Source organism: Anabrus simplex, chromosome 1 (assembly GCF_040414725.1).
Source record: "Anabrus simplex isolate iqAnaSimp1 chromosome 1, ASM4041472v1, whole genome shotgun sequence".
In the NCBI taxonomy this organism is placed as follows: Eukaryota; Metazoa; Arthropoda; class Insecta; order Orthoptera; family Tettigoniidae; genus Anabrus; species Anabrus simplex.
The window spans coordinates 1056046561-1056118649 of NC_090265.1; positions in this window are offsets into that span (position 1 = coordinate 1056046561).

The following is a 72089-nucleotide window of genomic DNA, read 5'->3' on the forward strand; positions in this document are numbered from 1 at the left end:
TCGATAGCTTAAGTGCGGCCAGTATCCAGTATTCCGGAGATAGTAGGTTCGAACCCGACTGTCGGCAGCCCTGAAAATGGTTTTCCGTGGTTTTCCATTTTCACACCAGGCAAATGCTGGGGCTGCACGTTAATTAAGGCCACGGCCGCTTCCTTCCCACTCCTAGCCCTTCCTTGTCCCATTGTCGCCATAAGACCTATCTGTGTCTGTGCGACGTAAAACAACTAGCAAAAAAAAAAAAAAGTTAAGCATAATCACTAAACGAGGCAATGCCGCCTGATAGGAATGACAGACGGATTGGTGAACAAAGGGAAGCTGAATAAAATACCATATGTCACACAACTTGTCAAAAAAAAAAGTGTCAGAAAGGTTCTGATAGCCAAGGTACACCTTTGACAACAACTAACAAAACTTGGAAATGTCTTCCACAACAAAATATGCTGTTAATAGGGTGTATGGTTACCCCTAACGGCCACACATGCTTCGCAGTGACGTGGTATGCTCTCTATCAGATAGTCCAAGAGCTCTTGTGGCAGTCGATCCCATTCATCCGAAAGGGCAATGCGAAAGTCTTGGAGGGTCCTTGGTGGAGGCTGACGGGATGCAATTCACCTCCCCAATGCATCCCAGGCATGTTCTATGGGATTCAGATCCGCAGACCTTGCTGGCCAGTCCATACGATGAATGTCTTCCCCAGCCAGAAATTAATCCACCAGAGCAGCGCGGTGCGGTCGGGCATTATTGTCCATTAAGAGGAAGTCTGGACCAACCGCATCTCTGAGGAGTCAAACATGTGGTCTCAGTACCTCATCCCTGTATCTCTGAGCGTTAAGTGTTCTTAGGACCACCCATGAAGATGTGCAGGTCCGTACGGCCATTCAACATGATGCCGCTCCACACCATGACACCACTACCACCATGCTGGTCCCGTTCCACGATGTTCCTGTGGTTGTATCGGCTACCCGGTTCTCTCCAGATTAATGTGCGACGGGAATCGTTCTGCAAACTGAAGCGGAATTCATCTGTGAAGAGCACATGCCTCCATTCATTCATTGTGCAGTTTCGATGTTGACGGGTCCACAGTAAACGGGCTCGTCTCTGTGCTGGAGTGAGCGGGACGCACACCGCTGGACGTCGGGCAAACAGCCCTGCTGTTCTGAGCCTCCGGTACACAGTTTGCCGGGAAACGGCAACCCCTGAGACGGCTGCAAGCTCCGCCGACAATTGTCTTGCAGGTGCACTATTTCATTGGGCGGTTAAGGCCAGATATCGGTCCTGCTGTGGGATGGTTGCCCTTGGTCGACCTGATACTGGCCTAGGACTAACATCTCCTGTGTCTCGAAATCGTCTCCAAAGTCTGGAAATGACACTTTGCGGCACATTCAAGGATACGGCGACTTCGATCTGTGTCTGGCCTGCTTCCAGGCGGCCAAGTATTCTACACTGCAAAACGCGTTCCAAATGACGTCGTTGTGCCATTATGTTGTCACGTTCTCCACGAGGCTACACTTCGCACACTGTAACAGGGCAAACAGAACTGAGGGAATATGGGACGCAAGCATTGGCTTTGTTTGCCTTGCGGTTACGCCGCTAGTCAAAGCAGGGAACACTCCTTTCCTATACAGAGCGACCCACGATCACCTATGCATCTATAGTCTGGTGGCCAGGCTCAGAGAGTAAAACTGTGAGCACCAAGTTAAACAGTGTCCAAAGACTTGCGTGTCTAGGAATAACAGGGGCACTGGATACTACACCATTATGTGCAATGGAGGCCATCTTAGGTTGTCCCCCCTTACATTTATATGTTAAGGTAATAGCGGGAATGAGTGCCTATCGCCTTTGGTCACTCGGAGGATGGTCCTTCAAAAACCCGAATAGAGGTCATGCCTCTATTCTTACAAGGCTTCACCAGACTTGCCCTATGACAATGATGATCGGGGATCTGATGAAGCCTAGCTTTAATTTGAATTATAAATTCACAGTGGTGATACCCACAAGGGAGGAGTGGGCCGCGGACGCTGGGGCCCGTCTTAAGTCTGGGGGCTGTACATGGTACACAGATGGCTCGCGGACGGAGGCGGGCACAGGCGCCGGGGTCTGGGGGCCTAAGACAAGGCTCTCCCTTCCTATGGGTAAATATGCTACTGTTTTCCAGGCTGAAGTATACGCAATACTAGCCTGTGCTTTAAATATATGGAAAATGCCTGGACATAGAAGACACATCACTATATGTAGTGATAGCCAGGCAGCGTGCAGTTAAAACAACATCAAAACTGGTATGGGAATGCCAAAGGATGTTAGATCAGCTGTGTGAGTTTAGCTCAGTTACCTTATTATGGGTTCCTGGGCACACAGGAATCAGTGGAAATGAAGAAGCTGACAAACTAGCGAAACAGGGCTCAATGGGTTCCTTCACAGGACCAGAGCCCTTCCTGGGAGTGTCACTCCGAAGTGTGAGACTGGCAATATCCCAATGGATAAACCAGTCTCACCTAGATATTTGGAAGAGGTTAACCATAGCAAGACAGGCACGTGAACTTATCAAAGGGCCTAGTCAAAGCTATAAAAAGGTCCTAATGAATTTGAATAGGACCAGAATGAGAATGGTAGTTGGACTGTTAACAGGCCACAATACCTTACAGAGACACCTACACATCATGAAAATCACCCAGGATCCGATGTGTAGAAGATGCGGCAAGGAGGAGGAGACCTCCGCGCATGTGTTATGTCAGTGCGAGGCTTTTGCAAGCACTAGACATCGATACCTGGGCTCACATTTTGTGAGCCTGGAGGACATCAGGAACGCCAAAATCCGGACACTAGTATCCTTTATAGGAGCACTTGGTCTGGACTAGGCAAACCCGTTCAAGGGGCACAAAGGGTCTTCATAGACCTACGTGTGGAGTTCTGCAAAAACAGAGCTCACCCATTTCTTATCTATCTATCTATACAGAGCGAACATGTAAGGTTGGTAGGTGCATATGTCGTGCGATTTGCGGTCTATTTCCTGTCGCCCTGCTTACTCGTAACTTAGGCCGGCCATACACGTTACGGCGTACCGGAAAGGTTTACCTGTACAGTTGACCTGAGAAGTAAACCTGTACAGGCGACGACCTCATACACGGCACAGTTTGCCCATCAGTTGACCTCTCGGATTCCTTCAACTTTGTCAATAATTTTGTATAAGCGGCATCTCTCAGTGCACGATTATGATATTCCTTGCTCTTCACACGCCACAGACAAGGTTCAGATTTGTACAACTCGATAAACTCCTTTAAAACTTGAGTTCGTTTACGGTTTGACATGTTTCGTATAGTATTCTATCAAAACAAAACAAAAAAATCACCACCAAAAGAAATGACAAAACAAAACAAACCGAGTGGTTTTGTAAAAACAAATAAACAGAACGCAAGACTATCTTCCTGCGCTTGTCCTGCTTCAACTGAGCTGAAACCTGTGCAGGTCTTGGGTGAATCACACAGACGTGCAGTTATTTTCAACTGCGCAGGTAACGGAATTGTTTTTCGATTCTTCCTGGCTCGCCTGTACAGGTCTGGCCACCTGTGCAGGTACATCGAACGTAGGTGCCACCCATGTTCCGGTTTACCTGCGCAGGTCAACTGTACAGGTAAACCTCTCCGGTACGCCGCAACGTGTATGGCCGACCTTATGCTTAACTTTTGGACGCTAGTGTAGATTATCTGAAAACGAACTAGAGTAACACTCCTACATATATTATATTAACTGTGGACTGAGAACAAACTAATGGCTGTGGTCAGTTTACCCCTACTGGATTTATGCTGATACTCAGAAATTCAGCGTCGAGACCTTCGGTTCAAAGGGTCCCGGATTCGATTCTCGGTCGGATTTGTGATTTTGGCCGCGTGTGCTTAATTCCTCTGACTCTGGGACGGGTTGGTTTGTATTTATTCAAATACACGCCTCTTCTCTTCTACGCAACACAAGACAACACGACACTACACGCAATAGTGAATATATCCCCCTACATAGAGTTGGCGTCAGGAAGGGCATTCTGCCTTAGACTGGGCCAAGTCCACCTCTGTTACACAGTTTGCACACGTGAACATATTAAAGTATGAAACAAGTAGTGGAAGAAGAAGTTTCAGAGATTGAGTACCTGAAAGTCTTTGGTAGTCACATGTGTACCTACTCGGCCGGTGAATTATATACTCCCCCATGGCGGTACAGCCCTGATGGGCCTTGGCCCACCAAGCAACCTTTGATCAGCTCGAAGGCCTGCAGATTACGAGGTGATGCATGGTCAGAGCGACGAATTCTCTCGGCCTTTATGTGAATTATATAGGTTACTAGCTGTAGTACCCGGCTTTGCCCGGTTGGTTTCTAAATGTTTACTTTTAAGATTAGTATTACCAGTTAGTTATACTATGTGAAGTGAATTTTTTTATAGAATTCCTTTTAGGGATATTGATTTTTACTATTTATTATGCAGTTTTAGAGTTATTTAGCTATTTCTGAATTTCAAGTTTTAGATTATTTAATTTTTGAGTAAAACTTTATCCCACCGAGCTCGATAGCTGCAGGCGCTCAAGTGCGGCCAGTATCCAGTATTCAGGAGATAGTAGGTTCGAACCCCACTGTCGGCAGTCCTGAAAATGGTTTTCCGTGGTTTCCCCATTTTCACACCAAGCAAATGCTGGGGCTGTACCTTAATTAAGGCCACGGCCGCTTCCTTTCCACTCCTGGCCCTTCCTTGTCCCATCGTCGCCATAAGACCTATCTGTGTCGGTGCGACGTAAAGCAAAAAAAAAAAAAAAAAAAAACTTTTATCCTTGTGGTAGCTCGAATTTACTGGTATGTATTTGATCCTTTCAAAAAAATAATAAGTGATAACTACATGTATTCATCCGTCGTGCTATAGATACGATCTGCACGATTTCAACTGTCTTTGAAACTGTCACCAATCAGCCTTGCGACCCCAAAAGCAGTGGATTCAACACTAACCTCGGTCATTTTAAAGTACTTACTATTAAATATCATTCAGCCTCCCGTCTCAATGGAGGCTGAACGTGGACTTAAACGGTACCTAACCGGGCGAGTTGGCCGTGCGCGTAGAGGCGCGCGGCTGTGAGCTTGCATCCGGGAGATAGTAGGTTCGAATCCCACTATCGGCAGGCCTGAAAATGGTTTTCCGTGTTTTCCCATTTTCACACCAGGCAAATGCTGGGGCTGTACCTTAATTAAGGCCACGGCCGCTTCCTTCCAACTCCTAGGCCTTTCCTATCCCATCGTCGCCATAAGACCTATCTGTGTCGGTGCGACGTAAAGCCTCTAGCAAGCAAACGGTACCTATTCAGAGCGTCACAATTCGTCTCAGCGACACATAAACAATGGATTCGACATTAATATAGGTTATTTTCCATTATTATTAAATGCCATCCCCTCCCACTCCCCACCCCCAGCGGGGGTTGATATGTTTCGTCTCCATAGTATTCTTTTTCCAGATGGTAAGTTATATGTGTACCAAGTTTCGTTGAGAGATATTCTTGAACATACCCACATACACCCATATGTATGACTTAACCACCCAGAGTGTCATAGTTCAACTCAGCGGTCTCGTAAACGATGGTATTCGACATTAATATCAGTCATTTTCGTTTATTTTTATATTTCACCACCTCCGCTAGGAGTGCTAGGGGTGTTTTACCCAACAGTATTCTATTTGTTTCAGACAGTAAATCGTATGGGTACCAATTTTGTATGAGAGCTATGTGCAAAAAAAAAAAAAAAAAAAAAAAACACCCATATATCCGTAATTTCGGTCATTTTGGACAATTTCTTTTCCACCCTTTCTCATCTCCATGTCGATGCGGGCTGAAGATGGACTTCAACGACGTCCGGAGTGTCACTATTCTTCTCAACGACCTCGAAAACTATGGATTCGACTCTATTTTCGATTATTTTTACATCTCAGCCCCTCCCACCCTACCCCTAGCTGTACTAGGGTTACCATACCTCCTCGCAGTTTGTCTCCAGATAGTAAGTATTACCGGACTATCATTATGTAGCGTAAGCTGCTGTCGCCTAGCGACAATCTGTCCATCAAGGCGATCAAATCTTGGTGCGGCTTTGCAATTTAATAACATTACAACTCATAATAATAAAACTGCCTATCTGATTTTGTTCAAACCACTTCATAAACCCTCTTAGACGTACTAAGAATAAATTGTGAAATTTTCATCGAAACCGGTCCAGTAGTTTTTGAGTCTATTAATCTCAAATATACCAACATCCAATTATATGTATATAGATATATCCACATCAAAAATAGTTATGCATCACCCGCCAAACAAGAGTTCTAAGGCATTCTGTAAAATGTTGAAGTGGTATTTCAAAAGTTTGCTCCCATGTTTGCATCTTCCAGTTTATTAACAACCAAAATCAAATAAATCTCTTCGACTGTAAGCTAACACAAATAACTTTTCTTGAGGTAAACCCCATCGTGTAGGAACCTCATTCAATACAAAGTAAACGGATACTCGATAGCTGCAGTCGCTTAAGTGCGGCCATTATCCAATAATCGGGAGATAGTGGGCTCGAAACCCACTGTCGGCAACCCTGAAGATGGTTTTCCGTGGTTTCCCATTTTCATACCAGGCAAAGGCTGGGACTGTACTTTAATTAAGGCCACGGCCGCTTCCTTCCCACTTCTAGCCCTCTCTCGTCCCATCGTCGTCGTAAGACCTATCTGTGTCGGTGCGACGTAAAGCAAATTGTAAAAGAGATAAAAATAAAGAATACAAAGTAACTTGTCCCCCTGCATGAATGCAAGCCTGCGCCTTACGTGGCATGCTGCACACGAGTTCATTTAACCATTGCTGGTATAATTTATTCCATTCTTCAATGGCAATCTTCGTAACTCCCGCAGATATCGTAGTGGAGCAGGATGTGTTCACACAGCTCTTTTCAATCGATCGCAAGCATGTTCCATGGGATTCATATCGGGGGAACACGAAGTACGATCCAATCGGGCAATACCGGCACAATTGATGAAATCATTGACGATGCCTGCACGATGGACGCAGGAATTGTTATCCATAAACTTCAATTCTTCCCCAAAATGTTGATGAAACGGTTCAACGGTGGTTTGGAGAATGTTATTCTTGTATTGGGAAGCGTTGAGTGTGTTCTGGATGGAGAACAATAGCGTCCGACGCCCTGATATGACGCCATCCCAGAACATCATTGTACTCTATGGACGGGATGTCTTTGGCGTTCACCATTAACAGGTGCCCTCCGCACACGTTGTCAACGGTCATCGGGTATCAGAGTCCGTCTCCATAGCTAAATGGTTAGCGTGCTGGCCTTTGGTCTCAAAGGTCCCGGGTTCGATTCCCTACGGGAGTCCAATCAAGAGACCTGCATCTGACGAGCCGAACTTGTCCTCGGACACTCCCGACACTAAAAGCCATACGCCATTCCATTCCATCCTTTATCAGACATATGTGGCATTCGTCTGTGAAAAGAACTTTGCGCCAATTTTCCATAATCCATTCTTGATTATTTTGTGCCCATCTCTACCGTTCAACGTGGTGTCTGGGTTTAAGGGCCGGGCCCCTCCATGGCCGTCTAGAATACAGAGAGGCGTTGTAGAGTCTGTTTCGTACAGTTTGGTTGGACATGTGCCTCCCGGTGACCCCATAAAGTCATCGCTAACCATGGTGGTAGTGTGATCGGGTTCCTGCGGGCTAAAAGTCGCAGATACCGGTTATCTACCGCAGTTGTTGCCCTAGGGCGACCAGTACGGGGTAGTCATGAACACTACCCGTGTTTTGAAAACAACTCCAGGTCTACACCGCATCACTCTGGCCTATTGCTATTCGCATGACGTCTCTTGTTGATAGTCTTCGTTGACATAAAGCGAACATACGTGTGCGATCAAACGTCTTGCAATCTCAGAACGTGCATCTCAGCTGTTGTCTGAACGAAGGTACACATGTAACTGCCTCACCGACGTTCGACAAAATGGGTATGCGTGCGATAGATAGGGATATAAGCAAGTTTGTTTAAATGTTTAGACAGTTCAAAGGATAAGGTGTCTCGCATCTTGTCAACCTACGTCGAGGACGAATGTGTTTATGGTATACACAGATGATGCATAACGTTTTATATTCTACTGTTGATTACATATTGCGTGTTTTTACTGCACACTACAGTGACAGTATACGTATGTTTGAGTTCTTACTTCCATACATTCAAATTTGAATCCACTACTAGAATGAACCCCAAACACGCTCTCATTTTTAACAACATACTGTATTGCCTGCTTCCTTTTCTGTCTCCCTCCGTGCTATGGAACCAATTCATCCTTATTTTCCATTTGAGCGAATATGCCCACACAGGCCCGTGAAGAGGGCTGTGAGAGACATCTCGTTAATAAGCAAGCATTGTCTGCATTTCCACTGATAGCTAACTAAAACGAGCCAGTATAAATTCATATTTAATGGTTCACTGAGGGCACTTATATTCAGGATCTCATTATCTTTAGCCGGGCCGAGTGGCTCAGACGGTTGAGGCGCTGGCCTTCTGACCCCAACTTCGCAGGTTCGATCCTGGCTCAGTCCGGTGTTATTTGAAGGTGTTCAAATACGTCAGCCTCGTGTCGGTAGACGTACTGGCATGTAATAATAATGTTATTTGCTTTACGTCTCACTAACTACTTTTTACGGCTTTCGGAGACGCCGAGGTGCCGGAATTTAGTGACACAGGAGTTTTTTTACGTGCCAGTAAGCCGTAAATCAAAGTTTGTCTGAAAAGAGACCGATTTGAAGATAGTTTCGTCCGTGAGCTGACTTCCTTCTTACAGAACATTGTTTACCGCAACTGCGAGCTCACTGCATTAGCTTTAATACACTTTGATTCAATCTCACTGTATCTATCATCCTGGGAGAACTCACATTCTGAATACTTGACATTATCTACCTGTTCCAACTTTGTATCCCCAATCTGACATTCAGTTTTCTTAGATTGCTTGCCTACTGATAACAATTTAGTCTTGGAAAAACTAATTTTCAACTCATAGTCCCTGCACTTATTCCAGGATATTAGACTGCAGGATTTCGGCACAATGTGCTATTAAACCAAGTCGTCAGCGTAGGCCAAACTGCTTACTACATTTTTATCTAACTGAATCCCTCCCTGCCACTTAATACATTTCAGCAGAACACTAATGTAAACTGTGAACAACAAAGGTTAAAGATTACATCCTTGTCTGACCCCTGTAAATACCATAATAATAATAATAATAATAATAATAATAATAATAATAATAATAATAATAATAATAATAATGCTGTACCGTCCAGTTACAGTAATGAAGTTTTCTTTAAAAGGCTGTGCTAAGTTTATTCAATTTAATTTTGTCAACACTCAGTGCTCGTGGAATGTGCTCGACTGAGTGGCATGCGAAGCCACATTCATGGCTGGTATTTAACAAAGTCCTCTGATATTTTCCTGTTACGTTCCACTCTTAAAACACGCTTCAACTATTTCAAGCCTTCTCACTTTCGTGTGCTTTCTCTCTTTGTGAACAAAATTCTCACAAATTTTATCACGAGAGAGTAATCATGTTACAACGCAATATTAGGTACTGGAAAGTTCACAACTTTGTCACACTCTTTGTAAAAGAACGAAATGAAGATAGTGTGTGATAGTTTGTATTCGACAAGATTATTATTATTATTATTATTATTATTATTATTATTATTATTATTATTATTATTATTATTATTTTGCAAGTTGCTTTACGTCGCACCGATACAGATAGATCTTATGGGGACGACGGGACAGGAAAGGGCTAGGAGTGGGAAGGAAGCGGCCGTTGCCTTAATTAAGGTAGAGCCCCAGCATTCGCCTGGTGTGAACATAGGAAACCACGGAAAACCATCTTCAGGGCTGGCGACAGTGGGGTTCGAACCCATTATTTCCGGAATACTGGACACGGGCTGTTCTTAAGCGATGGCAGCTATCGAGCTCAAAATAAGATAGGTGTGAATTGTTTTAGAGGAAAAAGCTCTATGACTCTATGGTAGAGTGCTGGCACTCATATCTTAAGATTATTGGTTAAAACCCGGCAGAGACAGTCGGTTTTTGCAGGGTAGTTAAAAATCCATTTGTCGCTGTGTCGAGCGATGTCTACGTTTAAAATAGCTATCGTAACACTGTAGATATTTACCTGCCAAAATTAATTTAAGCTGAGAAGTAGGTAGCTCGATAGAGTTCCACTTTCTCTACCATCTATTAGAGCGAAACAGAACATCTAGATTGATACACAGGAAAACTGAATTGCATCAATGCGGAGTAGCTGAGTTCATAGAATTACACTGACTGACAGAGCAAATGCAACACCAAGAAGGAGTGGTTCGAAAGGGATGAAAGTTGGGGAAAAAACAGAGACGGAACGGACGAATAATTGATGTTTATTTCAAACCGATATGCAGGTTACACAATGCGCACGGCATCGACTCAGTAGGATGTAGGACCACCGCGAGCGGCGATGCACGCAGAAACACGTCGAGGTACAGAGTCAATAAGAGTGCGGATGGTGTCCTGAGGGATGGTTCTCCATTCTCTGTCAACCATTTGCCACAGTTGGTCGTCCGTACGAGGCTGGGGCAGAGTTTGCAAACGGCGTCCAATGAGATCCCACACGTGTTCGATTGGTGAGAGATCCGGAGAGTACGCTGGCCACGGAAGCATCTGTACACCTCGTAGAGCCTGTTGGGAGATGCGAGCAGTGTGTGGGCGGGCATTATCCTGCTGAAACAGAGCATTGGGCAGCCCCTGAAGGTACGGGAGTGCCACCGGCCGCAGCACATGCTGCACGTAGCGGTGGGCATTTAACGTGCCTTGAATACGCACTAGAGGTGACGTGGAATCATACGCAATAGCGCCCCAAACCATGATGCCGCGTTGTCTAGCGGTAGGGCGCTCCACAGTTACTGCCGGATTTGACCTTTCTCCACGCCGACGCCACACTCGTCTGCGGTGACTATCACTGACAGAACAGAAGCGTGACTCATCGGAGAACACGACGTTCCGCCATTCCCTCATTCAAGTCGCTCTAGCCCGGCACCATGCCAGGCGTGCACGTCTATGCTGTGGAGTCAATGGTAGTCTTCTGAGCGGACGCCGGGAGTGCAGGCCTCCTTCAACCAATCGACGGGAAATTTTTCTGGTCGATATTGGAACAGCCAGGGTGTCTTGCACATGCTGAAGAATGGCGGTTGACGTGGCGTGCGGGGCTGCCACCGCTTGGCGGCGGATGCGTCGATCCTCGCGTGCTGACGTCACTCGGGCTGCGCCTGGACCCCTCGCATGTGCCACATGTCCCTGCGCCAACCATCTTCGCCACAGGCGCTGCACCGTGGACACATCCCTATGGGTATCGGCTGCGATTTGACGAAGCGACCAACCTGCCCTTCTCAGCCCGATCACCATACCCCTCGTAAAGTCGTCTGTCTGCTGGAAATGCCTCCGTTGACGGCGGCCTGGCATTCTTAGCTATACACGTGTCCTGTGGCACACAACAACACGTTCTACAATGACTGTCGGCTGAGAAATCACGGTACGAAGTGGGCCATTCGCCAACGCCGTGTCCCATTTATCGTTCGCTACGTGCGCAGCACAGCGGCGCATTTCACATCATGAGCATACCTCAGTGACGTCAGTCTACCCTGCAATTGGCATAAAGTTCTGACCACTCCTTCTTGGTGTTGCATTTGCTCTGTCAGTCAGTGTATTATGATTATTATTGTTCTTTCTCTCTTTCTTTCTTAATCTGTTTACCCTCCAGGGTCAGTCTTTCCCTCGGACTCAGTGAGGGATCCCACCTCTACCGCCTCAAGGGCAGTGTCCTGGAGCGCGAGACTTTGGGATCGGGGATACAGCTGGGAAGGAGAACCAGTACCTCGCCCAGGCGGCCTGACCTGCTATACTGAACAGGGGCCTTGTGGAGGGATGGGAAGTTTAGAAGGGACAGGCAAGAAGGAGGGAAGGAAACCATCCTAACATTTGCCTCAGTTAGAAATGGGAAGCAACGGAAAACCACTTCGAGGATGGCTGAGGCGATAATCGAGCCCACCTCTACTCAGTTGATCTCCCGAGGCTGAGTGGACCCCGTTCCAGCCCTCGTATCACTTTTCAAATTTCGTGGCAGAGCTGGTAATCGAACCCGGGCCTCCGGGGTTGGCAGCTAATCACGCTAGCCACTACACCATAGAGGCAGATATTATTATTATTACAGTATTACTACCGGACTGAGTAGCTCGGACTGGAGAGCGCTGGCCTTGTGAACATAACTCAGCTGGTTCGATCCCGGCTCAGTCCGGTGGTATTTGAAGGTGCTCAAATACGTCAGTCTGGTGTCGCTAGCTTTACTGGCATGTTAAAGAACTCCTTTGGGACAAAATTGCAGCACCTCGGCGTCTCCGAAAACCGTAAACGTAGTTAGTGGGACGTAAAATCATCATTATTATTATTATTATTATTATTATTATTATTATTATTATTATTATTATTATAAAACTCATGTGAACATATTGGTATAAGGGAACTATTTAAATTCGACCTTATTCGTTTTTACGAGTTATGAAGGGGATTTATCACGGAAATGGGGGTGGCGTTGAGGGATAAGATACGTAATTTCAAGGTAGAAGTATAGACGTACAGGGATTGGAATTAGTACATTAACACAGAGACGACCAGATTGGACGCACGACCTTGAAACAATTATATGAAGCGACCGTGACGTACTGTAGCACACCGGAGTATTGTCTGCATTTCGTTGTGTGTCATAATGTAACAACACATTCTGGCTCAGCGTTAAACATTAGTAGTCAGTTTGCATCTTGGCAAATTCAAGCTCTGGCAATGTCGTTTTGTAATAAGACATGAAAAGGGTCCGGGTGATATTTTGTGCGTTATGATGACATTTTTTTTTTGGTAGGGGCTTTACGTCGCACCGACACAGATAGGTCTTATGGCGACGATGGGATAGGAAAGGCCTAGGAGTTGGAAGGAAGCGGCCGTGGCCTTAATTAAGGTACAGCCCCAGCATTTGCCTGGTGTGAAAATGGGAAACCACGGAAAACCATCTTCAGGGCTGCCGATAGTGGGATTCGAACCTACTATCTCCCGGATGCAAGCTCACAGCCGCGCGCCTCTACGCGCACGGCCAACTCGCCCGGTTATGATGACATTAGAGCGTACACGGAAGTGCAGTAAGGTACTCTGCGCACTAGAGCACGCTGCAGGCAATCTGATTTGGCGCGGCTTCCTGACTTCTACCGACGTTTCGACGGCCGACACAACTAACACACAATCTGATTCAGCGCCTGATCTGACCATATCCACCTGACTGCCTGACTAAATAAACCTTACTGCCTGACGAAATCACATCGTCTGTAGCACTCTTAAGCGACGGCCGCTTCACGTCATAATTTCAAGGTTATGTCCGGCTCCATGGCTAAATGGTTAGCGTGCTGGCCTTTGGTCACAGGGGTCCCGGGTTCGATTCCCGGCAGGGTGGGGAATTTTAACCTTAATTGGTTAATTTCGCTGGCACGGGGGCTGGATGTATGTGTCGTCTTCAACATCATTTCATCCTCATCACGACGCGCAGGTCGCCTACGGAAGTCAAATCGAAAACCTGCATCTGGCGAGTCGAACTTGTCTTCGGACACTCCCGGCACTAAAAGCCATACGCCATTTCATTTTTCATTTAATTTCAAGGTTATAAATCCAACCTGCCTTAACCCTTCATAAAATGAAATGGCGTATGGCTTTTAGTGCCGGGAGATCCCAGGACGGATCCGGCTCGCCAGGTGCAGGTCCTTTGATTTGACACCCGTAGGCGACCTGCGCGTCGTGATGAGGATGCAATGATGATGAAGACAACACATATACCCAGCCCCCGTGCCAGGGAAATTAACCAATGATGGTTAAAATTCACGACCCTGCCGGGAATCGAACCCGGGACCTCTGTGGCCAAAGGCTAGCACGCTAACTATTTAGCCATGGAGCTGGACATTCCTTCGTAGATGGGCAGTAAAATAATAAAATTGTAAAATCTCCCCTGAAATTCACGACATGTGTTACGAAATTCTTTTGTTACCGGTAGCTGTGTAACGTCATTTAACACTTGGTAGATTTTCGATGGCGCTGGGATAGGAAAGGCCTAGGGCTCTGAAAGTAGCGGCCGTGACCTAATGCCGACATTTGTTTGATTTAAAAATAAGACTCCACGAAAGAGCTGGTGCGCTGCCACCTGAGCCACGGAGGCTCTTAATCGACGGTTGCTTCACATCATAATTTCAAGGTGGTTCACATCCCGGTCACTGGACACTGTGCTTGACAAAGCGGAGGCGAGGGACAGGTTTTTCTCCGGGTACTCCGGTTCTCCCCGTCATCCTTCATTTAGCAACATTCTCCAATATCATTTCATTTCATCTGTCATTCACTAACCATTGCCCCAGAGGAGTGCGACAGGCTTCGGCAGCCGGAAAATTTCCTATCCTCGCCGCTAGATAGGGGCTTCATTTTCATTCCACTAAAATCCATCTCCAGAGCTGTCAGCGATGTGGTTCGAACCCGCTCATCTGTCGCTTAGCTATCTCGGTAAATAAAGATTAACACTGATTGTGTCTCTAGTTTGTAAGAAGGCTGGAGCTGTCTCCCGAACGATGGGGGTTACTAACTTGTGCACTGCCATCTCAATATCTGTCCTGGGATAAGATTAACAGCGCCATAAACCACATCATGAGATGATGTCTGCGCCACTTGACAGACATGATGAATGTGTAGGCGGGTCTCAGTAGTTGCTAGGGCACATTATATTCAGTAGATGTGTGATTTATATAACTTACTAGATTAACTACTAATTATGAAGGTTTTAACGTTAAATGGTTAAATGGCTCGGGGACTGAGTGTTTGTACTGTCCCTAACATTTCTGCAACTCAAACACCACGAAGAACACTGTTTTTCATTACAAATAAATGCAGTTCCCACCCACGACAGATGCCGCCTATCCTCGTTGGAGGGTCTACCTTACAAGGCTGCACCAGCTGAACCGAACATGTGCTCGGACAATCCCGGCACTAAAACCCATACGATAAATAAATAATGAAAGCCGATCAACGTGGCTGAGGAATTCACCACACTGAACACATGGCACTGCAATCTGTACGGACCATCTGTCTGGGCAGTAATCGTCTTGGCAGGCCGAATCCCTTAATGGCCTGTATGTGCCATAGGATCCTTGTCTATAGTTGGAATAATTGGTACTACTACTACTACTACTACTACTATTACTACTACTACTACTACTACTACTACTACTACTACTACTACTGCTAATAATAATAATAATAATAATAATAATAATAATAATAATAATAATAATAATAATACGGGTGGGTACTATGGCTAAGTTAATTAAATGTTGCTACATGACGCTGAAAGCGCCATCAGCGATATCTAACATGTTACCAGCAATGAAATGGAGTACCACGAGTTTTGACCGCCAATTAAAACTCGGGATCGAGTCCGCGAACTTGGGATAATACATCGGATTCTCTACTACTAATCTACCGAGACAGCTAGAGTAATTAGTTATCTTCATAATTACAGAATTATTATGTGAGTGTGGTAGGTTAATGATATCCTTACTTCCTTTTCATCGAAGTGACCGTGCTACTAATCGCTGTCGTTCCATTAAAGTCACAATCGAAGGTCATGACCCTCTAGTTAAAATTACTCTGAAATCCGATGAACGCAACTGGAATAATAATAATAATAATAATAATAATAATAATAATAATAATAATAATAATAATAATAATAATAGTAGTAGTAGTAGTAGTAATAATCAATATTCTAAAGGCTAATGCCTTCTCGATGCAACCACCCACTTCTTTCATTGGCATAATAATAATAATAATAATAATAATAATAATAATAATAATAATAATAATAATAATAATAATAATAATAATAATAATACCGGGCGAGTTGGCCATGCGGTTAGGAGCGCGTGGCTGTGAGCTTGCATCCGGGAGATAGTGGTTTCGAATCCCACTGTCGGCAGCCATGAAGATAGTTTTCCGTGGTTTGCCATTTTCACACCAGGCAAATGCTGGAGCTGTACCTTAATTAAGACCACGGCCGCTTCCTTCCAACTCCTAGGCCTTTCCTCTCCCATCCTTGCCATAAGAGCTATCTGTGTCGGTGTGACGTGAAGCCACTAGCAAAAAAAGAAATAATAATAATCTATTAATAATACAACTCTCACTAATCCATCATAAACAACTACCCCTCTAGTTATGTTATACAATAAAAAAAGATAATCTTCTAAATGGTAAGATTACCTCAAACTAAATTATTAAACATTTTCAATAAGAAAAATATTTCTAAAAATATAGTTAGGTTATCTAAAACATCCCATTGTACCAGTTAATGTTAATACTACTAGAAAAAATATTACCTATGAGACCGTTTTGAAAATTGTACTGTTTTATATATCTCACGTGAACGCTAATCTCTTGTTCGCAGTCTGGACAGGCTATATTTAATTGTTCGAAATCTGGACGGTTTTTGCCTTGTTCGCAATCTGGATTGTTCGCAATCAAGACGCAACCTTCTTTTTCAACGAATTGTTTATGTGAGCAAGGATTTTCAAGACCAAAGACAAATACGTAATGGACTGCCTGTGGAGGGCGACCTAAGGGAAATAGTGAGCACAATTATTTAGCCTGATATAAAGAAACATGTCTCTGTGATGCAAGCTCAAGCATTACTCTTTGTTGTATGTATGTTTAGTCCTCAGCCCAAAGGCTGGTTGGATCCTCAGCAGCTCCACCATCAGCTGTCATAGATGGCCTAGGCATCACTGAAGGGGCGTACTAGGGAAATGAGGAGTGAGGTAGTTTCCCATTGCTTTCCTCACCAAGCCAGAAGTTGCTATACATATCAGTCTGCCAAGCCACTAAAATGCATGCACCAACTGACCCTATGAGCAATATCTTCACACCATTCATAGCAGGGACTGGCTGCAGAAGGAATGGCATTACTAGCATCACTCATACCTCAGTCACCTTCATTTTGTCAAAGCCAAGGATAAAGCTGAGACAGATCAATGAAAGTAACAAAATTGCTCTAGCCCATACCAGAAGACATAGTGCACTGTAAACACTAGGTCCTGCCAGCAAAGGCATTACTCTTTGTTATATCTATCATATTTTTTGAACGTCTATCTCGAGTCTTCGAAGGCCTGGGTTCGATTTTGGGTACTGCCAGAGTTTTAAGATTGACAGGAAGTCTGGTACGTGGTTAAAACAGTACATGCAGCTCATCCCTATTGAGGCGTGCCTGAAAAGAGCCGCACAACCTCGAGGATTACAATGAAACGAGTTTACTTTCTTTGAAATTATAATCCTCAGCCTGTTTCCATTCATTCGATCGGGTCAGGAATAGGAACTGTGCAGGCTGCCGAAGCCTGTCGCACTCCTCTGGGGCTATGATTAATGACTGACAGATGAAATGATGTTGGAGAGCGTTGCTGGAATGAGAGATGACAGGAAAAACCGGAGTACCGCAAGAAAAACCTGTCCCGCCTCCGCTTTGTCCAGCACAAATCTCACAAGGAGCGACCGGTATTTGAACCATGGAACCCAGCGGTGAGAGGCTGCCGCCTGAGCCACGGAGGCTCAATGAAATTACAACAACCGGATGTTAAACGAATAAACAATAATAATATTATTCGTATCGTGGCCGACTGTCCTGGCGAACCGTGATATATAATCAATTGAACTTTAGGCCCTCGTATTAACAGTTACGGCAATTAGTTGACTACTTTTATTATTATTATTATTATTATTATTATTATTATTATTATTATTATTATTTATTCATTTACAATTTGCTTTACGTCGCACCGGTAGATAGGTCTTAAGGCGACGATGGGATAGGAAAGGGCTAGGAGGGGGGAAGGAAGCGACCGTGGCCTTAGTTAAGGTACATCTCGGTGACTGGTGGGAAAATGGAAAACCACGGAAAACCGTTTCAGGGCCGCCGACAGTCGGGTTCGAGCCCACTATCTCCCGAATGCAAGCTGATAGCTACGTGACCCAAACCGCACAGCCACTTGCTAGATAATAATAATAATAATAATAATAATAATAATAATAATAACATCATCTTAACTCTTAGCTAAGGTCTTGGCCCAGTACGTTTTAATTTTCTGGCTGTGTGCCTGCTTACTTCCACCCATCCACTTAGGTCTGGTGGTCCCTGTACTCTTTTTGCTTGTGAGGGACAGTGGGAAGACTCCCTGTAGGATAGCCTGTCGGTACTGAGATCGGTTCTCTATGGTCTCTAATGGGATTTGCAGTTAATCTAGGTCTGATTTTACTGAGGTGATCCACTTGGTCTTGGAAACCTTTCCCCTGCTTATCACTGTGAGGATTCTGTGGGTGAGTCTGCAGGGTTTCAGGCGGCTCATGTGTCCGTAGAAAGTCAGTCGCCTTTTCCTCATACATGTGACCATGTCTTCCTGATGTTCGTACAGCTCGTTGCTCTGGCTGATCCTGTAGGTGCCATCCTCCTCTCTTATGGGTCCTAGTGTCCTCCTCAAAATCTCCCTCTCTAAGTTCTAGTTTCTTGAATGGGCCCTTTCGATTCAACAAGAGCCACTCAGAAGCGTAGAGTACAGAGGGTCTTACTACTGAGTTGTAGTGCTTCAGCTTTAGGTTCTTGGAGAGGTACTTAGAGATGTAGATGTTTTTTTTTTTTTTTTTTTTTTTCAGGAATGATAGGTCCTCTCTAACTTAGTGCACCTGGGTTGTCTACGGCCGAAGTTTCGCTCTCGCTTGCTGAGATCCATTTTCCTAAGTACTTGACCGCAGGAACTTTATTTATGGTGTTGTTTCATAGTGGGATTGTAGAAGGAGCTTTTTTATGTTAGTGATAAAACTCCGTCATCTGTAGGTTAACCATCAAGCTGGTTTTTGCTGCAATGCTGTAGAGACTCTGTAGTTGGTGAGAAGCTTCCTCCATGCTGTTGGCCAGTAAGGTGAGATCATCAGCAAAGGCTAGACAGGGTACACTGAGGTTGTCTTTCTTGTACCCAGGCTTCAGTCCTGCTTCTGATGACAATGTGGCAGCCCATTCCCTGATGATCTTCTCTAGTACACAGTTGAAGAGGATGCAAGAGAGACCATCTTCCTGTCTGACTCTTGTCTGGATGAGAAAGCTCTCGGAGAGCTCACCCCTGAACTTGACTTTGGAGGTGGTGTTCATCAAGGTAGCTTGGTCCAGTCTGGTGGTCTTCTCATCTAGGCCTAGTTCCCACAGGATAAAGAAGATGGTCTGTCTATCTACTGAATCGTATGCCTTTTGGAACTCCACCATAATGGCTACCAAGGGGTGTCCCCTTCGGCTCTTATATGTGAAGATGGCCTTGAGATTTGTATCTGCTCTGTGCAGGACCTATTGATACGGAAACCACCCTGGTATTCACCAAGTTGGGAGTCCAGCTGTTCGGTTACTCTAGTTAGTAGGGCTGTAGAGAAGATCTTGCAGGTTACAAGCAACACGGAGATGCCTCTGTAGTTGTTTATGTCGATCTTACTTCCGTTCTTGTGTGGTGGGTGATTCACGGCTGAGGATTATTATTATTATTATTATTATTATTATTATTATTATTATTATTATTATTATTATTGTTGTTGTTACGGAAATATTGTGGATCACAGAGGTGTAAGAAGGTGCTGGGGTGAATGGACGGACAAGGAGTTACCAGAACATAAGTTAATGCACTCAATTTTGAAATTTTATTTCTTCCCTTTTTTACTTTAAAAATTGATAAATAGAAGATCTTAATAAACAATAACAATATAATAATGACCGGGCGAGTTGGCCGTGCGCGTAGAGGCGCGCGGCTGTGAGCTTGCATCCGGGAGATAGTAGGTTCGAGTCCCACTATCGGCAGCCCTGAAGATGGTTTTCCGTGGTTTCCCATTTTCACACCAGGAAAATGCTGGGGCTGTACCTTAATTAAGGCCACGGCCGCTTCCTTCCAACTCCTAGGCCTTTCCTATCCCATCGTCGCCATAAGACCTACCTGTGTCGGTGCGACGTAAAGCCCTTAGCAAAAAAAAATATATAATAATGAGCTCCTCAGCTCCAACAACAATGACTTCAAGTCCAACAATCAGGTACAAAACTAGAGAGAATTATCAATATGGCAATATACGAAGGCATGAGCTTTATAGCTCTGAAACAGGTACACTATTTTATAAGAATATTGCTCCTCCAAAATGAATACAGTCCAGCCTCGCAAAGGGCATAAATTTCTTATAGCACACAAGGTTATTCCTGACAATCTTCAAATAAGATATTTACAGTCATTTAGCCCTGTTTAGGGCTTATCTTCTGCTCAGCGTTTTTCGCTTTCTTTTACAAGAACATAAGTGCCCGTACTAAATGGCCTTAATGTAAAAAGGAAAAGGTTGAACATGATTGGCCATGAACAAAAGATTAGGAGGCGATACACTTGCACTCTTTCTAGAAGTTTTTAAAACCCTAAATGGGCTTGTGGCCCAATGGCACAGAGGCTAAGCCTATTCTACGCCGGGGTGACTAAATGAAAAACATTAAATTTCAAGAGAGTGTTAAGAGTTTTAGAAGATCAGAAATTTTGATCGCTCCATATCAAGTTGAATGGGAATCAACAGAAGGTAATCACTCTTTGTTCCCTTACATTACACGTTTCCTAGCAGAGATTTGAACAGAGTTCCCGGACTTGACGAAAATTTACATCTAAACCATGAAATAAGAACTTTATATTAATGAAAGAAGTTTGAAACAGTCCCCTCAAGCTATCTGAGGGAGCTATCACATGTTAAGAAAATTCTGCCCTTACTTTGAGTTGCTGGGCCTTCCGAACGCCGCCAACCTGCGGCCCCTGCCATCATAGTACACGCTGCACACAATCAACTTGAGCGATGAAGATGATGATACAGCCTAAAAGCGCCCAGGTTTTATAGTATGTCGAGAGGAAGTTTCCAGAATTCTTTACAGATAGGCTGGATGCCTGTACACACCCCCAATTTTAATTCGCTAGAGAAAATAATCATAAAATTTCTAATTGGTTGATACATACAGGGGACTGAGGGGGCGGGGGGGCAGAAGTGTTGACAACCTTGACACAAGAACAAAACAATCTTCAAAACGAAGGTTAGCCGCCTTTGAAAATTAACTTTCCCTTAACAATTAATTGGCCTTAATCCCGCCAGAGCGGGCACGTAGGCCGATATTAGAGACATCTAGTAATCGAAAATCCAAGTATCTTGCATAACATTAGTTCAAGTTCAATTGTATAATAGCCTTATAGAAGGCGCGCAGTTTAACTGGACGGAGAAAGTGTACCCCCGGTATTATTATTATTATTATTATTATTATTATTATTATTATTATTATTATTATTCCTGTATTTTCTGAATTACTTGGGGTCAGCACTACATATAGAATGCCTTTCCTGCGCCAGCCCCATGTAGATGGATTTATTCACTATTGCGTGTTTCTGTGGTGGTTGGTAGTGTGATGTCTTGTAAATGAAGATTTCTTTTAAGATGAACACCAACACCAAGCTGGATAAAAATTTCCCCGACCCGACCGGGAATCGAACACAAACCGAAGGCCAGTACACTAACCCTTCTTCGGGTTTTATTCCTATTCTGGAAGTCCTAATGACATTTATGGTCTTACTCTTGATTTTGTTAACTTGTTACACAATTTAAAGGTTGATTTGTAAATTAATTTATTTTCATTCACTGTCTATTATTGTAATATTACCATACGATTAAATTTATTATTATTATTATTATTATTATTATTATTATTATTATTATTTTTATTATTATTATTATTTCAATAAGTCGTTGTTGTAAGGATATCGATTTCTATGATTTCTCGAAGCTTTAAATGTTGAAGAGGAAGCGGCAAATATTTAACTGACAATCTATAAAGGAAAGCAAGGTTTTGGAAACGTACTGTGCACATTAACTGTAAATTCAGCCTTTCCGCTAAATAAATCGTTTAAATATTGCTTCAAACGAAGTTATTTAACCTAATTATTTTACTTCCCAGTTGCGAAGTTTGGAAGTTTTATGGTGAAATGAGTTGGTCTTATTTCAAACACTGTAAAATAATCGCAATTAAATTTACGTCAAATGTCGATATTCTCGGGAGAAAATAACACAGGTGCTCTGTGAACTTCTCTGGTCTGGAAATGGGTGCGATGGTCCAGTTACTGGGTTGGCTAGCTTAGAGCTGCAGAGAAGCTGATGAAGAAGAAAGCCTGCTGGAAGTAGGCTATCGGGACCTATGCACTACGCCGGAGGCAAAGCCAGTTTTATCGTCTTCTCATGCGAATTGAACACTCACTGACCACTGCTTCTTGGCCACTGCTTTTTCTTCGTTTTTTTTGAACTGATCATCGCTGTGTATAGTATGTATGAGTGTGGTTCAGTTGAGGAGCGCTAGTACAGTTTCAGCAGCTGGACACAAGTATTCAGAATGTACTCCTTACTGACGCGGAGAAAAATAATGTTTACATTCCGACAGTCTCCTTCTTTAAAATTAAATACCATCTACAAGAAATTGAAGTGATTGGGCTGATGCTTGAGCACGTGGTGCGGTACCGCCATTCTTTATGCAGTTCTGGAAGAAGTCTGACTTGTCAAAAATCTTGAGTACAAGACATTCTGTAGCTCATTAGTAATCGTAAAATCCCACCTCCGCAGTAAGAAATACCCAGCACTATACAATGTATTTACACAGAATATAAACTTACAGCGATGTAGGCCTATAATCTATATTGTATTAGTTCACTTTGACCTCAGTGACAACCTGTAAATTCCTGTATTTGATAGTTTTACGATAAATCATCTTTCTCTCTATTTCATAGAATCAGATAATCGTGATGTTCTGAGTTGTTATGGCTTCTGAAGACAAGGAGCATGGATAGTTGGTGTTGCTTTATGTAAGGGATTTGGGACATCGTCATCAATAGTCCCATGAAAGCCTACTCATTGCTAATAATCTTCGTATGGTATATCCTTGTACCGTAGGAGTTATAAACCTCCTATGTCGTCCGTAAGTAATCTTGACTTTTCTCTTAATTCACTTTGTATGTGCTGTACTTGAAACCCTCCAAAATTTCAATATCTTTATCTGCAGTTTCCGTTTCTCCCTCTCGTCTGGCTCCTTGGCTGAATGGTCAGCGTTCCGGCTTTAGGTTCGGAGCGCACATTTTTCCTAATTCCTAATTTCTAAAATTTACTTTTCCTAACGATCATTTTTCATAAAAATTTCCTAACATTTTTAAAACATTACTGTATTTAGATATTCTCAGTATTCTAAACAATACTTTTCTTCTATTTTCAAATGTTCACTTACCATTTCCAAGGAAGAGATGTTTTCTTGAAAGTATATAATTTTCAGTCCATAAAACACTAGAATGTAAATTCTTGATCTATATCAAAAACAACTGAAGGAGCGCCGATAATTGCTTGAGACAGAAGAGGAATACTATTGCCTCTTGATGCCTTCATGCATAATAAGACTCGAGCATATAAGGAGAAAATATACTGGAAAAGCCGAAATGATAATGTAAGGTTTAACGTTTAATAATAGTAATGTTATTTGCTTTACGTCCCACTAACTACTTTTACGGTTTTCGGAGACGCCGAGGTGCCGGAATTCAGTCCCACAGGAGTTCTTTTACGTGCCAGTAAACCTACCGACACAAGGCTGACGTATTTGGGCACCTTCAAATACCACCGAACTGAGCCAGGATCGAACCTGCCAAGTTGGGGTCAGAAGGCCAGCGTCTCAACCGTCTGAGCTACTCAGCCCGGCGGTTTAACATTTAATAGTGAATTTCTTATTTTATATATTGTGAATATTGTAATTGAGGGAAAGCCTGTTATGTTCATAAATAAATAAATAAATAAATAAATAAATAAATAAATAAATAAATAAATAAATAAATAAATAAATAAATAGAAAGCTAAAAACAAATCCACCACCTACTGCTGAAGACATTGAAAAAGCAATTAAAACCCTATAAAACAACAACGCTGAAATAAAATGGTCTCAACCAAAAATCATACATGTTCTTAATGGAGAAGATCCTAGAAGAATGGAAAGTGGCTCATATGCATCCTTTGCGTAAAAATGGTAACGCGCAAGATGTCAACAACTATAGATGTATATCCCTTTTGCCAGTGGATTATAAGATATTTTCGACAATATTACTGAACAGGGTAGAAGCAACTCTCGACAGTCATTTGACTGAATATCAGAGTGGATTTAGAAATGGCAGATCTTGCTCAGAACAGATATTCAACCTGAAGTCCATAATCCGTCACAGATTAATGAACTCCAAAGCCATAGTAGTAACATTTATAAATTTAAAAAAGGCTTTCGACTCCGTTGACAGGGAAACTCTACATAAAATAATCCGAGAATTCGGAGTTAAAACAAAGTTGGCAAACCTAATCCATGAAACCCTCACGGACACCGTATCAAAAGATAAAATATACCGGAACATAGAAAACATAACAGAAACAATACGGAAGAGGCGATTGATAGTTATTTTTACATTTATACAGAATGGATGTCAACAGGTTAACCAAAGGGATCTGAAAATATATCTGTAACAAGAAACCAACAACAATCGGGATTCATGAAGTCAAGAAAGATTTGGAAAGAAACGATATAGGGAAAGACGAAGAGAGAGAGAGAGAGAGAGAGAGAGAGAGAGAGAGAGAGAGAGAAATTAAGTGTTAAAAATGGAAGGATTCCAAGGTCGGAAGGGAGAGAAAACGGGCTCAAAATGGACCGAGGAGAGTAAAAGGAGACAGTGAGAAGATTGGGTATTGGAGGAAGAAGGGACAATAAGGAATGAAGCATAAAAATTGGCACGAGGTCCCTAGAAGACCCTAACGAAAGAGAGAGAGAGAGAGAGAGAGAGAGAGAGAAAGAAAAAAGAAAGGAGACGAAAATAATAAATAAATAAATAAATAAATAAATAAATAAATAAATAAATAAACACTGTAGCTCGGGAACTGGGTGTTTGCGTGAAGGAACTTCTCTTTCCAACACATTTGTCATATTGATCCTCATTGTGCATTCTTCCAGCGTGTCACATATTGCATCGGGCTTTTCTTGACTTTATTCAAATCACAATTGTATCACAAACTGTAACATGTTCAATCTTGTACTGTTGTAAGTTCCTTGTATTGTCTTCATGACATCACTCATCACAATTATAAACGATAACGGTGAACACACATTAATTTGGTCTCTTTCTCAATTTATTGGGGTCAGCACTTTATATAACAGAGCCTGGGATTGAGTATACAAATGTAGAAAATAAATAAACGGATTGCCCTTCAGTATCTGAGAAACAGTTAAATAGTAAGGGCCTCGGAGTACTCTTCATTAACGACCTCGTGAGATCATTGGCCGTTAGGATTACCTGTACTGAACTCTACTGAGCGCGCGGCGCCAAAAATCTTTAATATGCCAACAATAATGGGAGGCTCTTAAAAAAATCTGACTAACTCAGTCGGGTTCGAGCCCACGAACTTGGGACTGTGGGACATTCACTCTGACAGTGATCCACTGACGTTTTTTTTCTGTAGATTTTACGTCGCACTCACTCACATATCTTATGGTGATGGTGAAGTAGGGCTGAAAAGGAAGCGACCGTGACCTTAATTAAGGTACAGCCCTGCATTTGCAGGTGTGAGAACTGGAAACCACGGAAATCCATCTTCAGGGCTGCCGACAGTGGGGCTCGAACCCACCAACTCCCGAATGCAAGCTCATAGGTATAAGGCACGAATTCCTCAGCCATTTTGGTCCGTACTGAAGTAGTTTCTTTCTCACATTTTCACCTAACGGGTTCCTTCTTAATCATCATTTCTGCTTTAAGAATTCCCTCTTATCGTGATCCCTATCCATGTATACCACCAATGGAACAATTACAATGTAAGTTACTAGATTATTACGAATGGGTAGAAATCCAAAATGTAGGTCTTTGGATTTGAAACTTGTGTGTTCTGTTATGAACAATACACTGGTTTACAAGGGGTAGATATCTGACACGATGCTTACTGTTTGTAGTGCAGTTCTTTACGCTGATTTACGTCTTATTTTTCACAGAACAGCGTTCATCAAAAATTGTTTTAATTGCTTTTCGTAATTTTTCATACAAAGCCGAAAATGTTCATTTGCTTCTCCTTGATCGTCGGTGACAATGGATATTATGGTAAAAATGAAACGGCGTATGGCTTTTAGTGCCGGGAGTGTCCGAAAACATGTTCGGCTCGCCAGGTGCAGGTCTTTTGATTTGACTCCCGTAGGTGACCTGCGCGTCGTGGTGAGGATGAAATGATGATGAGGACAACACATACACCCAGCCCCAGAACCAGCGAAATTAACCAAAGATGGTTGAAATTCCCGACCCTGCCGGGAATCGAACCCAGGACCCCTGTGACCAAAGGCCAGCACGCTAACCAGTTAGCCATGGAGCCGGACGATATTATGATGTCCAGAGGTAACATAAATTCACCACATGTGTTTTGCTATGTGTGTGCAGCTATGTAACAAATCCACTAAGTACCATGTGGTGCATTTGCACTAATCTTAGCTAAAGCCATGTTGATCAGTACTCTGTGTAGTTATCAATGCTCTAGTGAAATATCTGTCTGTGCGTTGTCCTCCTTGATACAATGTATAGCTCAAGAACAGTGGGCGATATAGACAAACAGTTTGCACATTTTGAATCAATATGTTTCAGTTAGAACTCTTGTTGGATACCAAAATATCCACCGACTTTTTTTTTCTTGATCAGTGTAATTGGAGGAAACTTGGAATAACCATTGTTAACCCTTCTGACTGTGTAAGCGTGTCTTCTTTATGAAAATAACTTCGAGAAAAGGAGTTTGCCATGTGCGTATTCTTCCAAGCAGGTCTTGGAATGGAATTCACTGTCGGCATTGCCGTAGTGAGAACGAAACCCTTGTACACATTCTGGGAGCCTGTCCTTAACGGACACTGATCAAGAAACATCCGTCACCACAGGATAAGATCAGTAATAGCATCAGCCCTGCATGGTGGAAAATATTTAGTGGAAGAAGAGGTTCATGGCTTAGCAGAGAACGGCTTGGTCAGAGAGAGAGAGAGAGAGAGAGAGAGAGAGAGAGAGAGAGAGAGAGAGAGAGAGAGAGAGAGAGAGAGAGAGAGCATAACCCTCTAGGTGGTCCGCCCCACCCCTTCAGGTTGGGGAATGAAAACATTTTTTATGATGACAAAGAACGTGTCATCTAGGTGTATTGAATTGATCGTTGTCCAGGAGGGATTCATAGTTTCCTGTCTGAACCTACCATTAGAATGGAAACGTGTGAACACTAGCTCTAGAAGTACGGCACATGAAGAAATAATATGTTTAGTAATAATTGACACTGGAGGAACAATACACATTTGTTAATTTCTGTGAAGAGCTCAGCTTGAGACACTCTGTAAAAGGCCTTCTTAGTATTTTTAGGAACTATTTTTATAGCTAATGTAAAAGTCATGATAATTGTGGTATAAACACCAAGGTCCGACTTCAGGAATGCACTGAGTTACCGATTGGACGTAGGATTTTAGTCGCGTCTGGTTAATTATTTTCGCTCGGAGACTAGATGTTTGTGTTCATCTTAATGCACACAGCATAACGCAGGACACCGCTTCATAGACCCGTATTAGTTGAATACATTCCTCCTCAGGCGTGGACATCATGAAAAGGTATATGGCCTAAAACTCGGCCAAATTCACATGTGATACAGACCACAAATAATTGGGAAAAAGCTAGGAGGAATAGGATAAAGTTTTTTATTTTATTTTTAGTTTTGTAATCTCTTCGCAATAACTTATTACTTGTAGTTATTACTGCTCTATTATTTTATTTTGTTTTTAAAATATCATTTCGTAATTTTAATATTATGGCAAGCTTTGTCAACTACAGTTATGTAGAAAGCAGAATACAATTTATTCAAAATAAAAAATAAATGATCTTGTCTAGATCCGGCCTGCCGTAGGCAATTTTCTGTTATAATATGGATTATTATGTAACATCGCGTGATGCCAATGCAGATGAACGGATGAGTTTATAAAGGGACGAGAAATAATCGTGTGACTGGGGTACTGGGGGGATTATTTAATTGTTAAATTTTTACCTCTCACGATTGATAAAGTAGCATTCAGCATTTTAGAAGACTTCCTGGTGGGACTCTCACCAAGTGCACGTGTAGGCTAAGTTGCAGTATGTAGGTCAGTACGATCTTGTCTAACAGGTGCTAGCCACCTCCTTCTTCTTGGCTGGCAGGCTGGCGTTTAACAGAAGAATACTTCACTGACCTCGCCTCCTACACTGCTCCAGTGTCACAAAGGAACAAGTGGTGCGGCTTGCTCCTGCATGCATTTTGTCAACACTGTTGTCACAGCGTTATTGCTACTCAAGAACTAGGAAGTTCTGTCCACTTTCCCACATGAGTTGACAAGTTTGTATTACTGTGTTCACAATATTAATATACAGTGCCAGTTTTAACTGCCTCGTGTTTATTTTAGAACACATTTGAGAGTCACTGTGTAAACGACCAAATATATGTCCGCCTCTGTGGTGTATTGGTTAGTGTGATTAGCTGCCACCCCCGGAGGCCCGGGTTCGATTCCCGGCTCTGCCACGAAATTTGAAAAGTGGTACGAGGGCTGGAACGGGGTCCACTCAGCCTCGGGATGTCAACTGAGTAGAGGTGGGTTCGATTCTCACCCCAGCCATCCTGGAAGTGGTTTTCCGTAGTTTCCCACTTCTCCTCCAGGCAAATGCCGGGATGGTACCTAACTTAAGGCCACGGCCGCTTCCTTCCCTCTTCCTTGCGTGTCCATTCCAATCTTCCCATCCCCCCCACAAGGCCCCCTGTTCGTAGCAGGTGAGGCCGCCTGGGCGAGGTAGTGGTCATCCTCCCCAGTTGTATCCCCCGACCCAGAGTCTGAAGCTCCAGGACACTGCCCTTGAGGCGGTAGAGGTGGGATCCCTCACTAAGTCCGAGGAAAAAATCGACCCTGGAGGGCAAACAGATAAAGAAGAAGAACAAAGAGGAATAATACAAGAAGGATAATGATGTGATGTTGGTATACTAAATACTGTCATTATTGTCGTACGTGTTCCCTCCTCTCTCTCTCTCTCTCTCTCTCCCTAAGCAGTACGGGACTCTTGTTTGAAGTTTAGAAACCACTTTAATGCTGGCTAAACTCTACCTTTCCTTTATTCTTTGGTTCTTCCAAGGATTTAAAGAATAAGGCAAGGATTCAAAGAATAAATAGTTTTGTCTTTTAATATATATTGACTGTTTGTGAACTTTTTGTCCTTCAGTCAGGGACGTAACGTTAGGGCCAGCAGGGTCTGCTATGCTGGCGGGCGCGGGCTTTTAAGGGCCCCACAGACTCCTCGAAAAAATTAAAAATAATATATATCTAGCATAACGCCAATCTGCACGGAAAGGATTTGGACGGTTTTGTAGGATTTCAGAAATATTTTTTTTTTTTAACAGTATGTACGTAGAGGAATTGCCACCTGGTTGCATCTAGCAGGAGTTATTGTGTTGAGTGTAACACAACACAGCTGTAAACAATGCTTGCCCTTGCCGATTCTGGCAAGACCGCGACACGCACCTCATAAAAGACCCGCACCAATAATACTAAAATATAATATTTTAGTTAGGAAATGATACTTTCTTGATGTGTAGTGCACCCGAGATCGTATTTTATGACACGTTTACTCGACAACAATGTACTGTCTAACGCTAATAAGTTTGTGTAGTAACAATCAGTCAACTCAGTTTCGAACGAGCTCACTTTGCGCCAAGTATCAGTTGTACGGTTTGACATTTTTCAAACTTTATTTGAATAGTATTTAATTTAATTTTGTTAGTATATTTTTCTGTGTTGTAATCGAATAAATTATTCTAACCGAGATTATAGTTGCATAGTTACTGAAAAATGAAACCAAGTAAAGTAGGAACATCTAATTCAGGACCTCTCAGGGTGCATGCACCGGTGCATTGCGCGGTGCAAGGTGCATACGACGACTTCGCTAGGTTGATCAGAGTGCAGAACCCCCACTCCTCGATTTTGAGTATTAGCTCTGTCTCCCTCTTTCCCTACCCCTGTCTCTCGCTGCGCCTGTTTCCCCCTTCCTCACTCGCTCTGCAGCGCTCCACATCCGAGCCGAGCTTAGCCGAGTCGCTCGGAGACAAAACGCTGGCCCGAACGGAGCCGAGTAGGACCGATGCACGGTGCACAGAACCTCTGCACCTCGTTTTGTATGTGTGAGATTTCAGGCGTTTGAGAGGCCCTGATCTAAGTGGTTCAAGGTTGGCAGTTCAACAGCTTAGCCGTTAAACTACGGAGGGGGTCAAATAAAACTTATTTAACCTTAAATCTTATTGTAACGAATAATCCCTTCGTTCATATAACTTGACAATATGTATATTGCATTACTTCTACTGCTGTAATTAAATCTATATTAAGTTATTCATAGGTTTTATATTTTATTTGAGGGGCCCGGAATTTTTATTCGTATTTTGGCAGGCGGGCCCGTATTACATTCCTTACGTCCCTGCCTGTCCGCCTCTGTGGTGTAGTGGTTAGTGTGATTAGCTGCCACCCCCGGAGGCCCGGGTTCGATTCCCGGCTCTGCCACGAAATTTGAAAAGTGGTATGAGGGCTAGAACGGGGTCCACTCAGCTTCGGGATGTCAACTGAGTAGAGTTGGGTTCGATTCCCACATCAGCCATCCCGGAAGTGGTTTTCCGTGGTTTCCCACTTTTCCTCCAGCCAAATGCCGGGATGGTACCTAACTTAAGGCCACGGCCGCTTCCTTCCCTCTTCCTTGCGTGTCCTTTCCAATCTTCCCATCCCCCACCAAAGCCCTTGTTCAGCATAGCAGGTGAGGCCATCTGGGCCAGGTACTGTTGTATCCCCCGACCCATTGTCTCACGCCCCAGGACACTGCCCTTGAGGCGTTTGAGGTGGGATCTCTCGCTGAGTCCGAGGGAAAACCAACCCTGGAGGGTAAGCAGATTAAGAAAGAGAGAAAGACGTCCCTGCCTTCAGTAGATACTCCGTAGCAACATAAAAAAATATACTGTATGTATTAGCTCCGGGTATAAATCTCAAACACTAATCCTCATAATGTGGGCTCCATGCGTTAATCTAGTTCCTTTCATCGTAAATTAAAATACAAATTCCTTACTTAACCTTGCGCCCTGGTTAAGGTTTTGGGGGATCTCGAGGTTTGAGACTATAGAACTGTGCGGTCGTCGGCTGCTTGTTCGAGTCTGGTCATGGACAAAGCTTGTCTTGACTTATATTTCATCATGTACTCTTACTATTGTTTCGAACCAAAGTTATCGCTATTATCCAGAATAATGAGATAAGTATAAATATGTTTCAATATGATGATTATGTCCGACTGATTGGCTGAATGGTCAGCGTTGAGGCCTTCGATTCCCTGCCGGGTCGGGGATTTTAATAGCCTCTGATTAATTTTTCTGGCTCGGGGACTAGGTGTTTGTGTTTGTTCCAACACTTTCCTCTTCATATTCAGACAACACACTGCACCAGCAACCACCACAGAAACACGCAATAGTGATTACATCCCTCCACATAGGTTTGGCGTCAGGAAGGGCATCCGGCCGGTAGAAAAAGAAGAGTGATGATGATGGTGGTGGTGGAGTGGTATACTTAATACTGTCGTTATTGTATGTGTTCAAACACAAAAACAAGACGTATAGGCTATAAGACATACGGTCTTAAAAGTCGTTGAAGGTCTGTGATACGGAGAATTTCTTGAAGTCTTGATTCATAAGTGGAAAACAATGTATTTATGCTGAAGTCAGGTGGCTTGGTCGAGGTAAAATGTTAAAGTTAGTATTAGAAGAAATATCAACATTCATGGAAGAAAAGGGAGAATCTATTATCGAATTTAATGACCCACCATGGATGTGTAGCTTTTTCCTTCCTAGTTGATATTACCACACATTTGAACGAATTAAATTTACGTCTCCATTGTAAAGATCAGTTCATCACTTCTATGTTTGATTACGTAAGGCATTTCAAATAAAATTACAACTTTGCGAATCGCAACTAAAAGCAAACAACTTCGCGCATTTTTCAACCCTGAAAAAGTGTTAATATTCAAAATGTTCAAACGTACAGAAATCGTCAGACATGCAAGAATAAAGCAAGCTTGAATATTTACGTGACTGTTGGTATTCGATTAACTAAAATTTGCCCTTGTTACAGATGCTGATGGTAGTGATACACTTATATGACATTTCTTTCGAGACAAAGGAATGGTTTTTGGTCACTTTGCAGAACTAAATATCGTATTCATATAACTGGACCGAGTACAAAGGAATACTGATATCTGCTGACCAGTTTTACATGGAGCCCGAACCACAGGGGCGTAATTTTCTTATCGAAAGTCCCACATGCATTTGCGGGATTCGAACCACAGCTGCCTTGGTGAGTAGCTAGTGGCGTCGGCTATCATTCCCTGCAAGTAAAGGGATTCCTATATGGAATCTTTGCATGAAAACAGGTAGTGAGGACGGCAAAAGATCAGTTTGTCATAAGGAACCATATTCCGGAAACGATCGAGTCAAAAGTTAAAGCAAAATTCTACTCATTTGAGTCCGTTTACCTGCACAAGTTTCACAAGCTGCTCCATTTACAACAAATGTTCGAAATGGCGTCTCCCCGCGTCAATGCAGGCATGGTATCGTCGCACAAATTTCTGTCGTACCCGTTTGAATATTCTCGGTGTCTCGTTTGAACTGTTAAGAACGGATAGACATTCAACAACTCGGATTATTAACAACTTTTGATTCGAACGTTTCCGGACTACGGTTCCTGATCTCCTCCCATCACCCCTGAAAGTCTGAAACATCATTACGGATACAGGCTGTATATCAGCACGCCGTCATTCAGGGGATAGACGAGTCACCACTGGTACAAGGTATTGTTTACTGATAAGTGTTGTGTATGTCGTATTACACCAATGGTGGCAACGTATTTGGAGAGAATCCGGAAGTACTTCACGTCTCAGACCTTCAGCGACCAGAACAAGGTGAAGGCTCCATGATGCAAGGTAGCATTGCACTGAGTTACTGTACACCTTTCCCGGTCATTGTGCGCAAGGTCAAGGTTTCTTATTACCGGGGTATCCTCCAGTCGTTGTAGTACTCTACCACCACTTTTTTGGGAACAGAAGACTTGCCGAATGCGCTACAGAGTAAACAGTACAATTCTGAAATCGTAAATGAGGACAGCATTTTGAACGAAAAGTATAATTAATTAGAGAATCTATTTGAAATCAAAAGCGGCTGCCTGGCCGAGGCGGTAAAGGCGTGCTCGGTTCGCCCGGAAGGACGTGGGTTCGAATCCCCGTCAGGAAGTCGTAAAATTTAAGAAACGAGATTTCCACTTCACTCAGCCTACACCAAAAATGAGTACCAGGTTAATTCCTGGGGGCAAAGGTGGCCGGGCGTAGAGCTAACCATTCTACCCCATCACGTGCCGCGGTTAACAATGGTGGGAGCCTTTACCTTCCACTCCTCCAGGGGCCTTCGTGGCCTGTACGGAGGTGACTTTGTCTTTGTCTTATTTGAAATCAAAAATGTTTAGGCCTATACTTCCCCAGAAATGGGAATCAATTAACTAAAATTTGTCTTTGCAATAGATGGTGACGGTAGTGATTAAACAATATGGCATTTCTTTCGAAACGGAGGAATGGTTTTATCATACTGTAAAACTTAATATGGTATTCATAAAACTGGGTGGAGTGCACTGGAATGCTGATACCTGCGGACCAAATGTCTCTTTCTGGCAAGTCAAAATATATTGGACGGGTCCAGAAACGGTAACCAAGACAAACAATGTAGATTTGAAGGCCAGCAATAGCTGCTGTTGGGTGGGGGAGCACTTAGTCAGGTCGTGTCCGCTGCTTGTGGGTGAGAGCAGGCGACCTTCGTAGGAATGTTTGAAGTTTATACAGCTGCTTGGCGATCAAACCACGCAGAACGTGACTCATATACTCCTAGCTTCCTTTTGTTAACATGTCTCCATTACGGCGAAGGTCACACCTGCTTACTCACTGTGTACGGCAGTGTTGCCTTCGAGATCATCCACCTACAGCATTACTTTATAATAAACTTACAATAATATAAACATACCATGTTATCGGGCGAGTTAGCCATGCGGTTAGGGGAGCACGGCTGTGAGCTTGCATCCGGGAGAGAGTGGGTTCGAATCCCATTGTCGGAAGCCCTGAAGATGGTTTTCCGTGATTTCCCATTTTCGCACCAGGAAAATGCTGGGGCTGTACCTTAAGGCCACGGCCGCTTCCTTCCCACTCCTAGGCCTTTCCTATCCCATCGTCGCCATAAGACCTATCTGTGTCGGTGCGACGTAAACCCACTAGAAAAGAAAAAGAAACTACCATGTTTAAAATTACAGTTTAAAACACACATTTTAAAATTGCTTTTGATATTAGCTACTTAATTAAACACATTTTTATCGAGTGATCTGGCTACGCGGAATGCTCCATGTAGCTGTAAAGTGGGAGATGGTGTATTCGAATTCCACCGTCGGCAGACCTGAAGTTAGTTTTTCGTAGTTTACCGTTTTTACACCGAGTAAATGCCGGAGCACTGTCTTAAAGCCACGGACACTACCTTCCCAGTTACAACCGTCTTCCATCCCATCGTCGCCAAAAACAAATATATTAGTGCAACGTTAAACTACTTGCAAAATATATATTTTAACTAATTTTTTAACCAGTTCTTTTTAAACTTGCAATTCATATCTGCACTTTCAAATTACATTTCAAACATTTTGTTTAAAACAAAAATGTAAGTTTTGTTTATATTCATACAGTACTTGTATTTTTAAATTTGGAGCGGTTTGTCTCACTCCTCGATGACCGATTCAGGTTTGCTACTATGTTTATGCCGGGATTTTTAGTGTTTGAAATGATTCTCTTAGGGCGTGGTTAAGAATGTTCAACCCAGTTTTGTGTGCGGAGAATACGTAAGACACATCCTTTTATTTCTCATTGCTTGCCTCTTCGGCAGTACACTAAAGTTAAGTCCCAGCGAGTCCCGCAGTGGAACAACCGAAGATACGATGATGATGTCTGTCAACCAGAGCGGCCATGTTGCCTTGGATGGAAAATGGATGCACTTCGTTCAAGCATGATTCCATTCCATAACAAGATGAGACTCCCCCCATGTCAATAGCTGTTCGTGAGATTTTTGAAGAACGGGTGATTTACTCGCGCCCTGGTGCCCTGACTTAACGGTTTTATCTTTGGGATAGCCTTAAAAGGAAATTGTATAGGAACAGCCCGCGTACTTTTCGGGCAATCGAGGAAGAGATCACGAAAGTAATACGGAGCATAACCCAACATTAATTGCAACGTGTTTTCTAGAACCTTCTGCGCCGATACAACTTGCACCTGGAAAAAGATGGTGACTACTTTGAACATACCTATGAAAGCTGGTGAGAATAAACACCCAATACAATAGTTACTACCGGCTCCTGTTATGTGCTGCTTCGGCGAAACTTCCCGCGTTGTCCACCAGGCGCGGAGGCCGGGCCCGTCGGAGCATGTGTGGTGCGAACGTCCGGTATTTAGACATTCTCCAGACGATTAAACCATGCCTTTTCGTTAATCTTAATAGATTAAAAGTGTGAAGTCATATATATTTCCGTGAATTACTTCTGCATGATTTCTTATTCCTGTGGAGAGCATTTATCTCGCAAACTGAACGGGAAGTGGTGAGTTGGTGTCGGATTTCTCACAAAGTCGTCGGCGGTTGGAGAGTAGGCTTCGGCATACAAGAGGCCACGGTTGATCCGTGGTTCGACAGCTCTGCCCTCCGACCTACCAACTGCGCAGAAGACGGGTACAGTTCCTAGTGTAGGCCACGGCCGCCAAACCCCTCTTTTCCACATTTCTCCATCACCACTACAAATCTCCTAGCCTCAGAGATGGTGTCACCGTCTAGGAAGCCCGTATCTCCCTTCAGGGGAGGAATGAAAACATTTAGTAGTAGTAGTAGTAGTAGTAGTAGTTTTTTTGTTACGGCAGGGGAAAATCTTTTAAAGACACCACTCTGTGTGGGAGTTGGATTTCCACAAACTAAAAACCCCTGCCCGCTTCACTCAGACCATTCTGGAACTGCTTGTCGGCATGACATCAGAATGGAGTGATGTATATTATTAAGTTCTTCCTTTCTCTTCTTTCTGCTTCATCCCCATAATGCTTGTCGCCATTGCCTTTATTGTGTTCCAGGCAAACGGGCTCTCTAACATAATCTGAACCAGATTCCCTGGCGTGAGTTGTCGGCCAAGTTGTTGGCAGGCTTTCCTTCGTTCTTCTTCCCATCGAACACAGTAGAAAAAAGTGTGTTCTACTGTATCCCTTTCAGAACAGTACCGACAACCATCTCCCTGCGTCTTTCCCATCTTCATGGCGTATACGCCGAATCTTCCATGTCCTGTCAGGATCTGCGACAGATAGTAATCTACCTGCCGATGTCTACATTTAAGCCAGTCTCCTATGTTGGGTATTAGTTTTTTGTCCATTGGCCAACATCGGTTGTGCCATCACATCGGTCTTGCCAGTCTAGTAAGAGTTGGTTCCTCGAGGCTTTCTTTTCTTCAGCAGATATAGTTGCACCCCTTTCATGCCAAAGTTTTCTCTCTACAACGAGGAGGTCAGTGGGAATACTGGCAGCTACAACTTGTAAAGCTGCTGTCGAAACAGTTCGATATGCACAGGTAACTCTGAGCAGCATTTTCCTCTGTACTCTTTCCATAGCTCTTCGGTGAATCTTCCTCCTGAGTGCATTGTGCCAGATAGGTGCAGCATAAAGTAAAATGGAATATACTGCAGAGCACATAATCTGTCTCTTAACTGTTCTTGGTCCCCCGATGTTAGGCATAAGTCTGCCTAATGCCGATGCCTTCTTTTCTGCCTTTTGTGTTATTGCCTTCACATGCGCACCAAATGTGCAATTCCTGTCAATAAGAACCCCAAGGTATCGTACAAACTTTCCTGGGATAATCACTGTATCATTTAATAAGAAACGGACATTTTTCCAATTCCTGGAACCTTTCAAAATTACAGCCTCAGTCTTATGTGGAGCCAATCTCAACTTATTATTTACCATCCAAAGGTTAACTCGTCTCAGTGATTCATTTACTCGGAAGGTCAGTTCTTCTACATTCTCTGCTATTACCACTATTGCAAGGTCATCTGCATAACTAATAGATGTTATCCCTTTTGTCAGCTGCAGGCGTAAGACACCATCATATAGAATGTTCCACAAGATGGGTCCTAGGACAGATCCCTGTGGAACTCCAGCACTCATTTCAAGATCTTCTAAATCATGAAATCGTATTCTTCGTCCTTTGAAGTACTTAACGATTATTTGTTGTAGATACTGAGAAATGTTCATCCTACGAAGTTCTCTCAAAATAATGCTCCAAGAAGCAGTGTTAAAAGCATTTTTGACATCTAGCGTTATCAAGGCAGCCCATTTCTCACTGCTTTCTGCCTGTATTTGAATCACCCTCTCAATAGCTTGGGTTGTGGTTCTACCCTTTCTAAATCCAAACTGGTTCGAAGAAAGTCCTCCCTGTTGTTCAAGTTCTTTCTCCAGTGTAGTTTTAATCAATCCTTCGTAAAGTTTGCTCAAGGTGTTTAATAAGCAAAGTTGCCTGTATGCTGATGGATCTAATGATAGTTTCCCTGCCTTCAATAACAGCACTAGCTTGGCTACTTTCCACTCATCGGGGAATTCACGCTTTTTTAATAAATCATTGAAGACTGATAAGATCCAACCAGGTGCCACCAACTGCATGTAGTAGTAGTAGTAGTAGTAGTAGTAGTAGTAGTAGTAGTAGTAGTAGTAGTCTCACGGCAATGACAAGAACGACGACACTACATTTGGACACAACCAATAATCTGTACTTTGAAACAACAGATCTTGCACCGTGGCTCAGATGAGATATTTGGTTGTGTCTGTCTGAGAATTTAATGTCAGTGTGAGGTTCAGAAATGGGATGAGTCGGCTTCATATAGACGGCCAGATGATTTTCAGTGTTGTCTTTCACTATTTCGAAGTTTGACCTGTAAAAGACGAACTAAGCCATATTATAAGATATTTTGTTTGTTTGCAATTTCGTAAATGCACAATGATTTAGAAGGAATGTATAAAACTCTTAAGCACGTTGTTGGCTTCTCTGAGGCATGACAGTACCACGTCTCTCTATTAGCTTCGACTTGTTCTTGTCCAACGTCATTTCCTCCTACTTGTTGATCACAATTTCCTTGCAGTGTGTAGTCACCGTACCACACCATCTGTTCCTTGGTCTTCCAGGAGTTCTCGATGCTTCCACTGCGAATCTGCCGGGGCTTCTGCATTTCTTTGTTTGATATTGCACTCCATTTCTACATTACGTGATCGAATGAATGAAGTACTGTACTCTTCTCTCGCAACGAAGGACAACAAGCAACTGCAGAGGGAGAGCTCATTTATTATAATCACTCTAATCACTAGTAATGTTGTCCGATTCGTTGGCTGAATTATCAGCGTATTGGCCTTCGGTTCAGAGGGTCCCGGGTTCGATTCCCGGCTGGGTCGGGGATTTTAACCTTCATTGGTTAATTCCAGTGACCCAGGGGCTGGGTGTTTGTGCTGTCCCCAACATCCCTGCAACTCACATACCACACATAACACTATACTCCACCACAATAACACGCAGTTACCTACACATGGCAGATGCCGCCCACCCTCATCGGAGGGTCTGCCTTACAAGGGCTGCACTCGGCTAGAAATAGCCACACGAAATTATTACTATTATTATTATTATACTAGTAATGTTTACCGTCTTGTTTCTTCCTTTTTCCGCATTATTCTACATCTGCCTCGTGTGGAACCGAATCGGTAGGGTACAATAGGGTACAATACTAATCTGTCGAAGGGTGTGCAATTTACATACGGATATGAGATGTATCTTTTTTGTGTGTGTGTCACCTGCCGCCAATTCTCAGGATTTTGGATGCATAAAGTGCCTCTGGTTTTGATGACTGTGTTGTAGTATCGTAATTTTTCATTGTTTGATACAGATTGTTTGTTGTATACTCTTCGGAGTTCGGCAGTTCTTTTTTGTTTGCTACCTGATTCAACGCCGCTGGTTCAATAATTTCGTCTAGACACTTCAATTCATCTACTTGGAAGATTTTTCCGAATTTAATGATTAACTAGAGAGCCCGTGCTACTCCGCGGCATTCGTTATAAATAGATCAGATATGAAATTGCTCCATGCATTGCCCGGGTAATATTTTGAACGTTTACTTTTAGGATTTGTATTACCTTCTAATTATGTGTGATTTTCTTTGCAGATTTCTTTATTGTGACGTTGACTGATAATTTACGATTTTTAAAACTATTTGTTTAACATCGCACAGGCATATACGTATTACGGCGACGATGGGATAGGAAAGGGCTAGGATTGGGAAGAAAGTGGCCGTGGCCTTAATTAAGGTACTGCCCCAGCATCTGCCTGGCGTGAAAATAGAAAACCATGGAAAGCCACCTTTAGAGCGGCCGACAGTGGGGTTCGAACCAACTCGTTCGATTTATTGTTGTGTGTTTGATGTAAATTTTTAATTTTATATAATTACGGTCCAGATTTTTATGCAGTAATAGGTTAGAAAGCAAACTCATTCGGTTATTAAGATGTCTAGTCTAGACCGCTCTTCCGTAATGTAGCGAGAGTAACATAACTTTTAGGGGTTCCGATGGGCCAAACCCCTAATGTTTATGCAAAACTCGTAGCATAACCGTTCGGCAGATTAGACTATACTTGCTACTCGCTTCGGTAAGTTTGCATTCTAACCTATTACTGCATAAAATCCGGGCTCTCTACATGATCTTCTGTTAGTGTCAGCTTAATTATACATCCTTTCCCTCAATCTTACGCTGTTATAATAGATAGAATGCATTCGAGGCCTAGGGAGTATTTAATTTTCACGCCCTTTGTGGCCCTTGCCTTTCTTCGTCCATTACTTCATTTTTCGAAGTGACTGATCCCTTCTTTTTTCTCTCTGTCTGCCCACTGTGGGCGGGGGACGCAGACGAAGAATACACCCACGGTATCCCCTGCCTGTCGTAAGAGGCGACTAAAAGGGGTGACCAAGGGATGATTGTATTAGTTCCATGAAACTACTTGTGATTAGTACCATTACGCCTTTAGTTGTGAGTAGTACCACTATGTTAGGTACGCAATACGTTTGTGATTAGTAGCAGCAAAGAGTGGTTCACTGTGGGTTCCCAGTACCCTTGATTAGTATCATTATGTGAGAAACACCACGAGTCTGGGCGTTGCCTGTGATTAGTATCCACTATATGAGCGACACTATGGATCTGCGTTGCCTGTGATTAGTATCCACTATATGAGGAACACCACGGGAATACCGGCGCCTAGGTGAGGAACACCATTGTTTTGCGTTGCCTATGAGTGGCGCCATTATGTGAGAAACACCATAGGTCTGCGTTACCTGTGCGATGTACAATACTTGTGAGTAGTACCATAATGTGTGGAGCAACGTGAGTCTGCGGTACTTTTGATTAGTACAGCAACATGAGAAATACCATGGTTCTACTTTACTAGCAATAAGTACCATTATGAGGGGCCGTTGACCTGGATTTCGGACCTCTTTAGTTAACAAGCATCATCGATACAGGATTGTGCTTTAGAAGCAGTTCCTTGGCCTGTAATACTATTGTTTATGATAGTTTCCTGGTCGGATCCACTGATGGTTTAAAAATTCATATCCATCCGTTCATTCTTCATCACATTTTTTTATTCTGGTGAGTAGATGAATCCGAACTTTTAAATTGTCATTACATTTCGTACCATTAGGGGCCGATGATCTAGATATTAGGCACCTCATCATCATCATCATCATCATCATCATAAAATATCACGTACTTTTGTCTTCTCGACCCGGATGTTTTTCTTACTCTACAAAATCTCACTTGTCCGTGAAATCCGTGACATATGGCAACCCTGTCTGGGAACAATATAGTGGCCAGCCAACTATAGAAGAAGCAATCTAGATGAGGAGACTTTGGTGGTTGACCATGTCTGCCGTATGGATAGGAACAGAATGCCATACAGGCTTCTTTGCCGGCATCAGTCGGCACAACGGAAGATTGAGAGGACAGCACCTAAAGAAGACCTGGGCGAAACAGATTAAGCGTGACCTAAAAAACTTGAAGCTTACTATAACGCTAGCCCGTGTCACAGCTACAGACAAAACAATCTGGAAAATACGATTGAAGAAGACCGAAAACCAGCGGCACTCAGAGTAGCCTGCAGGCTTTGGAGCAGATCCTATCGTCAGCTGGAGAGTAAAGAAGAAGAAGAACAAGAAGAAGAACACTAATGACACACATGCTGCTGCTGCTGCTGCTTTGGACACTGCAGTAACGCACGTTATTAGACAAGTCTGTAGTGTTTATGACTAAATATGTTCTTAGCCTTCACCGTTGGCGTACTAGGTCTAGATACTCATACAGTAACAGGGAGCTTGAACGTGTTTGAGTGCTTTTGTTTTCAGCTTGACAAAAACTGCATTTTTTTTTTTGTTAAGACGATGTTCGAGCCACTTAATGTCGTTCCTAGTTTCTTGAAGGGCTGTTTGAAAAGCAGAATCGCAAGTTGCCACAGAAATGATCTATAGACCATACCACTGACAGCAATACTGTTGCCTGTCCATTTATCGTGTTTCTTGGCCCGAGACATAAGTGGCCCGGGGCGAGATGTAGTTCTCATATACTATCTGCGAGGCCATTTGGAAAATTAACAATATATTGGAGAGTACTTCTGTTATGTTCTCTTCCAAACAGATCATATCTTGAAATGCAATTGAGAAAAGTCCCTCCATTTCCTGTTCATCTTACTCAAGAGTAAGTCTCGCATATGTCTGCTTTTTTCAGCTCGAATTGAATGCTAACTGAAGAACAAATATTGTATATGCTATCTTGACTCCAAATATGAACATTTTAAGTATATTTCACGTAAGTAGTTTTCAGTTCTATAATATTTATCGACAATTTTGAGGTATTAAGTCAATTGAATAACTTGAATAACTGAATATTAACCTACTAATTTCTAATTTCTAGGCCACCATAGCTCAATTGGTAGAGCAATCGCGAGGTTGTGGGTTCGGATCCCAATCGTGTCTGGTTGGCCATTTTTGTTCTGTATTTAACATCTCTTCAACACGTTCTAAATGTACGTAACACGACCTAATAGGTTGAAAGTTGGTTTCGATTACAATGCGATCGTGAAAATTCAATATTCATCGTTACCTAATTTCATCAGTTCCAGAAAGAGAAGCCGACAATGAGTGACAGAAACATTATATATTTCGTATCCTGCCTAAGTGGGATTTACTGTATACTTTCTCCTGTCTTCATTCAGAAAACGAATTGAATTTCCTATTTCTAAACTTCTTGTAATAATTCAGTGTGCTTCCTCATAAAGGTCCGTCTCGTAATGTAAGCTACACTTGGCTGTCGGAGAGGCCATAAGGGCATGTACTAATAAGGGAAGCACACAGTGCCGACACATTCCCATTCCCACAGAAGTACATTGCATCAAATCAAGGTGTATTTCAACACGTAGGATACCAAGTGACCCGTCAGGTTAACTGCTGGGATTACTGACACAATGGCTCCTATACTTTCCATTTATGGCACGCGACGTTGTGTAAGTGTTCCCATGTAATGACGAAAGAAGATGCGATCAACAAGTGTCACTTTCATAAAGCCTGAATTTAGGAGATCGTTGAACACTTGAAGGTGGGTCGAGTTAAAGGATTATTCGTTTAGTCTTCTCGAATATCGCGTTTGTCCATACATATGTCTTCGTTATCATCTTCAAGCCTGTACAGTGGTCGGGTAAATAACCGCACCTAATGGATATACAATGAAATAAGTATTCAGATTTTGGTTTGTTTATATTATTACATTCTTCTAAATGAAATTAAAATCCACAGCCTGTTTCCACTCATTCGACGGGTAAGGAATTGAATGTATGAAACCCCCATCTAGCGGCGAGGATAGGAATTGTGCCGGCTGCCGAAGCCTGTCGCACTCCTTTGGGGCAATGATTAATGAATGACTGATGAAATGACGTTGGAGAGTGTTGCTGGAATGAAATATGACAGGGTGCTCAAATCATCTTCTCATATTCATACCTTGGCCTACCCCTACCGTTCTTACCGCCTACACTTCCTTCAAAAACCAACTGAACAAGTCCTGGGTGTTTTAAGATGTGTCCTATCATTCTATTTCTTCTCGTCAAATTTAGCCAAATCGATCTCCTCTCATCAATTCGATTCAATGTCTCTTCATTTGTGATTCCATCTATCCACATCACATTCAGCATTCTTCTGTAACACCACATTTCAGAAACTTCTATTCTCTTTCTTTCTGAGCTAGTTATCGTCCATGTTTCACTTCCATGCAATGACACGCTCCAGATGATTTGGTTCTGGAACAAGAATTATCTACAATCTGTATAAAAATCGGTCTGCAGTGATAAGAATCGAGGGCTTTGAAAAAGAAGCAGCAATCCGGAAAGGAGTGAGGCAAGGCTGCAGTTTGTCCCCCTTCCTTGTCAATGTTTACATAGAACATGCAGTAAAAGAAATCAAAGAGGAATTTGGAAAGGGAATCCCAGTCCAAGGAGAAGAAATCAAAATTCTTATATGAATGTTTGAAGTGAGCAAATCTCTTTTCTTAAAAAAGCTCTTCCTTGTTTGTGCTGTAACGGTTCAAATCCCGTTACAAGATGATATCTGTATTTTTATTATTTTATCTGTATTTTATTATTATTATTATTATTATTATTATTATTATTATTATTATTATTATTAGGTCAGTATTATTATTATGTTATCTGTGATATTGTACTATTATTGTAATTATCCGTTTTATTCAATTTTGCAATTGCCTGTTGCTTGCAAGATTGCACTTAGATGTATGCATATATACGTATGTGTAGATTATCATTAAACACCTGTACAGTGAGAATTGTTGTATATATCAGAGATTGGGTATGACGTTGGTGCATTGTGCAATATTGTTGGCGATTCTGCCAAGTCATCGCCGCGCCTTGGCTATGTCATCGTTTTTATTCAGAATATGCGCGCACGGACTCGTCGCCGCGGGGCTATTTCACCACTGGATGTAATATTTGTCGCGTAGGTGGGAGTATGTCATTGTTATTTTTGGAGATTACGTAGCTGTGTCAACCAAGTCTATATAAGGTGGATGCACATTGTAGCGTCAGTCATTACTTATACGGATGCAGTACAGTGAAGTAGTCTACTAGATCAAGAGGCCTTAGGTGGTCAGCCAACGAGAGTGAACGAGAGATGGTGAAGACTCAGTGAGCCATTATTGCTCATTGAGAGAGTGAGACCAAATGGTTGGTCCGTCACTTAGTGGAAGACGCGGACGCAAGGCTTACCAAGGAGTCAGAGAGGGCAACCCTGGACCTGCCAAGAGGTCATACCATATTGACTTACAAAGAAGTCAGATGATATGGAGAAGAAGCAGTCGCAAGGATGTATCACCAAGTTAGGCGTGACACATCTACAGTAAACACCAGAGCAATGGATTACGTCGTAATTACACTCAAAAGTGTTGAAGGTACAGTCAAGTGAATCAGTGAGGGAAATATTTCGTATAAATTGTTAAATGTCCGGTCAAGAAGAATTCAAATTCATGCCTAGTTTCTTTTAATTGCAATGTCATAATTTCATATTCTCATCTGTTTTATCGCAACAAGACTCACTATTTTTTGATATATTATTTAAAGAATATATATTGTTCTATCAAACGAATTCAGAGTTTCATTTCATTGACAGTAAAATATCTTAACCTCAAAATTAATGGGGAAACCGAACGCCAATCTCCTTTTCCCAGAACTTATATGGTATGTTGTCAAAAGTAAGCTTATTACCCCACACCCTAGAGATGGTCAAGAGTCTCATTCTATTATTGCTGTACTGAGTGACAGCTGGCGCCCTTCAAATAACGTATGTGTAAGTAAGCAGGTAACAAGTAAGTGTGAGTACAAGGTTCGACGAGTGTGTATTTTATTCAATGAATGTTAATGTTCATAATTTCCATTTTAAATGCAGCTATTCAGATTTTTCAAGTTAAATGCAGATTTATATGTTTGTTAAGTTAGTCAGCGACTCAGGATCAATCTCAATGTGTCGACGCAACGTGGGGCTCGAAGAAATTCAGAATTTGTTCTGAATGACAGCATATCATAGGTTCATTTTGGGAAGAGTGTGCGCATTTAAGCCAACGGAAATTATTACCGGTAAATTTCAGGACTATAATTTTGTGATATATATTTGTATTTTGGGGATATGTCAAGGGATTTGAAGAGGGAAATTAATTTGAGATCGCGTACTATCACTAGTGAACCAATGATGGACAAGGAAGACAATAACAAGTCATGTGACGACGAGGTCATTGTTTCTGCGGACATCCAAGGTGAAATTCAGAATAGGGAGCAGGTGAATACGATGGAACCTTCTGAGGAAATTCAGGAATGTGCAGAAATTGAGAAGCACACTGAAACTCAAAAAGAAATCGCGGGGGGAATGAACCAAGATATTCTAAGTTTGCTGCTGGCCAGATTTACAGCGATGGAAGAAAAGATTGATACTAGTAGTGAAAATATTCAGAAACGAATGGAGGAAAAGATTGATACTAGTAGTGAAAATAATAATAAAGAGATGAAAGAAATGATTAAGAGTAGTATCGAAAATAGGAATAGACAGATGGAAGAATTAATTGGCAGTTATAAAGAAAATTTTAATGTGACCATTAACAAAATAGATTCTAAGATATTAGAGATAAACAATCAAACATCTAAGTCAGAATATAAGTTAGAAAGTAAGTCAAATGAAGAGAGTGTTGAAATGGGAGATAAAATGATGTTGAATCGGAGCAATATTCATATTCAGATTGAGCATGTCAAAGGAGCATTTACAGAGAATATCGTAGAATTAAGTGATAAAAGTTCTAGTAATCGGGAAGAAATTCATGAGGTAGTCGAGAAGAGATTGGACAGGATTTGCAATGCAGTTGGGGAAGATACGAGGGAACAGATTAGTAGAATTGAACAAAGTGAAAGCAAACTTGTGGAAGTCAGAGAACTACGGAACGGACAGGAAATGCTATCACAGCAGGTGAGAGAGAGAGAGGAAGAATTGCAGGAAGACGTGAGAATAGTGGAAGAGAATTCTGAGAAAGCAGCGGAAGAAGAAGAAGAAGAAGAAGAAGAAGAAGAAGAAGAAGAAGAAGAAGAAGTTGTGAACTTCCAGGGATTGATTCGGCAGGAATTTGAATTTGCAGGTGAGATGACGGGAGAAATGATAGTGGTGAGTGGTTTGTTCAGTAGGGATCGTGATTTAACCAGGTTTTCTGGAAAACAGTTTAATTCTATAGAATTTGTAAAAGTAGTTGAGAAAAGATTTGCAAGTAAGTTGAGGAATAATGTTATTGAATGGGAATACGTACTGGAAATCTTGTCGAATGTTTTTATCGGTGAAAGTAGAATATGGTTTCGAGTATACTTGAATAATATGTCTAATTTAGGAGAGTTTAAAGTGTTCATTGACAGGCTTTGGGAAGAATGTTTACAGGGGCGCGAGAGAGAGAGAGAGAGCGCATGATGTCTAGGGAAAGTAATATAGTAGAGAGAGAGGGGAAAATGTTAGCCGTGTATCAGAGGAGAGGGGGTGATCATGATGAGCAGAGGATTAATAGTTGTGTTGATGGTGATAGTGGTCGGAAGAGTAATCAGAGAGAATTGGAAGATGGGAGGCGTATGTATTTGAGTTATGAGAGAGAAGGTCAGAAGAGTAATCTGAGAGAATCGGAAGATGGGAGGCGTATGTATTTGAGTTATGAGAAAGAAGGTCAGAGGAGTAATCAGAGAGAATCGGAGGATGGGAGGCGTACGGATTTGAGTTATCAAAGGGATTATGATAGTCTTAATATGAAGGTTATCAAGGTGTCGTTATCGAGCCAGAGTATCTCAAATTCACAGGGAATCGGGTAAATTAAGTGAACAGTCTGAAGGTAGTAGATGAACAGGTATTTAGTATAAGTAGTTATGTAGTGAAAGTAAATTTAAGAGTAGTGTGATTGTAACCTAAGTAATGTTAAGTGAGATATTTAAGTAATGACGTAATCGCAGATAATGAAGTAATTAATAGTAGTAGTAAGGTAGACGTAAGAAGTGTTCTGTTAAGTGATGTAAGTACTTGTAATGCCGAGAATGTGATGTAAGTAGTGAGGGAATAACTCCGATGATGGAAATTGTGATATGAAGAAGGTAAGTGAAGGTACTATCAGATCTTATAACAGCCGTTGGGTGAGTCAAAGTGAGTAAATAAAATGATAGCGGTACCAATCATAATTGAAGATAATTGTAAGTTTCAGCCACGCCTTGTTGTACCAGAACTTGTGTATTCAGTTGTTTTAGGAGCTGACTTGGTTGCAAATCATGGAAGTAGAATAGACTTTAATTTAGGTAGTGTGTGTTTGTTCTGGGATAAAACTAGCAAAGAAGTACGTGTTAATTATGATGGTCTGAAGTAAGTGTGTTGGTGACGTGTGTTCTTTTGAAATATATGAGAGGTAAGTGAAGTTGTTCCTAGTGAGAGGAAATGTTTTGTTGGGTGTGTTACGTGCCTGTACGACCAGGATCTGAGGGATCGTCGGTATGAGGCAGTGACGTGAGGTAATTGGAGTGAATTACAGGAGGAGTAATTGTGGTCGATGTTAGGTAAGCATCGAGATGTATTTAGTGGTAAGTGAGGAAGAACACGTATATGAACATAAATTTGTAGTAAATGACCATAGATCGTTTGTGGGAGGTAAGTACCCCAGTCAACTTAAATGTGCTAGTGAACTCTAAGAACAAATAAACATTATGCTGGATTACGGAATAATTGAACCATCTTGTAGCCATAGTATTGATTCTTTAATTGTTGTTGCCAAGTAGGATGTGCTTTTTTGAGATATATAAGTTAATAAGGGCAAAATTGATTCAGTTTGAGTGACAGAGTGCTACTCAGAGTTCCATTTCATCATCTGCAGAGGCGGGAAATATGTTGAAGTTATTATTTTGTATCAGGGGTATTTCACTATTGTGAACCGTATCGGGAAGTGTGCATATTCCTTAAAAGATCAGGAAGGGGATATTGTCGGTATTTGTAGTATTATATATGTAAAGAAGTATTTCACGTGAGATTTGTTGAAATAAGAGTAAGATGATTAAATTTTGTGAGAAACTGGCAATATAAAACTAACATCTGCGATATGCGTGTGAACCAAGTGTCGTATTGGTGTATTGGAAGAATAAGTGCTACATTGTCATGTACTGTGTGACAAATAAACGGAGAACAGGACATTGGACAGTTATCTGCGATAACAATATGCGAGAACAGTTCTCATATAAGTGATATTTCACAAAAAGTTTTGATATGTTAAAAAAAAAGGAGAAGAATGTTGTATATTGATTGAAATTATTTGTGTGTGTTAAATTAAGGGCTATGCTCTTGTGAATTGTATGAGAATGGGACACTGGACAGTTATCTACGATGACAATGTGCGAGAAGAATTCTCATATATGTGATATTTTATAAAATGTATGGATGTTGAAAAAAGAAAGTTATTGTGGTATACTCATTTAAAGTGTTCATATGTGTCAGTGTTATATATATAATTTTGTTCATAAATCAATCGATTCTTTGTTCTTCGATTTATTTATGAGGGAGGCGAATTGTAACGGTTCAAATCCCGTTACAAGATGATATCTGTATTTTTATTATTTTATCTGTATTTTATTATTATTATTATTATTATTATTATTATTATTATTATTATTATTATTATTATTAGGTCAGTATTATTATTATGTTATCTGTGATATTGTACTATTATTGTAATTATCCGTTTTATTCAATTTTGCAATTGCCTGTTGCTTGCAAGATTGCACTTAGATGTATGCATATATACGTATGTGTAGATTATCATTAAACACCTGTACAGTGAGAATTGTTGTATATATCAGAGATTGGGTATGACGTTGGTGCATTGTGCAATATTGTTGGCGATTCTGCCAAGTCATCGCCGCGCCTTGGCTATGTCATCGTTTTTATTCAGAATATGCGCGCACGGACTCGTCGCCGCGGGGCTATTTCACCACTGGATGTAATATTTGTCGCGTAGGTGGGAGTATGTCATTGTTATTTTTGGAGATTACGTAGCTGTGTCAACCAAGTCTATATAAGGTGGATGCACATTGTAGCGTCAGTCATTACTTATACGGATGCAGTACAGTGAAGTAGTCTACTAGATCAAGAGGCCTTAGGTGGTCAGCCAACGAGAGTGAACGAGAGATGGTGAAGACTCAGTGAGCCATTATTGCTCATTGAGAGAGTGAGACCAAATGGTTGGTCCGTCACTTAGTGGAAGACGCGGACGCAAGGCTTACCAAGGAGTCAGAGAGGGCAACCCTGGACCTGCCAAGAGGTCATACCATATTGACTTACAAAGAAGTCAGATGATATGGAGAAGAAGCAGTCGCAAGGATGTATCACCAAGTTAGGCGTGACACATCTACAGTAAACACCAGAGCAATGGATTACGTCGTAATTACACTCAAAAGTGTTGAAGGTACAGTCAAGTGAATCAGTGAGGGAAATATTTCGTATAAATTGTTAAATGTCCGGTCAAGAAGAATTCAAATTCATGCCTAGTTTCTTTTAATTGCAATGTCATAATTTCATATTCTCATCTGTTTTATCGCAACAAGACTCACTATTTTTTGATATATTATTTAAAGAATATATATTGTTCTATCAAACGAATTCAGAGTTTCATTTCATTGACAGTAAAATATCTTAACCTCAAAATTAATGGGGAAACCGAACGCCAATCTCCTTTTCCCAGAACTTATATGGTATGTTGTCAAAAGTAAGCTTATTACCCCACACCCTAGAGATGGTCAAGAGTCTCATTCTATTATTGCTGTACTGAGTGACAGCTGGCGCCCTTCAAATAACGTATGTGTAAGTAAGCAGGTAACAAGTAAGTGTGAGTACAAGGTTCGACGAGTGTGTATTTTATTCAATGAATGTTAATGTTCATAATTTCCATTTTAAATGCAGCTATTCAGATTTTTCAAGTTAAATGCAGATTTATATGTTTGTTAAGTTAGTCAGCGACTCAGGATCAATCTCAGTGCTAGTCTGTATTTTATGTACTTCTTACTTCTGCCATCGCTAGTTATTTTACTACCCAAGTAACAATATTCATCTATTTTCTTTAAGACTTCATTTCCTAATCTAATATTTCCTGTATCACCTGACTTCGTTCGACTGCACTCCATTACTTTTGTTTTGGACTTATTTATTTTCATCTTGTACTCCTTACCCAAGACTTCGTCCATACCATTCAGCAACTTCTCGATATCTTTTGCAGTCTCAGATAAAATACAAATATCATCGGTAAATCACAACGTTTTGATTTTCTCTCAACTATGCTGGTCGTAGTAGCATACCCGCTGCCCTATTTTCTTATTCATTATGAAACCAACCCCTGTATTTCCCCTGTTTGATTTTTGTGTTGGTAATTCTGTAGTCTCCTGACCAAAAATCCTGTTCTTTCTGCCAACGTACTTCACTTATACAAACTACATCTTTCTTTAGTCTATCTATCTCCCTTGTCAGATTCTCTAATCTACCACAACGATTCAAACTTCTAACATTCCACGCTCCGACTCACAGAATGTCAGTATCTATCTTCGTGATGAACACCCCCTCTCGTGTAGTCCCCACCAGGAGATCCGAATGGGAGACTATTTTACCTCCGGAATATTTTACTCGGGAGGAAGCCATCATCAGAACATCATTCATACAGAGAGAGTTGCATGTCGTCGGGAGTTAGTTACGGCTGTAGTTTCCCGTTGCTTTCAGCCGTGTAGCAGTATCAGCACAGCTAAGCCATATTGAGTATTATTACAAGGCCATATCAGTCAATCATCTATACTGCCACCCTTGCAACTTCCGAAAGGCTGCTACTCCCCTTTCGATGAACCATTCGTTAGTCTGGTCTCTCAACCAATATGGTTGCATCTGCGGGTTGGCTTTCTTAATTAGCTAAACTTAGCATTGTTAATTAGCTTACGATTTATTCTGAACCTTTCAACTGAACCAGTCTTCTCTGATAATGTTTAGAGTACAGTATTCTTCATAAATATTTCATATCATTTAAAGAATGTCCTTGGCAATGGATTCGTCAAAATATTTATACTTCCCTTATTTTAATTTTTAAAAGTAAAATGGTTGCATCAGTAAATGTAATTTTCCCATTGTCTCTGGGCTTCTGAATAGAGGAGACGTTTCTTCTATCTCATTGTATCAACTTGCCTTCCTTTGTATTTGACTAATTCAAAGATTTTGTAGGACTGCTGACTAATTTGAAGAGAGAGTTTATTTCGATGGTATTGAGCTGCTAATACTGGAAACAATATAGGAAATTTGAATGTCAAATTATGTGCAAAAATTTCTCAATTTGTTTTTAAGAAGATAGCCAAGATGGCTAATTCGAGAATTATGGTCAAAAGACGTATTACCACCAGCGACATGCATGCTACCTTTCTGGAACACTCGTTTAGTAAATAAGAGGTCTTTGCCTATAAACTCAACATGCAAAAGTTTCCTTGTTCTGTGTACTTCAAGTGTCGAGCAGCTTATAGAGAGATCTGAAGTTGGTGAGGCACCTCCGTTGAGATAATTGATTGTTGACTGATGCTGTCAGGAGCTGACGTTAACTAGCGAAGGCTCCAATTAGTGATGAACCTTCTTCCTTCCTGCTAGTGCTCACAAAGAGAACGCGTTGGCGTCAGCAACAGCTCTTGGATTTGTTTGTTGTTGATGGAATGTAGATCTACATGCTAACGAAATAAGAACTGTGCTTTACTTCAAGATGGAATATTTTCTCTCCTCATTTCAAATTGCTGTTATGTTGGGTTTGAAACCGATAGGGCACATATTTTTTCTTCAGTTAGTAAGTTACTGATATTATTATTATTATTATTATTATTATTATTATTATTATTATTATTATTATTATTATTATTATTATTGTACCGGCTGGTACACCTCTACGCCGCACATTTGAATTTTCCGCCTTAAAGTACCCCTCTACAGGAGAAACTGTGAACTTAAAACTGGATCTACTTAAACTTTTGCTCTGAATATGTCACTGTGTGAATTTCGACGTGTTTTTGTTTACTATTTATCAAGAAGTTTGGACATTCTCTCATAGATGTCACTGCCTAAGAACTGTGATCATGCACCCTGGTGCGAGGTGATTTCTTATTACTAAATTTCGTTCTTTCATTTGTGGGTTGGCAATATTAATCTTTCCTTTCCGCCAGTTTTGAAGTTAGCCAATCAATTATTTCTGTAATTAATTTTCAGCCAATCCCGTATGTCTTCTTCGATTTTGTGTGTAACTGTGTACTGTAGCCAATAAACGCCTGTGGGTGTGTCTTAATTATTCATGAAAGGTCTCGAATCTTCCCCGAGGGTATAAAAACTGATGATTTTCTTGTCTCTCGGCCACTTCATCAACATCTAACTTAGTGTATGAACGTGTAGCAGGAGGCGGGAAGTGCCTCTTTCTTCAGGCAGCAGTCCTTCAGGAAGGTAATGGCCGCTTAACATATTTATTTCTTGCTAGCTCAGCAGTTTAACCCGCGGGGAAGGTCCGAAACCTTTACCATGTAACCTATCTCTTAAACATGTAAATTTCTTCATGTTTATGTAAAAACTTCATATATGCATATCGGGGATAGAGAGTGCTTTACCCTCTCGAGCTCCCCTTCATTTTGATTTGAGGTGACTACGTTTTCGTAACCGATTTTCTACTTTTCCTTAATGTGTTAAATTTATTAAGTATACGAGTCACCTCCATAGTTTGGGAATAGCCCCTGTTTCATCGGCCTAGTGCCTCTTAGGTTTTAAGAAGTTTCATTTAGAAGTGCAAATTCACGCCTCCATTCATTTTGCATTTTGGGCCATTAACTTAACCTGTTATTTTTCTACTAAGGCCCAGTAGGCTGGGTACAAGATACCCAAGTTTCATTTTGTGTAAGTTGTGCCTTGATAGCAATTTAGTGGAAAGCCTGGTATTGCCTTTAATAGGCTTGGAAAACTGAGAGCGAGTAAGCTCTTTTCTAGTGTTGTAACAAGTCCTCTGGGAGGCTTGAGGTTAAAAGTTGGGAGCAAGTGCTCCATGTGGTAGGGGTTTTCTGCCCGTTGGTAAATATGTGTTTTTCAGCTGAGAGCTCAGAAATTGTAAAACTTGGGGCTTGAAGCCCATATTGTTAAATTGTCTCTAAATTTTGGATTTTCTTGTTTTGGTTCAAGCCTTGTCATTTTACCTAGCGCTTCATTGTTATAAAATTTGCTAAAGTTGAATTTTTAAAGAAGGAAATATAACCTTCAGTTTAAGTTTTAATTTTTTTTTCTGTTCTTGGCATTTGTAGTTAGACCCATTCACCCCGGCACCTTCTTTCACCTCTGCTGTTCCACAGATACCTCGGAACAATTATTATTATTATTATTATTATTATTATTATTATTATTATTATTATTATTATTATTATTATTATTATTATTATTATTATTAATGCTCTTAGGATCGACTATCAAGTCGAGAATACAAAACTGGAATAGGTAGATAATTTCAAGTATTAGGATTTATATTCTTCTAAGATGGTAGTGTACCAACTTTTGAAATTGAATCTTGCAAAGCTAATGCAGTGAGCTCGCAGTTGCGATCGACGGTCTGCTGTATAAAAAGAAGTCCTTACACGGTCTGTTTTCGGACCAACTTTGCTGTACGGTAGTGAATGTTAAGTGACTCAGGATATCTTAATCATAAATTAGAAATAACAGACATGATTGTAGCGAGAATGATTGATTGGTGGTACAAACTGGTGGGGACAATGTCAGGAGGATATTCGGAATGAGGAGATGCTCATGCAGGAATAAACTCGATGTGTGAAGCTTTGTGGATTTACTGACTTCGGTGGTGCATTTATGTGAGGCGAATGGAGGAGGATAGGTTACTTAGGAGAACAAGGGGCTTCAACATGGAGGGAAGGAGAAGTATATGGAGACAAACGCGATGATGGTTAAACTCTTTTTAATGATTTAAATATAAGAGGTGTGGAACCATAGGCGAGACTGCAGACCTACTTATAAGTTAATAGAGGATTGTGGAGATGCTTAGTTAATTCGCAGCCGCTTGTGGACTAAACGCTAAAAAGTCTATATTATGTAACAGTCTATGTATGTATGTTATGTATGTATGTATGTATGTATGTATGTATGTATATTATTAAGGAATCGTGAATCCCAACAGTTCTACCATCAACAGCCATATTTTATAATGATATTATTTTTTCATCCCGCTAACTGCTTTTGACGGATTTTGGAGACGCCGAGGTGCCGGAATTTTCTTCCACAGGAGTTCTTTTACGTGCCAGAATATATACCGACACGAAGCTGACGTATTTGAGCACTTTTGAATACCACAGGACTGGGCCAGGATTGAACTTGCCAAGTTGGGGTCAGAAGGCTGGCGCCTCTCAGCCCGGCAGCCATATTTTTAAAGCTCAGTTATTACTAGAGCCCCGATTAAATGTAATATAAAAATGAGAAATATGTACATAAATATATAGCTAAAACTGACAAAATATGTAGTTAAATATCTAATAAATAAAAAATACGTAACTTAATATCTAAGCTTTATTTGGTGTATTCTTATATACAGAAAGGGAAACAAAACCGAAGAAAGTTAAAAAACAGATGTTATTCAACATCTAATTTTCATTTGGAGGTGCAGTTAATAACTAAATGTTTTTCCAAACTTTCTGCGGTCATCGAATGCCTTCTGTCTGTTAGGATGTTCTTATATATAGAAAAAGACCTTTCAACTTCACATGAAGTCACTGGTGCGTATGTGAAATTTCCCGGCAAAGAAATACTTAATTTTAGACTTGCTGAAGCAAGGAAGGTCCTTATTAAGAGAGAAGAAATTTGATCTCATGTAAAACAGATATGCTTATTAGAAATCTGTTTCTGAAGACTTTTGTATGGAGTGTAGCTCTTTATGAAAGTGAAGTATGGGTTATAAATAAATAAATAAATAAATAAATAAATAAATAAATAAATAAATAAATAAATAAATAAATAAATAAATAAATAAATAAATAAATTAATTAATTAATTAATTTGTGGTAACCGAGTGGTATTGTTATTGACTTTTCACCAAGGTGACTATGGTTCGGATTTCGAAAGATGTACTTGGGATTTTTAAAATTAAAAAATCACGTCCCTATGATTCGGTTTCCACGTAAAACTGGAAATTCCATCTCTATGATCACGATATCAATGGTCACGTAAAGCAACAAATTTGCTTAAATAAAAAATACATTTCAGTTGACTTTTCTACACTTGTATTGTATTTTGGGAATACCGTATTCATCTTTTTGTTTTTACAACTGTTAGAAAAAATGCATTATACCATTGAAACATGTTGCGGATGTATGAAATGTGGTTTGTTTTCGTATCTCAACCTATACGATTATAAGTACACATCCTCTAATAAACAACAACTTTCTCAGCACCACAGCCACCTACTATATCGTCGCTGTTTTAAGTCTTACGCGACCCTCTGACGTCACATTGCAATGGAAAAGGAATACAAACCACCTGGCAGTTATTATTTTGACTTCCACAAAATCAGCAATGATCTTTAAAATTATATTAGTGGGCAAGGCGGGGCCATAAAATTTCAGGGCGAGAGATAGGATTCAATTATTGCTTCACTTCACATTTCCACCGTCTTTGAGGCCTTTGTAATCTCCTGAACAAACATAGGCGAGAAACTGGCATTAGAAGTCTAAAAAGATGAAATCTCAAAGTCAAAACGCTTCCTAGCAATAACCGTGGGAGGAGAGCAGTGTTGGCACAACCATTCACTGCGGCTGATTAATTCGCGACCGAGGCTCGCTCGCTCTTAGTATATTAAAAGGCAGTGAAATTCATTGGCGGAGCGGGAGGAAAGGTCCCCGACAGCACATCGATTCCTCGCCCCTTCTGAAAGATCGCTCCGGGTATTGAGAGGAAGAATCCACTAGCTTTAGCCTTTGTTCTCTAGCTCTGTCTGTAGAATTTGAAACAAGAAGTGTTTCCTCAAACAAATAGAGATGAAGTGATGAAGCCATCAGTATTCAGATATCATTCACTTGAGCATATTTTTGGTTATTCTACAGTGAGTCGACCTGAATAAATTATTGGTGCGTCTTCATTTAACGGACTTGGGCTCTTGTGGTTAGTAGTTCTTTGTACTTTATGGGGAGGTAATGTCTGTGCTGGTCCCCATATGAGACAGTGCTGGGTAGTTCTATGGAAGCATCGTGAGCTTGAAATTTTGGACTTAAAAATGAGTTTGTCTCATACTATTATTAGGGGCTGCCTGGCCGAGGCGGTAAAGGCGTGCTCGGTTCGCCCGGAAGGACGTGGGTTCGAATCCCCGTCAGGAAGTCGTAAAATTTAAGAAACGCGATTTCCAGTTCCGGAGGTGCATATGGCCCTGAGGTTCACTCAGCCTACACCAAAAATGAGTACCAGGTTAATTCTTGGGGGCAAATGAGGCCGGGCGTAGAGCTAACCACTCTACCCCATCACGTGTCGAGGTTACGAAAGGTGGAAGCCTTTACCTTCCACCCCTCCCAAAGCCTTCATGGGCTGTACGGAGATGACTTTGCTTTGCTTCATACTGTTATTATAACGACTCACCAAATATACCTTCAACAAAAATGCAATTCTAAATACACTCAACTAAGACATAGACTTTCACAGTGACATTAAAAAACGCAGATTGCAATTTTACATTCACATGTTTACAAATTAGGGGAAAACTTTCTAGTCTCCACTGTTGGCAGCCCTGAGGATGGTTGTCCATGGTTTCCCCATTTTCACACCAGGCCGTAATTAAGGCCACGACCGCTTTCTTCCCACTCCTAGGGCTTTCCTATCCCATCTTCGCCATAAGACCTATCTGTGTCGGTGCGACGTAAAGCAAATTCTAAGGTAAACGCGGTGCAGTTCCTATCCGTTTAATCATTTTCATAGGGTCAGGTAAAGCCCATGTCGGATATAACAGTACACAGCCTAATGTTCACGCCCTGGAAGAAAGGAGACATTTTATCATACTCTCTCTGAATTCGATATTCGGCGCCCAAATTACGGACATTTCATTTTGTTGTATGTATGTATGTATGTATGTATGTATGTATGTATGTATGTATGTATGTATGTATGTATGTATGTATGTATGTATGTATGTATGTATGTATGTATGTATGTATGTATGTATGTTTAGTCCTCAACCCGAAGGCTGGTTGGATCCTCAACAGCTCCGCCATCAGCTGTCATAGATGGCCTAGGCATCACTGAAGAGCCGTACTAGGGAAATGAGGAGTGAGGTAGTTTCCCGTTGCTTTCCTCACCGAGCCAGAAGTTGTTATTACATATCAGTCTGCCAAACCCACTGAAATGCATGCACCAACCGACCCTATGAGCAATATTTTCACACCATTCATAGCAGGGACTAGCTGCAGAAGGAATGGCATTACTAGCATCACTCATACCTCAGTCACTTTCTTTTTGTCAAAGCCAAGGATAAAGCTGAGACACATCAATGAAAGGAACAAGATTGCTCTAGCCCATACCAGAAGACATAGTACACTGTAAACACTAGGTCCCGCCAGCAAAATTATTTTAACTTCAACAGAAAACTACTACTACTACTACTACTACTACTACTACTACTAGTAGTAGTATCGCAGGAGTTCTTTTACATGCTAGAAAATCCTCCGATCATGGTTGGAGTATTTGGACACCTTCAAATACCGCCGAACTGAGTCGGGATCGATCCCATCAACTTCGGCGTTGTCCGTGGTGCACATCCCGATAGTTTATTGTAATGTAAAACTTAACCCTTTATCTCTAATGGGATTGGATGGCAGGTTAGGTAGGCCAATACGAAACTGGAGTAAGTGTATCATTCCAACTACTTGAAATATGTATTCTCGCAGGATGGTAGTATAGGAAATAAAATTTAATTAAGATATAGCAAAGCTTATGCAGTGAGTTTGCGGTTGCAATTAAGGTATTTTGTAAGACGGAATAACCCTTACTTCGCTCTGTTCGCGGGCGGATTTTGCTGTCAGAGCGCACACGTTACAAGGAACTGAGATGTCTCCATCATAGGCTGAAGGTAAAAGACATGAAAGTAACCAGAATGATTGCTGGTACAAACAGGTCGGAGGGCACTAGCACTGAATAGATAAATGCTGCTAGAATGAACTCGATGTATATAACTGAGCGGCTTCGGTGGTGGAATCATGGAATTTGAGTGGAAGAGGGTTAACAACCTACGATAATATTGGTCTCGTTCTTAAACGGTAGGACAAGCGGAAGGGTACTTAGGAAACAATGACTGGACTGGAGCTAATTACCTCAAGGTAAGACGAGTCTGGCTCCTGGACTAAATAATTAGTGTACTGGTCTTCGGTTCAGAGAGCCCCAGGTTCGATTCACGGCCGGGTCGTGGATTTTAACTACGTATGTTTAATTCATATGGGATCGGGGGCTGGGTGTTTGTGTTCGTCTCAATACAAATCTCTTCATCTACTCTCAAAACAACACTACCAACCACCACAGGAGCATGCTATAGGGACTGGCAGGAAGGGCGTCTGGCCGTATAGTAGGTCAAATACACATGAAGTGCTGACCCCAAGAAAATGGGAAGAATAAGACGAAGAGGCAGTGCTCGTTGCAGATAAAGGGTTGTGGAGGCGCATAGTTAATTCACAGAGGCTTGCAGCTGAATGATAAAAGTATGTATGTATGCATGTAGAGATGTACAGGACCGAGCTCGATAGCTGCAGTCGCTTAAGTGCGGCCAGTATCCAGTATTCGGGAAATAGTAGTTTCGAACCCCACTGTCGGCAGCCCTGAAAATGGTTTTCCGTGGTTTCCCATCTTCACACCAGGCAAATGCTGGGGCTGTACCTTAATTAAGGCCACGGCCGCTTCCTTCACACTCCTAGCCCTTTCCTGTCCCACCGTTGCCATAAGACCTATCTGTGTCAGTGCGACGTAAAGCAACTAGGAAAAAAAAAAGATGTACAGGCTCTCAGTGCTTAAAACCGCGTTTTCATTCGGCAGTAGAAGTAGGCAGAGCTCGAAGATACTTGTGGACCTCTGATGTATACGCTCGTTCTGACGTCATGCATACGAGTTCCGTAACTGTGTAGACTGCGACTGCTACGGATATTATGAAGAAGAGTGGAACGTTCCATTAAGGTATAACATTTCATTCTCCGGCACACAGCAACTCAGTTTAATTCGTAATCATATATTTATAAGAACATTTGGGAGCGGTTGCAACATGGACATGAGAAAAAAAAAAGGCGCTACATTTAAACGATTCTCTTTGGAAGAAATAATCCAGTTCCTAAGCCTGTGATATGAATCTCCTCCCCTAGTTGAGTTTGGCAATATTCTATATGTTCTTTGAATATTATCTGGCTTGTCTCTCTCTGACTCTGAGCTTATCTGATTGTGCACCGAGCGATTCGGGTCACATAGCTGTGAGTTTGCACTCGGGAGATAGTAGGTTCGAACCCCATTGCCGGTAGCCCTGGTTTTCCATGGCTTCCCATTTTCTCATCAGACAAATGCTGACTGGAATTGTATCTTAATTAAGACCATGGTCACATAATTCCCATTCCTATCCCATCGTCACCATAAGACCTATCGGAGTTGGTCGATGTAAAGCAGTTAACAAAATATTTGGTTGTGATCTTGGATTATATTTCGGTGCATTCATTATCGTAGAAATTAATGACGTAGTCGCCTAAGAATATACTGCCTTATTCCTTATTTCCTGTTTGAATTACTATTTATTCCTGTGTAAAGTAAATATTTGTCAGTATTTATCTATACCTTAACGTACAGTAGCTCAAGAAAAGAAAGAAAGAAAGAAAAAAGAAGATGAGTGCATGGTATTGGATAATTCCTTCGCAGGTACACTTGAACTTACAGATATGTTTGTTGTGAATATCCGCATGGTTTGTATCTACATGGGAAGTGAACTGTAGTTTGATAATAATTAAAATTAAGTCTGATAGAATATTAAAAACTCGCACCGTACAATACATGGCTCATTCTTTTCTTGAGTGACTGTGCATCTACTCTTTCCTCTCTAGTTATTCCTATGTTAGTTGTAATCCGCTATACGATCGAGACTAAAATATCCTTCACGTCCCCCAGTTACGGTCCGTTTGCGTCTGGGGGGCGGGAGTGGGACCGACGGTGAGACTCGCCTCTGTCGGAACTGGTGGTACAAGCTCGCTGTACCGTGCTGAGTGGCTCAGACGGTTGAGGCGCCGGCCGTCTGACCCCAGCTTGGCAGGTTCGATCCTGGCTTAGTACGGCGGTATTTAAAGGAGCTCAAATACGTCAGCCTCGTGTAGGTAGATTTATTGGCACGTAAAAGAACATCTGCGAGACTAAATTCCGGCACCTTGGCGTCTCCCGTAGGAGTTTCCTTATATGGCGATAGAACTGCCGACACGAGGCTAATGTATTTGATCGCTTTTAAATAGCAATGGCCTGAGCTGGGATCGAACATGTCAACTTATGCTCAGAAGACTTTGAGAACTCAGCCTGGCACCTTGATTCGAAACCAGTGACTATGGCACTCGGACACCACCGGTATTTTTATGGTGACAATTTATGGTGAGCCAAAATCAAGAATAATAATGTTATTGGCTTTACGTCCCACTAACTACTTCAACCGTTTTCGGAGACGCCTAGGTGCCAGAATTTAGTTCTGCAGAAGTTCTTTTAGGTGCCAGTAAATCTACCGACACGAGGCTGACGTATTTGAGCACCTTCAAATACCACCGGACTGAGCCAGGATCGAGCCTGCCAAGTTGGGGTCAGAAGGCCAGCGCGTCAACCGTCGGAGCTACTCAGCCCGGCCAAAAATGAGGGTTAAAGCATGATTGAAAGTGTCATTTATAATTTACAGTTGAAGCAAGTGGCAATTTTGAATCTGTTCGCTGTTTGGTGCAAATTTCGCTGCATGAATATTGAAAGTGTAATCAGCTGCCTCTTGCTCTTCTCTGGACCATATCCGTTTTCTCTGTGTTATAAACCGTGACATTTGTAATTATACTTATTCCGTCTGGAGTGATGTTCCCCCGCCACTAGTACAGCTGTGGCAAGTTCTGTGAATTGCCATATAAGAAGTGGTATTCGATTCTTGGAAACATCTGAGATGCTTCCGAACATCGCGGCACGGTCAGGTTCAACTTTCGCCTGCACTTGGCGGCATGAATACTGTATGACACTCCCTCTTGGCTGCCTGCAGTCCAATTCTTTTTGTGCCTTGGAGTGTTCGTTTGGGCTACATCAATGTCAGGCAACTTACTGACTTACACGACGTCACCAGTGTCTGGAAGATACGTTGGAAGTTTTCACAATTTGAAAGGCGACTTCCTTTTTGTCACGTAGAATCTAAAGCAGATCGTGTATGAGCATGTAGACCAGGCATGTTCAAATACCGCTCTTTGAGTGAGAGCGCATGCTGTGGGCTTGTGAGTGCGGAGTGGGTGAAATCTCGTCCTAGCAGAGTTGCCAACGCATGGGAAATTTCCCACACCGAAAGAAAAAATGAGCATACGTTCTTGTTTTATGGGGAAAATGCTATAAATCGTGTAAAATTTCGAAACTATGGTTTATGATGTTTACAAAAGTAATACATTAAAGAAATATGTATACATTGTTAATTAGAGGTGTCGAGCTGAGTGGCTCAGGCGATTAAGGCGCTGGTTTTAAGAACCCAAGTTGGCAGGTTCGTTCCTGGCTCATTCCGGTGGTATTTGAAGGTGCTCAAATACGTCAGCCTTATGTAGATCGATTTATTGTCACGTGAAAGAACTCCTGCGAGACAACATTCCGGTTCCTTGGCGACTTCGAAGACTGTAAAAGTAGAAAGGAGTTAGTGGTACGTAAAACATTTTTTTTTGCTATTGGTTTTACGTCGCACCGACACAGATATGTCTTATGGCGACGATGGGACAGGAAAGGGCTAGGAGTGGGAAGGAAGCGGCCGTGGCCTTAATTAAGGTACAGCCCCAGCATTTGCCTGGTGTGAAAATGGGAAACCACGGAAAACCATCTTCAGGGCTGCCGACAGTGGGATTCGAACCTACTATCTCCCGAATACTGGATACTGACCGCACTTAAGCGACTGCAGCTATCGAGCTCGGTCGTAAAACAAATAACATTGCTATTGAGGTGATTGAAATTGTCATTGTTACCGTGTTTTTGTGGTAGTTAGAGGTGAAAGAAGGTGCGGGGTGGTGAACAGGTCTCAAGCTACGAAAGTAAAATTAATTTAAAATTTAACAAGGTTATATTTTCTTTTCAAACTCAGAAATAACAAGAATGGCAGGTACAGAGTAGCAAGGCAACAAAGAGCAACAATAGTATTTACAAGTTTTGGGCTTCGGGCCCCGAACTTCCAATTCTCGAGCAGTTAGCCCGAATTTACATGTACATAAGGTTTAGCAAAGGGGCAGAAAACCCCGATCATGCCCAGGAGCACTTGCTCCGAATTACACAGTGATACCTCCTAGAGGCACGCAGAAACAAATTGCAAAAGAGCGATCCGCTCTCAAAGATTTAAGCCTATCACAAGGCCACACCTAACTCTACTTTCAAGCTGTCCTCTAAGGACGTAAGCACAGGGGTAAAATACCCAACCTACTGAGGTCTATTAAGCGATAAATGGATAATTACATGACCTCTAAAATACCAAGTTGAGAGGAGGCGAACTGCACTCCTAATACATTTGCTTTTAAAACCTAATCTGGCTCTAGGCCACAAATGCAAGGGCTAATCCCATACTAAAGAGGTGACTTTAGAAAGAAACAAATTTACATAATGTTAAGGAAGAATAGGTTGAGAAAATAAGTTCACCTCAAAACAATATGAGTGGGAGCTCGAGAGGGTTAAGCACTCTCTATCCCAATATGTAGTTTAAAAGATAGAATAGATACAAGTTTCTTTACATTTTAAGGAAGGTTACATAATGGAAAAACTTCGGACCCGCCCCGAGAGTTAAACTGCTGAGCAAGCAAGAAAAGAAGTACTTAATCGGCCATTACCTGGTTGTTGACTGCCGCCGAAGAAAGAGGCGCTTCCCGCCCCCTGCTATGTACTTTACACACGAAAAGATGGAACAGAAGTGGCGCAGAGACCCTAAAATCAGCAGTTTATATACTCTCGCGGAAAGTTCGAGGCGTTTTAGGAAGGAAAACACCCGCCCACAATCTTTTATTGGTGGTTAAAGAAAACCCCTACACCAGATGAAGAAGAAACACATCATTGGTGGAAAATTAATTTAAGAAATTCGGGATTGGCTAAATTCAAAACAAGGGGAAAGAAAGGGTTAATATTGCCAACTTTAACAATGACTGAAAGAAATTTAGCAAAGAACAAAATTTTGAAATTAAATTTTCTCCAAAAAAACAACAACAGTTCTTTCACTCCGCACTAGGGTGCACTATTGTTGATCTTCAGTAGTGTCCTCTAGAAGAGAAAGTTCACACTTCTTACTACAAGCAAAACAAAAATACGTCGAAAATGACACAGTTCAAAAACTCCAAAATTTCCAGGTAGTGACATCTTCTGAGAAAGTAGAAAATTAATACCGTAGATAAAGTTCAGACTTCCTCCAGCAGAGGAGTTTCAACTGGCGCAAATTTTAAATAAGCGGCATGGAGGTGTACCGCCCGGTACAGTCATTATCGGCGATAATTTAATGACACCGTTCTTTCTAGGCAACTGAATATGGTTTTCCGTGGTTTCCCATTTCCACACCAGGCAAATGCCTGTACCTTAATTAAGGCTACGGTCGTTTCCTTATCACTCCCAGCCCTTTCCTATCCCATCGCTGCGACAAGACCTATCTGTGTCGGTGCGACGTGAAGCAAAATTGCTTTCTAGGCAAGCTAAATTCAGTGTGTGATATACAGACAGCAGCCAGATGAAACACCTGTTGATGTGGTTGATCTTTCTTGAAATCCCCCTGCTCCCTATCATAGGCTAGGATTCATGGCTCCTGTTGTGCTGATCACACGAGTAGACCAATCGTTCTGTTGGGAAGACGCTGCCCGCAGGGAGAGCAGTCGTTTAAAATGGTGAAGAAGTTCGGTTTTGGAGTCAGCCTTAAGGGTATTGAATTAACTTTACCTATAGTGTATCGTAAAGTGCTTTCTGAACAGTTGTTTGAATTTTTAAATTCGGGAATTATTGTCAGTGTCGAGGAAATTCTCCCAAATGCATGAACTTCTAACAAGGAGAGAAAATTTTGAAATGAGTTAAGTAGCCTAAAGAAGAATTGATAAAAGCGCCAAGAAAAGAAGACATGTTAGGAAGAGTGGTTAAGTCAGCCTCAGCTCAAAGAATGGCTAACGCTCTGTAGAGATGACCATTATTTCCATTCTCGGCTCCTGAGTCTGTGGCCTGCCTCGTTCCTCTGCCACGTTCCCGTGACTGCTGACTAAACTGTCAGTATCCAAGTTTTCGCAACGCACTAGCTTTTCCGGTCACGAAAGCCAAGTAATACGACTGAGGATATCATCTCGTTGACCACAAGATACTCCCAATACCTGCGGAGCAGCGGTCGTCTTCGCATACCAAGGCTGTTGATGAGCTGCACGTGCCACGAATTTGATGAAAAAATAACAAAAATGAATGTTATCCACGGATGCAGAAGTCAATTGAAGAGATTATGTAATCAGGCAACAAGTAATCCAGTCCACCGATTGAGTTGGCTGCGCGGTTTCTGTCACGTAGCTGTAAGCTTGCATTTGGGAGATGGTGGGTTCAAACTCCACTGTCAGCAGCCTTGAAGATGGTTTTTCGTGGGTTCTAATTTTTGCACCAGGAAAATGCTGGGACTGTACCTTAATTAAGGCCATGTTCGCTTCCTTTCTAGTCATAGCCCTGTTCTATCCCATCGTCACCATAAGACTGGTCAGTGTTGGTGTGACGTAAAACAAATATATAAAATATGTTCCCCAGTCCTAAAATATTTACGTACTAATAACATTAAAATTCGAAGTATTTTTATATACAGTTATTTACATAAACGTATTCTAAATATGACTATGCTCACAAAACCAGTGAAAATATCACCTTGGATTAAAAAGTACAGCACCTTTACTGTATATAGTCAACTCCGGCTATAATGAACGTCTACGGCTCTTTGGTTCACTATAGCCGAAGTTCACTATAACCGAAAATCTTTGTCTACCAAAGGAAAATATTATTTGTGCTTCGACATCACTGTTCAATGTTTAAGAATCCTTTACAGTCACTTACTATACTGTAACTGAATTTCATAACAAACCACCATCGATCCCTCGGCTAAAGGACTACTCCCACTACCACCCCCATTAGGCAGGAGGGTGGGTGGCCTTCGATTTTACCAGACACCCATTGGCTCTCAATTGCTTAAAAGACAAGGACGGTGGTACAGCGAGAAGCGTTCAAGGACAAAAATTTGTGACAAGTAGGACGGAGAACGTTTGCATTTTCCCAAGGAGAATATGTCTTTTTTTTCTGAGATTAGGAGGGTGGGTATCTCGCCTCTCCTCTTTTAGATTCATCTGTTCGTAATTTTAGCAAAAGTAGGAAGACGAGAAAGTTTATCTACTGTGCACCCACTCCATGGAGAACAATTATTATAATGTGTATGAATCGGGACGAGACGTTTAGTTTCACTATAGCCGAATGTTCATTATAACCGAGTTCACTATATCCAGAGTTGACTGTATGTGTCTATTTTGGAGTTTGGATCGTAAAAATAGTTGTATAATTCGTTCAAACTCGGGATGAAGCTAAACGTACGTCATTAACTTTCGAGTCCTATTTTTACAAACATTCCCTTCCTTCCTTCCTTCCTTCCTTCCTTCCTTCCTTCCTTCCTTCCTTCCTTCCTTCCTTCCTTCCTTCCTTCCATAGCATCTACAGTAGTACCCTATCATACACTGCAATGTCACGGATAATTTCGAATGCTGACTATTCCATGTTAAATGTCATTTTCATAAAAATGACTTCGAGTCGATTTTTCACGAGATTACTGATGATCATTTAGTATTTCAAAACACAACATTCGAATACGTCTGGCGTACTCCACTAGCTATTATTATTTCGTTGCCTTGGTCATAAATATCTTCGAATTTTTCAAGAAATAATTAAAAATTTCACTTTAAGAACAAATAATGCTTGTGAACATGACATTATTTTCCACTTGAGGTAAGATTCACTAATCATAGCTATTAAGCACGCTATGACACACTTCGCAATAGGACTGGGAAGCCAGTTTGGAGTGATTCAGATCCTCCAACTAGGTGACATACCAATCTATTGCACACTAGTACAATGTTACATCATCATCAATTTGCAAGCTGACTCCTGTATATCGAACTTACAAGCATACACCACATTAATGCAGGTTTCATGGCCGAATTTACACAAACAAGTCTTTGCTATTGGCGAGTAAAGTTCTTCACCACTAAAGCGAATTAACAACAATCCACAATATCTGATGGCACTCTCCATCTGATCACACACGTAATGTTTGATCAAGCCTGTCGGATATATAGTGACTGATGCGCAGCCGGATGAGGAGTAGCACCACATCAATTTACCCAGCTAGCGCAAGATATGAATGGTGCAGCATACATACGCAAGAGTAAGTGTTGTACACACAATAGTCTGCTGTGACCTGCTTTACAGAAAGGAAGCCAGGCTCGCGTGCAGCTGACCATACCTGTTGTACGTGCTAGTTCAGTTAGCCGTCTATTGGGCTGGCCGAAAGGAACAGTGCATTTTATTAGCTGGAAATTAAACTATGTACATTTAAGAACACTATTTGTTAACCAAAATATCAGATATTTCCCTTCACTTTAGCTCATGTCGCTGGAAACTTTAAAATTCTGACCACGTCACACTGCACTTAGATGGAGCTGAAGAAGTAATCTAGATGCTACGAGGGCAACAAGACGCCCTAGAGGTAAAACGTAGGGAACTCCTGCATATCCACGTAAATTGGTGCAAAATAGAAAACCGTACACATGTGAAAAGTCTTATTGGGCCGATGACCTCGATGTTAGGTCCCTTTAAATAACAAGCATCATCATCAAAGTCTTATTCTAGTTAATGAACTAAATCGGGATTTCACAGCGTTCAAATTACCAAATGACTATCCATTTAAAGAATTCTGCAGAGAATGAAAAAAAAAAAGGCGAAGTTTTACGGCACAATATTAGGTCAGTAGGGTGGGTTCTAAAATACTCTACCAGCTTCGTGCAACTCTTTCCACTTTGGTCACAGGGCTCCCGGGTTCGATTCACAGCAGTGTCAGGAATTTTAACCATAATTGGTTAATTCCAATGGCACGGGGGATGGGCGTAATGTGTTGTCATCATCATTTCATCCTCGTTACGACACGCAGGTCGCCTATAGACATCAAATCAAAAGATCTGCACCTGGCGAGCTGAACTTGTCCTCGGACACGCACGGCACTAAAAGCCATACGCCATTTTATTTTTCAAAGTTTTTATTTCGTGCTTCGAGAGACTGAAAAACTTAACTGAGTTGACAATGAAAAAGAATGCATTCTCAACAAATTAGTATAATTATGTTAAGTTACTCTAACATAATCTAGTGGTATAAGTGGTATCTTATGAATTAAGTACTGGTAGGGCTATCTGCGAACATTTTTGCACTGGTGTATCGTTATCATTACAGTGGATGCATAGATAAATATCTGTCTCTCTCTGTTCGCCATCTTGTTGTTGATAATGGTCTTTGATATTCCCTCTTGGCAGCTCAATTTCTGCCGCTACTTAAAATGACAACGTTTGTGGTAGATGAGTAACGAATAAGGTGTGCCTTCTTATGGCAGCTAGAGGCTCGGTCTGTTGGAGAGTTCTCTCTCAATTTACTGGGCCACTTAGTGGATAGTGGCCACCCACTCCGAGCAAGACAAACTCTGCCCTTTGCGGTCAGCAACAGTTCAGATTCCAGGAAGGTTTGGGGAAGCCCCTACAGGATGTAGCTATGAGCACAGAAATCCTTTGTTAACCTCAAGCTAGGTGCGCCCTTTGTGCTGGTTTCAGCAGGTATCAGAATAAGCAAATCGTTACTTTCCTCGTGTATGCGGTACAGGGAGCTCGTGAACAAAAACTAGCGTTAAATTGTCTTTGAGGTAATGTGTATTTTGCCTAGTACCGGTATTTTACATACAACCTCTCCTCGTTAATTTTCCTTCAAGTCGTAATTTCCTTGGGTAAAAGGAGTCAGTGGTATTCTTTGTCTGAAATACAGATTAAGAACTGTAAAAATGTCCAAATCTTGCTCTCGAATCCACCCTTTTGGCTGTACAGTCCCTTTAGAGACGGCTGTTATTCAGTCTACTGACCTCAGACACTGGAGTGTCGCGTGGTCAGCGTATTGTTTGGCGTTCCTGAACCTGTTCATTGCCCTTCAGTTTGGACAACTCCATTTATTGATCTCACGAGCCATTCCAATTCTCATACCAGGTCTGTAGAGGCCATACATATTTTAAAATGTAACTTGTGTACGATGAGGATGTTTTTTTAACAAGGTGCTTTACGTCGCACCAATACGGATAGTCTTATGGCGAGGAAAGGGATAGGAGTGGGAAGGAAGCTGCCGTGGCCTTAATTAAGGTACAGCCCCAGCATTTGCGTGATGTGAAAATGGGAACGCACGGGAAACCATCTTCAGAGTTGCCGATAGTGGGGTTCGAACCTCTATCTCCCGAAGGGAAGCTCACAGCTGCGCGCCCCTATCCGCACGGTCAACTCACTCAGTATGGTAAGGAAAGGTCACGGAATCGTCTCCGACTCCTACCAGAAACAATAATCCGTTTTGTCTAACATCTCAAGTCTACAAATAATCGGTCATTTTATCGGATCGTAGTAGTCAGCTTCAAATGCATTTAGTTATATTGTAATTCACAGAATTTAATTACTTGTTTTAGATGAGTAATAATAGAGATTAAAACTGAACACATCTAGGGCTGTTAACATATAAAAAATCGAACGGTATTGCACTCAAACTATTGTGTATATTATTGCTGCTTAATCTTTGATTTCACCGGGCGAGTTGGCCGTGCGCGTAGAGGCGCGTGGCTGTGAGCTTGCATCCGGGAGATAGTAGGTTCGAATCCCACTATCGGCAGCCCTGAAGATGGTTTTCCGTGGTTTCCCATTTTCACACCAGGCAAATGCTGGGGCTGTACCTTAATTAAGGCCACGGCCGCTTCCTTCCAACTCCTAGGCCTTTCCTATCCCATCGTCGCCATAAGACCTATCTGTGTCGGTGCGACGTAAAGCCCCTAGCAAAAAAAAATAAATAAATCTTTGATTTCTGTTGTGAGGTTGCAATTAAATATTTATGTTGAATTGGATCTTGTTTTGCATTTCAAGTTTGCTTCGCACGGAAGAAAATTTGAATTCACTGTTACAGGCTTTATGATCTTTCCTTCTAGACGGCATTAGTTGTTTCACTCCTGAGATCAGTGCGACGCTTTTCCAAGTCTCTTCTGGCCGCTTTTCTATTGGCTTGCTTCCTTCTCCCATGCGATGTTTAAACTGTTCCTATGCTTTCACTAAAGGAACAGTAACTCTGAAACCATTAATGCCAATTATATGCTGTAAAGGATATTATTATCCTAATAAGATTATTGAGGTGAATTTACTTTGATATTATGCGATTGATCTCAAAATATTATTTCTAATTTGGGAGTTGATTATTTTTACTGCGAACCATAGCATAAAACGTTTCGTTTTGGCTACCCTTTTACTGATAGGTATTGTATTTCACAAGGCTCATGAGATGTAGATATGAAGGGTAAGAAACATGCAGCTCGACACTTGTTACAGGTTGGGATGGCGAACGTATACCCAGGCGGCAGCTTCTGATCCGTAAACGTGGCCCGCCCTAGTGATAAGGACGGTTGTCAGTCACAGACTTTCTGTTGCCGGGATGAGTGCCTCAGACGGTAGAGGCGCTGGCCTTCTGACCCCAACTTGGCAGGGTCCATCCTGCCTCAGTCAAGTGGTATTTGAAGGTTCTCAAATATGTCAGCCTCATGTTGGTAGATTTACTGGCACGTAAGAGAACTCCTGTGGGACTAAATTCCGGCATCTCGGCGTCTCCGTTAACCGTAAAAAGTAGTTAGTGGGACGTAAAGCAAGTAACATTATTCAGTTATTAGACTTTCTGTTGAGCGATTTATGTTCAACGATTATTGCGCTCATACTTGGAGACTGTCGTTGATGGTTTTGGGAAGCATAAGCCAAGAAAGAGCTCGGATGGCATGTTTTCTTTGAGTTTCTTCACAAAAGTCGTTACTGTTCGCTTCGCTTTTTACATAGATTGATGTTTTACATACAACCTTCCTCAGTGAATGCTCATATAACGGAGAAAACCGCATCAAAATCCGTTCTGTGATTCTCGAGACACAGTCGATACCTGCCGGGGAATCCATCTTATAACGCGACTGTATGGATTCGTGAAGAGAATGTTCTGTATTTACAAACCTGTGTTTTCTGTTTGTAGTTACTACTTGTTTCCCACATTTTGAATATAAAATGACCAGTTGTAGGTAGATCTTTACAGCGTTATCCGAATGGCACAACAAGGAATAATAAGCACATGGTAGCGTGCACAAAAGCTCGAACTTTTTGATGATGGTACTTTTTCTTAACATGTAGTTAAAGGTAACGTAAACTAAGGAGTAATTAACACTAGGAGCTTTGATTAGCTATGAAATATTTTTTGCTACTTTCTTAACGTAGCATAAACACATCGAAGGTTTTCGGTGACGAAAAAATGGGAAAGGATTAGGAAGGTAGCGGCCGTGGCCTTAAGGTACAGCTCCAGCATTTACCTGGTGTAAAAATGTGAAACCATGGAAAATCATCTTCAGAGCTGCCGACGGTGGGATTCGAACCCACCATCTCCCGAATGCAAGCTCACAGTTACGTGACTCTAACCGCACGGCCAATTCGCTCGGTTATAAATAATTCTGCCAGACAATCGTTTAACAGATCCTTTCACTCTTACGTGTCATGATTGACACCAGAACATTTTGTTAAATCTTTCGGTTTAAGTGTCGTTTTATGTTCCATTACATATGTAATCAGTAGAGGTGGACGGGTTGTAACGAATCTCGTTGTGTTACAAGGAGTTCGAGCCATGCGTTACAGGCAGATAGGCCTACAGGCTGCAATAATTCGATCATTTGGTCTACATTGGACGCGCGACCAACTATCACTAACTTCAGACTTTATCTAGTTAAGTTGATAAGTGTAACGGAACATCATTCATTTTTCCAGGTGATTTTATGTTTACAAAGCCAGAGACTTGTAGTGTGGAGCCCTCGAACTACTGTAATTGCATGACCAAAAGCTGGCAATCCAGTTAGCAATTGAAAGTTCCCAGAATGGAGTCATAATTTCATCGATTGAGAATATTGTATTTAAAGTGCTT